Source organism: Cajanus cajan, chromosome 1 (genome assembly GCF_000230855.2).
Source record: "Cajanus cajan strain Asha chromosome 1, NIPB_CcT2T_4, whole genome shotgun sequence".
NCBI classification, from domain to species: domain Eukaryota; kingdom Viridiplantae; phylum Streptophyta; class Magnoliopsida; order Fabales; family Fabaceae; genus Cajanus; species Cajanus cajan.
In genome coordinates, this window is record NC_138517.1 from 29,971,990 (window position 1) to 30,044,078 (window position 72,089).

Sequence of the window (72,089 nt, forward strand, 5' to 3'; positions counted from 1 at the left end):
TACGCAAAAGACTTCACGTAACAGATTCGGGAAGCAAACATTTAATGCAAGATCAAATGCATTAAATGAAATATCTACATAGCCATGAACGAACTTATATCCGTGCCAACGGGAAGCTCCGTGCCAACGGGCACTTTCAAATTCAAACAACGGTCAGATTTATTATGAGGCTATAAATATCAAGACCCGAGAATAGAACGAAGAGGAAGCAACGAGAAAAGTGAACGTTAAAACAATCTTATATCTCTTCCTGTACAGTCTTGTATATCTGTGTAAAACTAAGATAGCTTATCTTAGTGAGTGTCGAAATTATCCTATCCTCTCTGTGAGAGTTACATACACACTCTAAACACATATCCTTGTAAAACTAAGGTTAAATACCTTAGCGAGTATAGAAACTATACTATCCTCTCTGTGAGAGTCGCATAAACACTCAAAACATCTATCATTTGTAAAGCCTGAAGAGGCTAGTGAAAGAATACTTGGAAAACCAGAAGTGGTTTAAGAATATTAGCGTCGACGAGTGAAGTTGACGAACCAGGAGTGGTTAAGAATACTCGGGGAACCAGAAGTGGTTTAAGAATACTAACGTCGACGAGTGAAGTTGACGAACCAGAAGTGGTTTAGAATACTTGTAATCTATTGTGATTAGTGGAACCCTTCAGTTGAAGGAGACTGGATGTGGCTCAGGTCGAGCGAACCAATATAAAACTCTTTGCACTTCTTATCTTTTCTTCAGACGTAATTTTTGGTTAGTTTATATATCATATTAAAAATTTCGTCCATTATTAAATTTAAACATTTTTCTCTTTAGTTTTTACATAAAAGAATACTTTGACCCTATAAAAAAAAGCTTACAAATTGACTTCTACAATAGATATTTTCAATACAGAAAAATAAAATAAAAACAAAGTTTTAAGTGTGGGGCTGGAATGTAGAAACTTTTTTAAGGTAAAGACTACATAAAATGCCTTTTTTCTTGTAAAGACTAAAATAAAAAAATAATTTCAAGCGTATGAATTAAATTTAATATTGTTATAGTTTTATTAAATTTCAAGCACCGTTTTAGAAAAGTTTCTCCTGTAAGGAATAAAATAATTTTCTTTTACAAATATGAAATAAAGTATAAAATAATTTCAAGTGTAGAAACTAATTTTTTTTTAAATAAAACACATCCAATTAAAATTAATGAATCATATTTTCTTTTCAACGAAACAAATGAAATTTATTTAATAACAAAAATGCGTTGAAAAAAATGTATCACATAATTTAACGTGTTACATTTTTAAGCTTTTTTTTATAGGGTCAAAGTATTCTTTTATGTAAAAACTAAAGAGAAAAATGTTTAAGGATAAGGAATTGATTCTGGGTTCATAATTCATTTTGAGTAGAAGCAACTTTTGCTCTGAATAAAAAATTATATAGTGCCTTTTACTATCAACATGCTTATAGAACGAAAACATCCAACATGAATCACATCACTTCAAAATCAATTTTACATAGCCTCACCCAAACACGCACTAAGACAATAAGATTTGTGAAATTAGGAGAATTTTTCATTATTATATTTGACCAATTCAGTAGTATATTTGTAATTTGTAATTTGTAATGTGTATAAATAGGATGACACACGAAAACTTATAAAACTCAATTGAAGATAGAATTAATTTTGTTTAATTTGAATATGAAGAAAAATGATTTATTTAATTAAATAAATGATAATAAATGGGTAATCTGTTGAGAAGGATTAGTAATAGAAGCTTGATAGTTTTGGTTATAAAAAAATTATTAAATTAAAGTTATATTATTTATATTTCTCTACACTTTTTTATTAAAAAAACAGATCTATTTTTTTAAAATAAATAAATTTCCTAATTAAACGCTTTTCAATTTTTTTTTCGGTTCATCTCTCCAATAATAAAATTACTCACACCTCAGTTTTATTCTTCTTTATACCTTATTTTCGTATTCTCATTTTTTTTAATTTTTTAAATCCTTTATTTTTCCTTCCTTTTTATCATCCTTCAAATCCTTTACATCTGTTCTTTTTTTTTTCAATATAAAAAATAATAAAATGTTATAAATGTTATTCCTTACAATTTACAATACAATATATGATTTAATGTATTATATTATTTTTTTCATCAATGATACTTTATGATTTATTTAAGTAATAAGACTTGATATATTTAGTGATTAGTCATTATTGATTGGATGAAAAATTGTATCAAGAAATTGAAAAGGAATTTTGAATTCTTGAAAAGATAACTTCTCACAATCTAACAAATATATTTTAATATGTGAGACTAGTAATTTTAATGTTAAAGTGATTTTTTTTTTGGTGAACTAGCAACAAAGATTACAACTTAGCAATATGTGTTTATAGATCAAAATATTTTTGGATAAGATATATGTGAGACCCATAACCTTATCCTTTCTCCATTTTACCCTTATCCGCTATTTTTCTCACTTGGCTGAAACACTTTACTCTAACTCTCTCTCTCAATTCTTCCTTCACTCTCCTTACATTTGGTTTTCCTTGGACCCATAGGTGGTGCTGACTAGGTGGTTCGAATTTCTTCTCCTCCGTGGCCATTCAAGCTTGCTCCTTGCCGTTTGTTCAAGTTTCTCCTCCTCGTTCAAGTTCTTAGTCTCCCGGAGCTCGAATTTCTTGATTTGAGGTAAGGGAAGCTAGTCCTTTGCTTTGTTTGGCTGAAAACGAGTTCTAAGCACTCTTTGGTGGTAGGATGTTTGTTTCATTTGAGCTGAGAACTGTTGAAATTGCTGATTTGGGGGTCTTTCAGGTTTTTGGGGTTTTTGGAGAAATTTTGGGAAATTCCTTGGATTGTGTTTGCATGTTGAAAATGAGGCATTTTTATTGATATTTGATGAGAATGGGAACTTTTGGCTAGATTGCATGTGGATTTGCTGTTAAGTTTTGCAGGATTTGGACAATTTTCGAACTTGGGGATAGTTGTTGTTGAATTCGCGCTGGGCGCTGTTCTTCGCGCCGGGCGCGTGACCACTAGGAGACTCTATTTAAGCAAGTCGTCGAGCGCAAAGCTGTGTGCGCCGGGCGAGCTTGCAAATGGGAGTCTCTGGTTGGCCCGCGCCGGGCGTGACTTGGGTCGCGCCGGGCGCGATACCAATGGTGACACGTTTTGGGTACTATGGTGCCGCGCTAGGAGCGCGTTTGGACTCGCTGGGCGCAGAGGCTCCTTGGGAGTCTCTGCCAAGAGGGCGCTGGGCGCAATGCGAATTGCGTCGGGCGCGAGACCTTGGTAGGTCTCTGCCTTCCCCATGCTGGGCGCGGGGTAGGCCACGCTGAGCGCACGAGACTCCTTAGAGTCTCTGCCTGGCAGGCGCTGGGCGCAATTGGAATTGCGCCAGGCGCGTGAGAGCCTTGGACTCTCGGGTAGAGTCTCGCTGGGCGCGAGTACTCTTGCGCTGGGCGCGATGGCCTCTGGTGCTCTCGGGTTGAGTTGCGCTGGGCGCGACCTCGAGTGTGCCGGGCGCGAAAGGAGATATTGAAATATATGATGTTTGCTGTTCAATTGTGCTGAGATTGTTAATCAATGTTGTTATATGCTGAACTAAGTTGTATTTGATGAATATGTTGTGATGACTAGGTGATAGTGCTGAGAAAATAATGTGAGGCTGTATTAGAGGTATATTGTTGAGCTGGAATCGATGAATTAAAATGTAAAATTTTATAGTATAGTGGAACTATAGAGGGTTGGGCTGAATTGTGAAAAATAAGTGTGTTGAATTGTTGTGTCGTGTTGTGCTAAGCTGTGTTGTGCTGTGCTATGTTGTGCTGTGCTGAGTTGTGTGATATTATAGCCGCTAAGTCGGTGCTGTTATTAGCCACATGTGTGGTACTGTTATAGCCGCTAAGTCGGTGTTGTTGTTGCCGCTTTGCGTGCTGTTATAGCCACTTGAGTGGTGCTATTATTGCTGCTAAGCAGTGCTGATATTGCCGCATTACGGTGCTGATATTGTTGCGTGTTGTGAGTGGTATAAGTTGTACGGGTGTGCTGATAGCTGCAGCGGTTGTTTATCATATTGATATATATTTGTATGTTGATTTTTAATTACACTAGCTTACCCTTTGTTGTTTCCATGATGTTTGGACTGCAATGATCATACTATGTATGGGAGCAGAGCAGGGATAGGTGGGAGTCTTGTGGTGAGTCTTCAGCAGACCGGTGGAGCTGATCTCTTTTGTGATTCTTTTTGTTGTTGAGCTACTTGGGATAGTAGCATATGATTGTATTTTATTTTTTTTGGTACACTTTAACTCTATTTCAGATTGGATCATGTATATGTATATTCTAGACTCTATATGTATACAGTTGTTCTTTTCTGTGCTGTGTTTCTAGTGTGTTGTGTCGTGTGTAGTGACCAGCCGGGTCGTTACACTTTAGTGGTATCAGAGCAGTTCGAGTCAGTGGACACTCTTTGGGGGTGGTCCCTTTAGGCATTTGTTGTGATAGCTCTGTGTTGTGCTGTCTTGCTGTGATGTTTGTTGTGCTGAAATTGTTGTGATGATTTATTGTGTTGTTGATTGTGGTTTGGTTTAGTTATTGTTTACTAAAGATGCTGTTACTTTTGTAGACGATGACTAGGACCAACGAGCAGATAGCCCGTGCCATAGAGATGATGGCTATGGCTATGCAACAGCAAAATGCCTATTTTGCTAGGATGGAGGCTGAGAGAGCTGCAGCTGGTGTAGCAAGACCTACAGGGTCACAGGAGAGTCGGGACCTTGCTGAGTTCCGAAAATGCCATCCCCCACAATTCACGGGAGATGCGGATCCAGAGGCTGCTGACCGCTGGATATGTGAGTTAGAGAAGATCTTTGCTGTTTTGGGATGTTCTCCAGAGAAGAGGCTGGCATATGCTGTGTATATGCTGGTGGGAGAGGCTGAACATTGGTGGAGAGGCACCTATTAGATGCTTGCTGCTAAAAGAGTTACAGTTGACTGAGAGTGCTTCCGGACGGTGTTCATGGAGAAGTACTTTCCAGAAAGCGTGAGGCATGCCAAGGAGGCAAAGTTTATGCGATTGCATCAGGGAGGGATGACAGTTTCTGAGTATGCGATGAAATTCGAGCACCTGGCTCGTTTTTATTCGCAAGGTATAGCTGAGGCCTGGAAATGCAAAAAATTTGCTGATGGGTTGAGATATGAGCTGAAGAGGGTGGTGGTGCCTATGGCCATCACTGAGTTCTCGGCCTTAGTGGAGAAGGCGAAGGTGTTGGAGCGGTTGGAAGGTGGTAACCGTGCCGTGAGGACTGCTGGGGGGCCATCTGGGTCCAAGAAGGGTGAGAGTCAGAGGAAGCCGTATGATAGGCCCAAACCACAGCAAGGGGGTTCTGTTATTCGACAATCTTCCAGTGCTGCTAGTGGAGGTAGACAGAGTGGAGGTGCCACTCTGAGATGTTACAGGTGTGCTGGGCCCCATTTTGTCAGGGACTGTCCACACACGGAGAGCCGTTGTTTCAGATGTCATCAGATGGGCCACGAGTCGGCCAACTGTCCTACTAGGAGCAGACCAGAGAGGAGCACTCAGAGGAGTGATGTGCAGAGGGATGATACTCAGAGGAGTAGTGCACAGAGAGCTGATACTCAAAGGGGTGATAGACCCACTACTACTGGTAGGGTATTTGCCTTGACGGGTGCTGAGGCTTCGACTTCTTCTGATCTTGTGAAGGGGAAGGGCAAAGCCGCTGGTAAGGATGTGATGATTCTCTTTGACTCTGGTGCTACGCATTCCTTCATATCTTATGCATGTGCTACTTTGTTGGGTGTGCTTGTGTGTGATTTGGGGTTGAGACTGCTTGTGTCGACGCCCGCTTCTGCTTTGGTAGTTGCTTCCGAGTTGTGTGTTGGTTGTCCGATTGTGGTGAATGAGAAGAGGTATAGGGTGAACTTGATTTGTTTACCCTTGGTGGATATTGACATAATCTTAGGGATGGATTGGTTGTCTGCCAATCGCATCCTTATAGATTGTGCCAATAAGAGGCTGATTTTTCCTCATATTGAGGATGAGCTGTTGATTTTAGCTGGCCAAGCTGAATCATTAGTGAGAGACAGAGCAGAGTGTTATCTTCTGCTTGCTGCGTTGAGTGTTGAGACCGAGAGGGTCATTGCTGACATTGAGGTGGTGCGGGATTTTGCTGATGTTTTCCCGGATGAGGTGCCAGGGTTGCCTCCTATTAGGGAGATGGAGTTCAGCATTGACTTGGTTCCAGGTGCGGGACCAATGTCGGTCGCTCCCTATAGGATGGCTCTTGCTGAGCTAGTTGAGCTGAAGGGTCAGTTGGAGGAACTGTTGGAAAAGCAGTTGGTGCGGCCGAGTGTTTCACCGTGGGGTGCTCCAGTGTTATTGGTAAGGAAGAAGGATGGAGGTAGTCGACTGTGTGTTGATTATCGGAAGCTGAACAAGTTGACCATTAAGAACAAATATCCACTTCCCCGGATAGATGACTTAATGGATCAACTGAGGGGAGCATCGGTGTTTTCCAAAATTGACTTGAGGTTAGGCTATCACCAGATTAGGGTGAAGGAGGGTGACATACCGAAGATTGCTTTCAGGACTAGGTATGGTCACTATGAATATGTTGTGATGTCGTTCGGTGTGACCAACGCCCCCGCAGTGTTCATGGACTACATGAACAGGATCTTCCGGCCGTTCTTGGATAAGTTTGTTGTGGTGTTCATTGATGACATCTTGATTTATTCAAGGACCCGGGAAGAGCACGGTGAGCACTTGAGGGCAGTGCTGGAGATTTTGAAGGCGAAGCAACTGTATGCTAAGCTTTCAAAATGTGAGTTCTGGTTGGATGAGGTGAAGTTCTTGGGACATGTGATCTCAGCTGAGGGGATTGCTGTTGATCCGGCTAAGGTGGAGTCGGTGTTGCAGTGGGAACGTCCAATGACTGTCACGGATATTCGGAGCTTTCTGGGTTTAGCGGGTTACTATCGAAGGTTCATTGAAGGATTCTCTAAGATAGTAGCGCCTCTGACCCAGTTGACGAGGTAGGAGCAGCCGTTCATATGGACTGATGCTTGTGAGCGGAGTTTTGAGGAGCTGAAGCGGAGATTGACCACTTCTCCTGTGCTGGTATTGCTGGATTCTAGTGAGCCTTTTGATGTGTACTGTGATGCTTCTCACCAAGGTCTGGGGTGTGTGTTGATGCAAAACAGGAGGGTGGTGGCGTATGCTTCAAGGCAACTGAAGAATCATGAAAGGAATTATCCTACTCATGACCTAGAGTTAGCAGCTGTGGTGTTCGCCTTGAAGATATGGAGGCATTACTTGTATGGTGCTCGGTTCAATGTCTTCAGTGATCACAAGAGTCTGAAGTACTTGTTTGATCAGAAAAAGCTGAACATGAGGCAGAGGCGGTGGATGGAGTTTCTAAAGGATTACGATTTTCAGTTGATGTATCATCCGGGCAAGGCCAATGTGGTGGCAGATGCGCTGAGTAGGAAATCCATCCACATATCGAGTATGATGATGAAGGAGCTGGAGCTGGTTGAGGAGTTCAGAGATTTGAATCTCTGTGTGGAGTTAGCTCAAGATCACATTAGTTGTGGGATGATCACCATAACTAATGAGTTCTTGAGGCATGTTGGACTCAAACAGTTGCAAGACGTCGAGCTGACGAAGCTTCTTGGTTTGCTGGGTACCGAGAAGGCTGTTGGTTTTGAGCTGGGAGAAGATGGAATCTTGAGGTTTAAGGGCAGAATTTGCCTACCTCAGGATGCTGAGCTGAAGAGAGCTGTGTTGGAGGAAGGTCACAAGAGCAGACTTAGCATACATCCGGGTATGACTAAGATGTGCCAAGACCTTAAGAAGACTTTCTGGTGGTCTGGTATGAAGAGGGAGATAACTGAGTATGTGGCGGCCTGTCTGACCAGTCAGAAGGCGAAGATTGAGCATCAGAAGCCGAGTGGGTTGATGCAACAGATTGAGATTCCTGAATGGAAATGGGATAGCATTACTATGGATTTTATCGTGGGGTTGCCTAGGTCAGCTAGGAATAGTGATGCTATCTGGGTGATTGTTGACCGGTTGACCAAGTGTGCGCATTTCTTGCCTGTCAACATCAAGTGGCCCTTGGAGAAGCTGACACAGTTGTATGTGAAGGAGATAGTACGGTTGCACGGGGTGCCTTCTAGTATTATTTATGACCGAGATCCGAGGTTCACTTCTAGATTTTGGCAGAGTCTACATCAGGCCCTAGGCACAAAGCTGAAGCTGAGTTCTGCTTATCATCCACAGACAGATGGTCAGTCAGAGAGGACAATCCATTCCTTGGAGGATCTGTTGAGGGCTTGTGTGTTAGACAACTTGGGTAGCTGGGAGGAGGTCCTACCGTTGGTAGAGTTTACTTATAACAACAGCTTTCATGCTAGCATTGGGATGGCACCGTATGAAGCCTTATATGGCAGGAGATGTAGGACTCCTCTATGCTGGTATTAGGATGGTGTGTCAGTAGTGGTGGGACCGAAGCTGATCCTACAAACTACTGAGAAGGTGAAGATGATTCAGGAGAAGATGAAGACTGCTTAGAGTAAGCAGAAATCATATGCTGACAAAAGGCGTAAGCCTTTGGAGTTTGCCGAGGGGGAGCATGTGTTTCTGAAGGTGACTCCGACTTCTGGTGTGGGCAGAGCGCTGAAGGCAAGGAAGTTGACACCGAGGTTTGTGGGTCCCTATCAGATTATACAGCGTGTGGGTCCAGTTGCTTACCGGTTGGCTTTGCCACCGTCTCTTTTGAACCTACGATGTATTTCATGTGTCTCAGCTGAGGAAGTATATTCATGACCCTAGTCATGTAGTGGAGCTAGACGATGTTCAAATGAAGGAAAACCTGACGTATGAGAAGTTGCCAGTAGCCGTAGTGGATCATAAGCTGAAGGAGCTGAGGGGCAAGTCCATTACTCTGGTGAAAGTCCTGTGGGATGCGGCTACTGGTGAGGCTACTTGGGAAGTGGAGCAGCAGTGCAGGGAACGGTATCCGTTCCTATTCTCAAGTAAGTCTATTTTCGGGGATGAAAACTCCTGTTGTTGGGGAGATTGTGAGACCCATAATCTTATCCTTTCTCCATTTTACCCTTATCCGCTATTTTTCTCACTTGGCTGAAACACTTTACTCTAACTCTCTCACTCTCAATTCTTCCTTCACTCTCCTTACATTTGGTTTTCCTTAGACCCATAGGTGGTGCTGACTAGGTGGTTCAAATTTCTTCTCCTCCGTGGCCATTCAAGCTTGCTCCTTGCCGTTTGTTCAAGTTTCCCCTCCTCGTTCAAGTTCTTAGTCTTCCCGGAGCTCGAATTTCTTGATTTGAGGTAAGGGAAGCTAGTCCTTTGCTTTGTTTGGCTGAAAACGAGTTCTAAGAACTCTTTGGTGGTAGGATGTTTGTTGCATTTGAGTTGAGAACTGTTGAAATTGCTGATTTGGGGGTCTTTCGGGTTTTTGGGGTTTTTGGAGAAATTTTGGGAAATTCCTTGGATTGTGTCTGCATGTTGAAAATGAGGCATTTTTATTGATATTTGATGAGAATGGGAACTTTTGGCTGGATTGCATGTGGATTTGCTATTAAGTTTTGCAGGATTTGGACAAATTTTGAACTTGGGGATAGTTGTTGTTGAATTCGCGCTGGGCGCTGTTCTTCGCGCCGGGCGCGTGACCACCAGGAGACTCTATTTAGGCAAGCCGGCTGGCGCAAAGTTGTGTGTGCCGGGCGAGCTTGCAAATGAGAGTCTCTGGTTCGCCTGCGCCGGGCGTGACTTGGGCCGCGCCGGGCGCGATACCAATGGTGACACGTTTTGGGTACTATGGTGCCGCGCTAGGCGCGCGTTTGGACTCGCTGGGCGCAGAGGCTCCTTGGGAGTCTCTGCCAAGAGGGCGTTGGGCACAATTGGAATTGCGCCAGGCGCGTGAGAGCCTTGGACTCTCGGGTTGAGTCTCGCTGAGCGCGAGTACTCTTGCGCTGAGCGCAATGGCCTCTGGTGCTCTCGGGTTGAGCTGCGCTGGGCGCGACCTCGAGTGCGCCGGACGCGAAAGGAGATATTGAAATATATGATGTTGGCTGTTCAATTGTGCTGAGATTGTTAATCATTGTTGTTATATGCTGAACTAAGTTGTATTTGATGAATATGCTGTGATGACTAGGTGATAGTGCTGAGAAAATAATGTGAGGCTGTATTAGAGGTATATTGTTGAGCTGGAATCGATGAATTAAAATGTAAAATTTTATAGTATAGTGGAACTATAGAGGGTTGGGCTGAATTTGAAAAATAAGTGTGTTGAATTGTTGTGTCGTGCTGTGCTGTGTTGTGCTGTGTTGTGCTGTGCTGAGTTGTGTGATATTATAGCCGCTAAGTTGGTGCTGTTATTAGCCATATGTGTGGTGCTGTTATAGCCGCTAAGTCGGTGCTGTTGTTGCCGCTTTGCAGTGCTGTTATAGTCACTTAAGTGGTGTTGTTATTGCTGCTAAGCAGTGCTAATATTGCCGCATTGCGGTACTGATATTGTTGCGTGTTGTGAGTGGTATAAGCTGTACGGGTGTGCTGATAGCTGTAGCGGTTGTTTATCATATTGATATATATTTGTATGTTGATTTTTAATTACACTAGCTTACCCTTTGTTGTTTCAATGATGTTTAGACTGCAATGATCATACTATGTATGGGAGCAGAGCAGGGATAGGTGGGAGTCTTGTGGTGAGTCTTCAGCAGACCGGTGGAGCTGATCTCTTTTGTGATTCTTTTTGTTGTTGAGCTACTTGGGATAGTAGCATATGATTGTATTTTATTTTTTTTTGTACACTTTAACTCTGTTTCATATTGGATCATGTATATGTATATTCTAGACTCTATATATATATAGTTGTTCTTTTCTGTGCGGTGTTTCTAGTGTGTTGTGCCGTGTGTAGTGACCAGTCGGGTCGTTACAATATATAACATGTAAAATTCAACAAGAGTAATAGAAAAAACATATTACTTATAGAACTAGACACAAATAATATTAAACTCATACAAGTATTAAGACCTTAACAATTACAACTTACTATAACATTTATTTTTATTTTATTTGTGATAAAACAACACTTCACATATATGAACACATATTTTTACACCCATAAACATATTATGATAGCACATCATATACATTGTATAGAACATATATTTTTTGGGGTTTTTTTATCAAGACACAAACATATGCAACCTATAATATTTTTCAGAAAATTCTAGCCTTGGCAGAAAATGTATACTAACCTTCGCTGGAAAATCGAGAAAATGCCCTTCACCGCAATTCAATCAGTCAGAAAGATGGAGAATCACCCACCGATGACGAGAAGCTCTTCGCCGGAACTCGCCGTCACTCAAAATGCCACCACGAACTCGAAGAAGCCTTCACCGGAAATCGGCCAAGAACGAATATTAACCAAGCTAGGTCGCGCACGAAGAAGACGAAGGCGCGCCTAGGAATATAAAAACCTTTTTACGTCGGACTACATATAGGTCCGACGTAAAGTTTGATATCTACGTCGGCTGTAGCTTCTGTTTGACGTAGATTTCAAATTTTACGTCGGCTACATAGATGTTCGACGTAATAAAGTTGGACTTATTTTCAAAAATGCCACCGCGTTTTTTTTACGTCGCATATTTGTATGTCCGATAAAAACACCCTAACATAAATTCTATATTTTACACTAGTGTTGATAACCTTAATTAACTTTTTTTGTTTCTTTATCAGTATTCTAAAATTTTACCTTAAATTAATCTAATTTGATTGAGAGGTTTGTAAATCTGACTAAGAATAATTTTCGTCAAGGATTAAACTCAAACATTATCCAAATAATTTGACCTTGAATTTAACACATTAATCACTTATGTCTAACTTTTTAGTTATATACGTAGTGAACTTATATTCTTATATTTATTTATGGTTGTTAAGGGATACTCAATTAGTCATTCTATTCACTGCACCCTCTTTCATTCAACCAGGAAAGAAAAAAAGAAATTCTGAAAACCACCCAAAAGTAGAGAGCACTTTAAAGTGATGAAGACTAAATTTCAAGTCCTCAAACATAACTTTGGGTGGTACATAATATATGTAAAGGAAATAAAATAAATCTCACATTAAATTGAAAGCTTTTGCTGGTAATCGTAAGCAAAGAGGGGAAAAAAAAAGGGTAGAAAGCTGGCTATTATCAATATTGTTACCACTCTAGACCTATAATGCTATCCTAGACCCCATTAAGTCCAACCCAATTAATGTCAAGATGTTAGAACTATGTGACTAGTGTGGTGCTGCAACTTACCAAACTCCAATGAATATAGACTCCTCTATATTGCTCTCTCCATCATATAATAATAATTTTTGTGTTAAAACAATGCTAAAAATAAGTGTTATTTTATTTTTAAAATTTATTATTAATTAATTTTTATTCATTTTTTAATAATATTATTTTATTAAAACATTATTTGTTATGTTACATTGTTTCCAATAAAAAAAAATTAGTTCCCTTAAAAATGATATATTGGAGTCAGAGGTAGAAATTAAGCCAAATTATTTTATTGAAATTAAATAAAGTAGTAATAAAATTAACTCGTAAAATTGTTATACTCTTTTATCTATCTATTAACTCTTTGTGGTATTTATGAAAGAAAAATTATTAAAACACTTATTATATGGAATGAAAAAGTATATATATATATATATATATATATATATATATATATATATATATATATATATATATATATATTGATCTAACGATGATGTTTCTTCATATATATGTTTTTCTTTCATTTTGATTATTTTGTGCTGTTTATAGTGATCAAAAGGCAAGTTTTCTACTGTTAGCAAGGGTTGGTAAAGAATGGCATGAACATGCTGGACATTTACTAGATGACAAATTTAAGTGTTTGTTAGAGGGTTAGGTAAAGTAATACATCGAGTAAACATCCAACTTAATCAATAAATTGACAATTTTTATTTTAGTTCTTGAAAATTTAAGAAAAAAATATAGTTTTTTTTTTAATTTTTAATCTATTATTTTCATTTATATTACTCTCTTCATTAAATTTTATCTATTAACTTTAATGGGCTTCATATATGTGATATGTTAAATACTTGACATATTTGTACGATTTACATATATATAGTCAAGGTGTAACATCTCAATTTTTAGAAATTAAATAAATAAGTTATTTTAATAAAAATTATATTATAGGTTTAATTAATTTTATTAATTAAGTTTATAATATAAATAAATATTGTTATTAAATTAAATAAAATTAAAGAGGGTCTATAAGTAGAGGGTAAAACTTATTAAAAACAAATAAAAAATAATGGTTAGATTTTCTTTATACGACTTTTTAAATATTAAGAACACCTATAAAAGAGAATCTAAAGAAGGGTATTAGAGAAAGTATGAAGTAACAACTGAGGTTGTGGAGAATGCGTTTGTGCTGTAGAATTGTACTCGAGGTAAGGGGAAATTGAGAATGCCGAATTTGTGAGCATGTATGAGGTGTAGAGGTAGTGAAGCAACCCCTAAACCTCTTAGGTCTCTGTTTGAATTTCTATGGGTGCCTATGTGTGAATATGTTGTTGTGAGTATTATGATGTTTTAGCAAAATTCATACATATATTTTGACCAAGTTAATTTGATGATAAATTGATGTGTTTTAAGGGTTAGTGTTAGGCGAGTGAGAATGCTAGAGAGGTCTCTAACTTCTTTGCACTAGGCGAGTGATTTCTTGCCTAGCGCTACATTGACATCATTTTATTAAAAGGATTGACGTCAAGCGTGACCTGGGTCATGTCGGGTAGTTTGGTTCTAGAGGGGTCTTTGACTTCTTAGTGTTGGACATGGGAGTACCTATGCCAGGCACAAATTAGGCAAATGGGTCCTTAGCTCTTCACGTCGAACGTGGGCACCACCATAATTTTTAGAATAATTATGTTTTTAAGAATAATCTAGTAAAGGAGAAGTTTGTGAGAAGTGATTAACGTTAGAATTAAAAGGAAGAGAATAAAAGGTTGATATTTTAAATAAGATGAATGGTTATTATTGAATGAATGAATGTGGAGTGATATATGTATTGAATTGAGTATGGTCATGAATGATGGAAAGGAAAAAAATTGTATATATAATAGCATGATTATGATGTTTGTCTTTAGTACTATTCCTATACCTTATAAGTGTTATACATGAATGAGATATATTTTCACTCCATGTGTTTATTATTGTTTGTTTTTGGGTTGATTGTCACTTGTAGGATTAGACCAAGTACAAGAAAAGAAGTTTAATGGAGGCGAAGCTTAACGCTTCAATGGTTATTTGAGATCTTGCAATGATAATGTAACATTGGGACTAGAGAGATTTATGCATTCTTTAGTTATAAAATGAAACTAATTTTACTTTATGTCATTTTGTGATGGAATTTTGTAAAACAGACGATTTGTGCCTCGTTATGAACTTATGTTTTAGTTTTAATTATGTTTTGGTTAAGAGTTTTTTAAAATTAAGTTTTGTGAACCATTTTACTATAGAGGTAAAGTTAAGTATTTTATAATGTTTTTAATTTAATTGCTTTTATTGTGAATACCGAGTATAAGGGTGTCACAAGGGACAATTTGGAAGATTTTAAAACTAAATATAAAAACTTGTAAACCATTTAATTTAGTCTTTGAGTTTGGCACCTACTAGTCACTAAAGTGTTAGTTCTTAAATTCTTACTAAAATCCTTCTTATCAATTTAAATGTTAATTCATATTTGTTATCTTTAAGAGTGTCCTAGTTGACACCTTAATTAAGGGGGTGTTTAATACACGGAAAGCTTTTACTTTTTTAGAAATCTGACATCAAAAATATTAGTTTCCCATGTTTGATCTGTTATTTAAAAAATATTCTTAGAAAATATTATTTTTCAAGAATGATTTTTAGATAGGTTTTTCACGAAATTATTCTCATGGAGAAGGTGGCAAACTAACTTTCCTGAGATAAAACAAAAAATTAATACGGTAAAAATGTTACGTTACTTTTATTTATATATTTAATGAAGTAAAAATCTTTGATTCTCAAGTAACATTTAAAAACATTTCTATAAATATTTATGACTAACCAAATATATTTTTATGATTTTTAGGAATAATAATTTTCAAGATTTATGATTCTCAAAAATCATGATTTACAGATATAAAAAAAAAATTTGTTGTGTTCCAAATGACCACTAAGTCCACTAAATGTCTTTGTCATACACTTGGAATAACTTTCATGTCCTTGTTAGCAAAAGTTATGGTTTTGCACCTTCATAATTATCTTTTGTATCTTTACTTTACACTACTTACAATTACTATGTGCACCGTTGAGACTTCAAAAAACTCTTAAACATGAGATTTTCCTAACTAGAACAATGAACCAATTTTAAGACCCACATTGCAAGGATTCAATATCACATTTTGTTTCATATTCACTATTTTCTTCATCTCTTGTAGGGATGACAAGTAAATTTGTATCTGAGTAATATCCAATTTTGGTTTGACTTTAATAGAGAATACTCGATTTAACCAGATATAGATACGTATACGAGTAATACCCAATTTATTGAATAAGGTATGAGGATAAAGATGAGTATATACATACTCGCACCGTACCAGTACCCACTTTGAATTTCTAGAAACTTAATTTAACTTTTTTTAGAATTTACTTGATATTTATGTAATTCTTACTCCATTTTAAATTTATTTCAAATAAAACTTAATTAATGTAATTTTGTAATTACTACTCTATGTTAAAAAAAATTACAAAAAAATATTTAATTAATTTCTGAATGGTGTGTATATATCCAATACCTAATAAAGACGAAAATAGTACACAAATTTCATACTCTTCGAGTATGGAGATAAGTATGGACATAAGATACAAGAATAGAGACACGAATGATATTGAAACTTGTATCTGCTCTGCTTCGATGTCATCCATAGTCCCTCGCCACAATCAAATATAAGTCTTCTTCAAGTTTTGCGAGGACGAGAAACATAAATCCATGACATATGGTACAACAATAACTATTATCTTATGCACAATGTTGTCATTGCATTTCGGTGTTAAATAATTCATAATGTTGTCACCACATGTGTCATAACCGGTTAATTCAATAAATTTACAATGTTTGACTTAACATTTTTATATTTTATCATATAAAAAACTACTTTAAAATTAAAGTTAATAATAATACCTTGAGAGAAAAAGTTAAAACTATTTAATAATTTGAGTTAATCACATACACTGCCAGTGTAAAAAAAATTTACACTGAGAACCAATTATATCTTTTAATTATGTCATATCACTGTAAACACATTTACTTTTAACAGTGACATGACACAATTAAAAGATATAATTGGTTACCGGTGTAAAAAAACTTTACACTGACAATATATTAGTTATTAACTCTAATAATTTTATGATTTGTTTATAACATTTATTTTTAGCTTTTTCCTTCAAGTCATTAGAAGTATGTTTGAGCTCACTTATAAGTTGACCGAAAACTTACAAGTTATAAATTAGAAATTAAAAAAACTAAAAGTTTATAAACTAATTGATTAAATTGAAAATGTTAAGTAAAATTAGTTAATAAGCTAGTTGATAAATGTAAAATGACAAAAAATGATTTTTATAATGAAAGTGAGAGAATGACAATGTAGGCAAAATAGTTTCTAAAATAAAAGAGATAAAAATAATAATTTCAAGTAAATTGAAGAATATAAAACTAAAAAAGAAAAAAATTAACTCAAAATTTATAAACTACTTTAATTAACTTACAAAAATAAGCAATAAACTATTTTAATTAACTTATGAAAACAAATTATACACTCTTAAAATAAGTTTAAGTATTAAACAAGCTTATTTTAATCAAATTAACTTATTAGGAAAAAAAAATTATATGCTCTTCAAATAATTTGTTAAACACACTACTCTTTGAAGGACATTCATGGAGGAACAAGGAAAAACAATGATGCATGAGTTGCCAAAGAAGAGCCACTCCAAGATAATGGATATAATAACACCAACTTGATTGAAGTGGCCACATATTATAGAATTCAAAATAAAGAAAGAGAAATATATTAGAAATAGAATTGCATTGAATTGACTGAATGATTAGGATCAAAATCCTATGCAGTTCAAAATGTAACTGCATGACCTGCAGTTCAATAATATGGCTATATTTTGAGTATTTAAAAGTTATATTTTCCTATATGTGTGTGTGTTTAATGGTTGAGATCATCTTCAGTTGAAATTCCAATCTACATAGGATCCTGATCCGAATGACCAAGTTGATTGAACTAATACACAGCACCTTGTATGTATAGGGAGCTCACAAAACTATCAGTTAGTTATTGAACTAGTGCACAAGTTATCAACTACCTAATATAGTTCCTCAAAAAATAAAAAATACTAACTCATAGAGTCAGTTAGAAAAGCAATCCACTAACTCAACTCCCTTAGGATTCGGTTGTTACACGTGTTGATGTTATAGTCTCTATTTAATGAAGATAGTAATAGCTCGGTGGGCTTAGAGAGAGCTCACAAAATCTGATACTTTCAACCATTCAACTTCACTGAGGAACGAAATGTCTAATAATATATATATCGAAGAGGGATCCGTTTATTCTATAAATAGGTCTACTTAGACTTATTCCGTTCAATAACTCATGTTTTATATCAAATTTTAACAATCTAAATGTTAAATTTAAAGTTTTTAATGCATAAAGTAAACGAATCCCTCATTTTATATATATATATATATATATATATATATATTAAAAAAAAAAAAAAAAAAAAAAGCAAAAAGCTCAGTTATTTCAGCGTTTTTCTGGTAAGCTACAAATAGTAACTTGTGGATAGAGAAAAAGTTCTTGTGAAAATGCTTCATCATAAAATCAATCACTTTCATTTTTTATGTTCAAACAAACAAGCCTTAGTCTCCTTGATGCATAAGCAGGCAAAAAGATACCATTATCATAACCCTAAAAGGACATCCAAATGATTAAAAATGCAGTTGCCTTTCCTCTTTCGGCATAATTGTTTACTATACACTGAATAGTTTATTTCAAATTTCCATTTCCTCAAGGTTTTAGGACTAAGATTAATGATACATGTAAGAGCCAAAACTCCCTCACTAGGAGGCTCAAAATATATAAACTGTGACTAAAAAGCTTGACCCACATAAATGATAAATGTGAATAAAAAATATAATCACCTTACAAGTTCGAGATTAGGTTACGAGTTTCTACACGCTTCATCCTGACTCTGGAACTTTCACTTCCCTTAGAACCTTTGCAGCATCCTCGGGGAACACAGGATTTATATAGCACCCAGTTCCAAGCTCAAAACCCGCAATTCCAATTAGTTGAGGTAATATCTGTATAAACCAGTGAGTGTATGCTAACTCTGACCCATTAGCATGAAGTGGACTAGTGTGAATCATATAGTTGAACGGTGGATTGTTCAACTGCAAAGACATCTTCCTGAGCATTAGTTTCAACAAACCTCCCAGTTCAACTGCCTGCAAAATAAAAGTAGAGAAATAATAATCAACTTATGGAACAAGAAACTCAAACAAAGGAGAATTAGCACGTGTGGATATAGTTTGATAACGGCAAGAAACGACATAGTGCACAGTATAGCAATACAAGGAGGACCATTGCTATGCTAAACCCTCAACATTCTAAAATCCACGATGTGTAACAATTACAAGGATGTTCAATCTGTACTATATTAAAATAAATCCCCAGAATTCAAATGTCCGTCAGACCCTAAAGCATTATTTATTGGTCACTATCCACTATTCATCTCTTAGTATCTGGATTAGATTGACATATATATATATATACAACCTGTTTGAATACAAGATAAAAGTGTTTTTTTAGAGTTTCTCTACCAGAAAAAGCTCCTTATTTTTAGAAGAGACTCAAAAGCTCTTATAAGTCTATATCCAAACAGGCTGATAGTACAAAGTGTGGTTAGACTGTTATGTGCTATAGCAAACCTGGTCCCCATTGCTTTAAGTGTAATTCCCGATTAACAATTATGGTATAAGGAAAAAATTGCTATAAGGTTTTAGTTCAATCAATTTACCAAGCATGAAGATGGCATGAAAAAGTACTTGCTACTCAGATATTTTTATGAGATCTAACAGTAACAGTTCCCTAGTAGAACTTGGCATCCCCAAGTATTATATAATTTCTAAGCACAGTCTCCAATGTCATTATTCAAGCACCAAAGAAAAGCAGTTATATTTCAAAATATAATAAGAGCAATAGGAACAACTACCAGTCTAATACCATTTCAGATCTAATTGTTCAATATGTTTCCGTCACATGCAATCACCATATATTGGAAATCAGCGTCAGGTCTTGTAAAGCAACTAAAATTAAGCCTTAAATTCACACCTCGTATCATATGCATTATATTGAAACCAGACAAAATATTTTACACATAGGAATCAACGGGACTAAACAAATAATGAATTGATACCTTTTCATCATCCAATTCATGGAAGTGAGCAGAGTGGTACCGAGGAACAATCCATATCTCAAAAGGAAATGTAGCAGCAAAAGGAACCAGTGAAAAGAAGTTAGTAGATGAATCAATTAAAAGATCTTCCCGTTGAATTTCACAAATAAGACATTTCCCAGTCTGATCAAAATAATCTTTCATACTGGCAAGACGGGCAGAAACACTAGGAGGAATAATTGGAAGGGCCATCATCTGACTGTGAGAATGACTCATTGATGCACCAGCTGAAGCACCATGATTTTTAAACACCTTCAAAGATTAATAAAAGCAAGTTTACATGATAAAACAAGTGCAAGAAGAAGAAAAAAAGTAGTTTATATAAGCAGAATGAGTAAGACCAGATCAATTTCAATTATTAATGTCATCGTAGAAAATGATAGAAATGTAGCACCCAACTACCATTTGATTATAGAATTATAACTTTAACCATAAAAGTAAATAGATCTATCATCAGTGATGCCAAGCAGGCAAATTGCATGTAAGCAACCATAGCTTACTGCTCAACTGCTCTCATTACCAAGAGAGTCTAACTTAGATGGTTGAACAGTGTGTGAGCTGTTTTAAACCCCTCAGTACCAAATTCAATTCATATGGATCAAGAAAAAAAAAACAATTGCTCTCATTACCTGATACGAACCCAAATCTCGCAGCAACAATTAAAGAGGAAAACAACACAATAATGAAAAATAGGGCATATATTATTTCTGAAGAAAAACAGGAATTACAGTGGAATGAATATCCTACTGCCACAGAGCTAACCTCCTTCAGAGAAACCATGCTCTTGGCCCATAACAAACCATTTGATTCTACCAGATGCCCTTTCTCTCTCCTCTAATTCCCCATATAACAGAATCCCGTCACACGCCCTCACTTATTGCCACATCAGCATTCTCACATCGGACCCTTCTATTCTTTCTAGAACATAATAGGCTACATAATGGCTTGGGCAATTTAAGTGCAAACTGCACATTTGGACCCAAATTAAAATCAACAATTATACTGTCTAGAAGTCATACTTCGCAATCACAACTGCACTCAGTAAGTGAACTAAAGCACATTTCTCTAATTGCAAATAAATCTAAGTTCTACATGCTATTTCTGAATTTCACTCAAGAGTTTATACCTTACATTGAAAACTATCAAGTATTAACACAACATATCAGTTCATATAGCATATGCTGCATAGAAAGCATATATTACATATTCCATCTAAAATTCCCACCAAAGCTTTTGAGAAACAAGCACGTAATAAAATACAATAAACAAAACAAGACATAGGAAGAAAGCAACTTCATACATTGCATAAATAAAGCAACAAATCCGATACAAAAACAACCAACAAAGCCATCAAAGGGCTGCAACTCCTCACACCCTTTGAAGCAAAAAAAAAAAAAAAAAAAATCTTGGAGCACAAGCAGTGGCCAAAACATCACAAAGTAATCCCAATATCTAAAGCAGACAGTCAAATTACTCCTCAAATAATATGCCAGTCAACTTACGTAAGGACTAATTTGGAAGACAATACACATTCAGAGATCACAGATGTTAGAGACTAATTCAACACAAGTGAGCAACTAATTTCATATTTTATTCATGAGGTTTTGCAATATTCAATGTCTGTAAGGCGAGAACAAATTCTACTGATAAAATACATACTTAGAGACTTCATACATCATTTCCATCATTCTGAAACTAATATGACCTCTGACTCGTGGAGTGAACAGTCAAATTAGTTCTTGAAAGATACAGTGCGAGTCATATTCATATTAGAACTTTGAGGAAAGATACACATAACACCAACATAGTGTGGCCGTACACCATAAAGGCCAAAGTAAAGAAGAGAAGTACCACCAAAAAGACTTGTGCAATTGATTAAATAAAAGATGATATACAAATAAGATCTGCAAGTATTAATAGAGTAAATGAACTACACTACAATGAGAGAGTTAAACATAGTAACAGGCACTCATGCAGTTAAGCAGTTGGAACAGTCAATTAACTAGCCTAACACTATCTATGAATGCTAACTAAATACCTATAATACTAACTTGGGTTGGCGTGAATGATGAGGAACTCATGTTGCTTGACTAAGTGACTGGTGTTTGAATCTTGCCTCTTGAGAATGCAAAAAACTCAAGTTGGGAAGAGATACACACCTATTTGATGTTTATCAAACCTTTAAGAGAGATTAACTTGTGTTCAACTAGGGATACTCCTGGGTGATGAACAAAACAAAACTAGCTACCTTTAATAGCTGTAAACCAAGTTATACCTAAGGTTCTTAAATGTACATTTCAAAGAATAATTTGCCAATGAAATATTCATTTGTATACTAAAGATCTATTTGGATAGACTTCCATAAAAGTACTTTTAGGAGAAAAAAATAAAAAGGAAAAATGAAATAAGCTTCTCTATAAGCTAAAACTAGCTTATGCATAAATTAAAATAAAGTTTTTAGAAAAACTAACATTAGAAACCTTCTACAAATTAGCTCAAGATAAAACTTATTTCATTTTTACTTTTCATGTTTTTATCCTAGTAGTATTTATGAAAATGTTTATCCAAACAGGCCCTAAGAGTGTAATAGGGACTTGAGCTGAACAATTTAAACTTCTTAGAAGCACTTCTAGGAGAAAAAAAAAATGAAATAAGTTTCTCCATGAGTTAAAATTAGCTCATGCATAAACTTCTCTTTTATTAATTTCTCCAAAATCTTATTTTTAACTCATGCGCACACTAATTTTAGCTTATGGAAAAACTTATTTTAATTCTTCTTTTTTTTTCCTAAAAATACTTCTGAAAAAGTTTATCCAAACAAACCTTAAGTGTTTATCAGTTAAACACAAACGCATAAGTTGTTTCTATAATCGAAAAAGAAACAATTAAATTGTTTTCATATAAGCTATAACTTATGGACACAAGTGTATTTTAATAAATTCTCCCAAACACCTACACCAGAAGTGCTTATATTATAAGATAATTCATTGAAACTTTAGAGACGTGTTTGTTTCAAGTAACGTTTGGTGGGAATATCTAAACTGTATTAAAAATGTTTACGAAGAGGCTCATTCAAACAAACCCTAAACTCAAATAAAGCGTAAATAAAAACAACTCCTCCAAACGCATCCTAATTTGGCAATGAAATAATAATCAAGAGGCACGAGAGAAGTAAGGAACGAAGGAACGAACCTGCACGTATCGGATGGATTCATGGCTCGCGACTTGGCGGATTCTCTCTGTATAAGCGAAGAAAACTCGCGCAATTTCCGAAGGCGACAAATCGCAGAGCTGAACCGGGTGAACCGGGGTTTCAATAACCACGTCATGGAACCCGAACCCGGCGAGGACCGAACCGGAAGGGGCCGGTTCGGGTTGGGTGAGGTCGCGGGAGAGAGCGGGGTAGAGGTTCTGGATGACCCGGATTTTCCAATCCGGGTCGCGGGGCGGGACCCGGAAGATTTCGGGCGCGCATTGGTGCTCGTGGCCGATGCAGAAGGGGCAGTGCTGGTTCGGGTTCGGGTCGGTTGGGGACTTGGATTTGAAATCGGAGGGTCGTTTGGCTCTGGCGGGTGAGAATATCACCCAGCGGTTCCACACCGCGTCTTTTCTCACTTCGGGGTTTCGGTTGCCTGAGGATGAGGCCATGCTCTTACGCTGTGCTCTTCTCTCTGATCAGTGGTCACTGTGTTCTGCTTCGTTGATTACTCCGTCTCTTCAATCTGCCCTTGCATCTGATTCTGCTTCGTTTCTGTTCGGATGTTTTAACTCTCCATTAAAAGTAATCATATGCTATAACCGATAACCATTGGAGAAGGCACACGTCTATTTTGTTTGATGCAACTATATAGTGAGAACTAAAATCGATATTGTTGATTAATTTAGCAAGGAAAAAAGCACTCCTTACCTATGTAAAAAAATAATTAAAAAAAATGCTCCTCTATACTAATATATAAAGGGAATATTTTTTTTAGGTAATTATTTTAATCTTTACTTTTTTTATCATTATACTTTTTTATTTTAAAAAATTAAAAAAAATTAATCAAATTAAAAAAAATATTTTTTAATCAAATTTAAGAACTTGAAACTAATGAATTTATACTTCTATACTAATATATAAAAGATATATCACTTTCAATAACTATTTTGGTTTCAACTTTTATATAGATCATTTTATCATTTGTTTATTTTTAATAACTACCTTTTTTATGAGTAATTTCTCATTGTTATTAATTTATTTTTTTCTTTTAATACAATGCAGGCACGAAATGTCTTTTTCCTGCTAGTTATTTTTAAAGAGAGTAGTTATTTTTTTATATATTTATTGTTCTTATTTTATCTTTAAATATAAATTAATGAGAAAATTAATAATATATAATATAAGAGTATAATTGTTTTTGAAAATGTAAAAAAAAATATTTTATTTATATATTATTATAGATTTTAAATAATTTTTTAATTAAAAATTTATAAATTGTGACATACAATTTTTTTCTTAATCATGGTATTGATACATGGTATTTAGGAGTAGCAAAATTGATCAATCCACCTAAAACGAGAAAAAATGAATTGACTTATAAAAGATATACAAGGGTGAGGTTCAAGTTGACCCACTTTAGTGAGTTGGTGGGTTGATAAGTTGATACACATGAAATTCACCAAAAAAAAAAAACTCAATTAAAATATTTTAATATAGATTATCATTTCAACATATAATTTAATTATTATTGGTAAAGTTAATTAGAGAAGTTATATTTTTCCATGCAAAAAGATAAATATATATATTTCTATTAAAAAAAGACATTATGCATGAAAATATACTAGTAAAAAATATGTGATTAAAATAATATTCTTCTATTTCATATAACATGAAAATAATTACCTAGAAAGAGAAGTTAAATTATAAAATTAAAACATTGATTCAACATAAGTTCACTACAAATTTATCTTTTAAGAGTATAAAACAAAACAAAGTGAGTTGACGGGTTAACCCGCTAAGCTAGTAGGTTGGGCAAACCAGTTGAGCAAGTTGGTAGATTTATTTATCCAACCTAACCCCAAAAATAGATGGGTTGACATAGATGGGTTGACAGGTTGACCTACTGGATTCAACTCACATTATTGTCCTTAATAGTATTGATACGAAGTATCTATAGTTGAAAGCTCCCAATTTCGTTTATTTCATACTTATGACCAAAATTCAAGCACTGGATAACTTAGTTAAGATTAGGGATGACAATGAAATAGGTCAGAGTTGAATTTTACTTTTTCCATCCTCGCCCTTGCAAAAGGTGGGTGGGGTGGGTTCAGGTTTGAATTTTAAAAAAGTATGTTTATATTTTTAGAATTCATCCTCATCTCCATCATACTTAGTTGGATTTGGATAAATTCATGGACACCGATCACATTGTTTTAAAAAAATAATTTACTTATACATTTTAAAATAATTAATTTATAAGTTAATATCTATATTATAATATAAATAATAATAATAAATTAGAAAGAACTTATAAATAGAAAATTTAAGAATTACATTATATTTTTAATTAAACGTATAATTTTAAATATGTTACTTAATTATTGTTGTTCTTACCGGAATTTGACCGTAGGGGTGATCCGTCCAGTGAGATCGGTGAGCCTCCTTTGCTTGATGTATTGGTGCTCCAAGATGGGGGAGGTACCTGCAAAAGAGACTCCGATGCCAAAGTTAGGGTTTGTATGAGTGATAGTCTCGTATAAGTAATGCACATACCTTAGAGTGAATTAGGGTTGCTTTGGGCTCTGGGCCTGAGATAAGATATGATAGCGAATCTCGTCTGGAGCGAGATCTTCGGTAATCAGTGATTAGATAATGGGTCTCATATGGGCGAGATTCTCGGGAATCAGTTGTGATCCACCTGAATGTCGAGCTGACGTCGTATGACGCGTGCCCGAGATCATCTGGCACTGTGATGCCGAGCTTGGAGTTCGGCTTCGCGGTACGGTCAGTACACTAGCCCCCTGAGTTCCGAAGACCGTAGGTCGAGGAGTTAAGACCGAGCTCGCCAGGGGGAAGTGACCCCTCGCGTTTGTCTACCTGTCAAGATGCCACGTGTGCAAAAGTCGTTTCGTATTTCGAAACGCGAGGTCGGCGCGTTAGTGGTCATGACGGTTATGCGATGATGGTTTCCTCTGTCATAATGGGTCTCATTTAATGCATGGTCAGGTGTGTCCCTTGGGTGACGTGTCGTGACCGTTTTGAAATTCTGGGGGAGAGTTTTTTCTTTTCTCTCACTCGCGCCTCTTTGCCTTCTTCACTTTACTCTTTCTTCAACTTCTTGCGTACACCGCTTCTCTCGTTTTCGTCCGTTCTCCATCTTCGTTTCAGTCACCGTTTCCGGTAACCCCTTCGTTGTTAGGGTCATTTTCTGAAGAGGAGTACCAGGTACTTCCTTTTTACTGTCTTCTTTTCTCTTCTTCCCGATTTTTCTTCGAATCTTTCTTTTCTTTTTCATGGCTGGGGGGAGTAGTGCCGGTTCTTCTGCGCCTTCTCGGGGTAAGGCGCGTGGTAAGGCAGTGGTTGCCGGGAAGGCCACCGCCGAAAAGAAGGATCCGCCCCAGGGCCCGGAGCCAGGAATTCTTGGCTATGATTGGTCAAGAGCGAGATGGCGGGGGTCCAAAGCGTGTTTCGGACCTTTCTTGAGGTCAACAGGATCTCCAGGTCATGTAGGGTTTGCGACCCTTCTATCTCCCATATGATTCGGCTTGAGCCTTGTCAGGCCGATGAGGGCGTGTATATGGGGAAGTCTACTGACCCTCCCTATTTCTATATGTACCAAAGCTTTTTTAGGGATTTAGGTATCTGCCTTCCCTTCACTCAATTTGAGTGCGATTTTTTGAACTTCATCAATTCGGCTCCTTGCCAGTTGCACCCCAATAGTTGGGGTTTTTTGAGGGCTTTTCAAGTCCTGTGTATAGTACTGGGGATAGAGGTGTCTCTTCGCGTCTTTCTTCATTTTTATCAACTGAAGCTAGGCGCTCCTCCTTATGGTATTTTGTCTTTGAATGGGAGTAGGGATGGGGGTTTGTTTACTCTCTACTCCCAATCATATAAAAACGAGGTGTCCCTTGGAGGACGAGGTGTTCCACTTCGGCGGCTTGCCGAAGTTTCCTTTTTACTGGTGTCCCAAACCGTCTAGGTTTCATGGTTTGGGTAACCTGGAGGCGACGGCTTCAGAGGCAGCCGCCATCGAAAACCTTGCTGCGCTCCCTCGCCCGCTGGATTGCAAGCTCATTCTGTCGCTTGCGAATTCGCCCTACAGGGAGAGGGGCTTAGAGAGTGAGTATTTCGTGTTTTGGTGGTTTGTTAGGGCTCGTGTAATTTCCTTTTGTTGATGTGTTTCCATTTTTGTTTGTAGGCATTATGGGGAAAAACTTGTGGCGCGAGCTTAAGCACCGCTACAACATTATTGAGCTCGAGGTTCCTGAGCCTCCGGAGGAGGATGCTGCCCCCCTGAAGGCTAGCCGGAAGAGAAAGAGGGGGGGGAAAAGAGATCGGGGGAACCTCGGTCCCTCCAGGTGTCGAGGAGGTGACCTCCAAGGCCGCTGATGCTGACGCGGTGGATCTTACTAAGAGTCCACCGCCCCAGGTGGTCTCTGAGGAGGTGGCTCAGATTGCTGAGCCTACTGTGCAGGCTGCCGAGGTGAGTGTCCTTTCTCTTTATGCACGTCTTTTGCGCTGACTTTGTTTGGTTTATCATGGTGATATGGGTTTTCTTGTAGGCCGGGGTGGCTGTCACTGAGGTAGGAGTACGGGCGGCTGAGCAAGTTGCCGAGGTGGTGAGTATTGTTTCTTCGGCTTTTTGTTGCCTTTTATTATGCTTTCTTGTCTTTTGACCTGGGGTCGTTTTTCGCAGGTAGGAAATGTTGCCGGGATGGCGACCTCCAACACTGGGCCAGTTGCTCCCGCCGTCGAAGAAGTGGTCCCAACCACCGAGCGGGCCTCCCATGCTGCTGGGGTAAACAATGTTAACTTGTTTTTGTGATTCCCCGTATGCCACCTTGTTTATTTTCTGACATGGGTTTGGTTTTCGCAGGCGAGGTCGGAGGTTCCCATTGTGGACTCCCTGGATGCCGAGCAGGGGACGTCGGTTTATGCCTCCGTTGCGGCTCGCGGAGGGGGGCCCGAGTTGTGAGGCTCCCACGTCCATTGCTGCAGCCTCGGCGCCGCCTTCGGGCTCGCCACAGGGGGCTTCCCGGAGCGGATATTTGACCCATCGCTTCGGGAAGGGCCTTTCGAAAGTGCAGCTGGACCACGTGAGTGCCTCAGCCGACATGGACTCACTGTGGAGCTCGGGGGTGACCGCTGAGAAGTTCTTCCCTCAGGGTTCGTTGAGCTCCGAGGACCAGGGGCTGATAGAGGAGGTCGGTCCTGAGGATAGTTTCGATGCTGCTCAGGTCCCGCTACAGAGGACTATGGGCATCCTAGGCCACTGGAAACCGAGGTGGGCCAAGCAGCAGGGGGACTTGGCCAAGCAGCGAGAGGACCTGGCCAAGCAGCAAGAGGAGCTGGCCAAGCTGAGGGGTCAGCTTCAACCTTGGAAGGATGCGAATAAAATCCTGAGGGAGGAGAACAAGGCTCTCAGCACTGCCCTTGATGAGGCGAAGCGGCACAAGGCTGAGCTTCGCTCTGCGCGTGGCGACCTTGCACGGGTGCAGAAGTCTCTTGAGATTGCGTTGCGATCCAATGAGGCTTATGCCTCTCAGGTGGGGGAGCTGCAGGAGCTCCTCGCCTTCTCTCGAGGCCGCGCTCGCTCCTTAGAGGATGAGGTGACCTCTTCTCGTGGCCAAGTGCGAGCTCTGGAGGACGTTGTGACCTCTCTTAAGGGAGAGTTGGCGGCGGCGGCTGAGGAGCGCCTCCGTAACGAGGTCATTCTTGGTGGCCGTGAGGACGAGATTGCCACCTTAAAAGCGGAGCTCGCGGAGCTGGCGGCGGGGAAGGCGGCCACGGACAAGAGGCTCGCGGAGGTCGAAGCTCCGTTGTGGTTGAGCACAAGAGGGGCTTCCAAAAGGCTGCTCGTCAGGCTCGGCTTCTTGCTCCCGGATTCGAATTTTCTTCCATGCATGTGGAGAAAGTCGTCCGTTTTGGGAGGCTAGTCAAGGAGGATGATGCCGACGACAGTTCTAGCGGGGGTGCTTCAGCGTAGGCTGCCTTTGTAATAGCTTGGTCTATTTTTCTTTGGATTGAATTGATGTTTTGAATTTTGAGAACTTTGTTTGTATATATATATATTTTGCTCTATCTTGTCCGTATTTGCATTCAATTTTGGTTGTTCGCGCAGTTTGAGGCACATGTTTGGTGTCTGTTATATGCTTTTGTATATGGTGATACTTCTACCTTGAGTTGGTGAAGTCGAGGTTCGAGGTTCGAGGTCGGCCTTAGTTTTTTGTGTAGTTGGATTTTTCGTGGGAGTTCGAACTCGGCTGTAAATGAATGTGTTAAGATTCGTATTCGACCTCGAATTTTGACTAAGTAATTGTTGTGAAAGTTCATAAATGACCCTAGACTGGAGTCAAGGTCAGAATTCGACCTTAAGTCGGTCGTACCGGGGTTTGAATTCGACCCCGGTATTGAGAGTGGGGTGTGCTTTGCCAGGGTTCAAAGTCGTCCTCAGGTTAGTGGTTTGGACTCGACCTTAAGTAAATGTGTTGAGGCTCGTATTCGACCTCGGATTTGAATTAGACGATTTGGTTAGGTTCTGACTCGACCTTTATCGGGAGTGTCGAGGCTCGTATTCGCCCTTACACTTCGATTTTTGAGCAACTGATTTTATTGTGGTTTGGATTTGACCGATTTTATTAAGGCTCGGGTTTGACCTTGAAAGTGTCGAGGTTCGTATCCGACCTTAGGCTTTGGTGGGTTCGGGCTTGATCTTAGGTTTGAGCAAAATGATTTAGCTAAGGTTCGAACTCGACTTTTAAGCGGGGACATCGAGGTTCATACTCGACCTCGGTTTTGAGTAAAACGAATTTTTTGGCGAGGTTTGTGTTCGACCTCGGATCCGGATGCTGTGTTTCGTACTCGACTTCATATGTTAAGGGAGGTTCGGGCTCGACCTCAGACTTTTGTTTGGGTGAGCGTTTCTGTGAAGGTTCGATGACCTTGATTTATTAGCGCCGAGGTTCTGAGCCGACCTCAAACCGGAGTGTAGTGAATTGGATAGGTGGTCCGTATCCGCCCTTAAGTTTAAGGTCATGTATGTTTTGTCACGGTTTGAACTCGACCTTAGGTATACGGCTCGTACTCGGCTTTTAACGACAGTTTCGAGGTTCGGACTCGACCTTAGATTTAGGGTGTGCGTGTTTCATCGAGGTTCGAACTCGATCTCGGATATGTGGTTCGGACTCGACCTCAGAATAAGTTATTGAGGTTTGAACTCGACCCTTGACAAGAGCGTCGAGGTTCGTATTCAACCTCAGAATTTGTGAGTTGGTTCGATTAAGGTTCGGACTCGACCTTTAACGGAAGCATCGAGTTTCGTATTCGACCTCGAATTTGAGTGAAGTGATTTGATTAAGGTTCTGAATCGACCTTTAAAGAAGGCGTCGGGGTTCGTACTCGACCTCGGATTTGCTATTTAATTGAGGTTCGAACTCGACCTTAGCGGAAATGTCGAGGTTCGGTCTCGACCTCAAATTTGAGATATGCTATTTAATTAAGGTTCGAACTCGACCTTTAACGAGAGCGTCAAGGTTCGTACTCGACCTCATGTTTGAGATAGATTATTTAATTAAGGTTCGAACTCGACCTTTAACGGAAGCATCGAGGTTCGTACTCGACCTTGGATTTGCTATTTAATTGAGGTTCGAACTCGACCTTTAGCGGAAATGTCGAGGTTCGGGCTCGACCTCAAATTTGAGATATGCTATTTAATTAAGGTTCAAACTCGACCTTTAACGAGAGCGTCAAGGTTCGTACTCGACCTCATGTTTGAGATAGATTATTTAATTAAGGTTCGAACTCGACCTTTAACGGAAGCATCGAGGTTCGTACTCGACCTTGGATTTGCGCGTTTGCACAGTTAGAGCTCGTTTTCGTCCTTTAGATAATCAGGAAAATAAGAATATGAGATGAGCGAAGGGAGTAGTTTTATTTATGGTGCTTGTGTGCCTCGTTAAAAACCCTTTCATTCAAAGGCTGAGGCGGGAAAAGAGTGCACAGCTTTGTTCACACTGAAAGAAGAAGAGAGACTTAAAAACTTAAGGGGCTATGGTGGGGGGATTCCCCTTGCTTTGCTTGCTTGACGAGGAAGTCTTCAAGCTCTCGGCGTAGCATTGCCGAGCTATTTTTTGATTAGCTTTGACGGAGATGACTTTACCGTCCTTGCCCGGGAACTTCATGGTGAGGTGTGGGGTTGACACTACCGCTCCGAGTTGGTTCAAGGTTGGCCTCCCGATGATGATGTTGTAGGAAGTGTTGGCTTCCACGAGGAGGTACCGGACCATGACCCGCCTTGTATCCGGTGGCGTTCCGAAAGTTGTCAGCAAGTCTACGTATCCCCGGGTGTGAACTCGCTCTCCTGCGAAGCCGACTAGGGGCTCCGTGTGAGGCTGGATGAGAGAGTGAGGGACGTCTAGTTTGAGGAATGTTGGCCAGTACAGGATGTCAGCCGAGCTTCCCTGGTCGATGAGTGTTTTCTGCACTTTCCAGTTGGCTATCTCCACAACGATGACCATGGGGTTGTCTTGGTTAGGGTTGACGCCGGTGTAGTCTTTGTCGGAGAAGGAGATCGGCGGTGAGCTTTGGTGCGGGGCCGAGGTGGTAGAGTGGACGCAGTTGATGTTCTGTAGGTGTCTTCTTCGGGCCGAGCTGCTGGCGCCTCCTCCCGCAAAACCACCTGCAATCGTGTTGATTATTCCCCGCAAGGGGGCTGAGTCTGTCTCCTGACTTATTTCGGCCTGTACCGCGCCATTAGCATTTTGCTGGGACCCTGTGGGTAAGTCTGTGCGAGCTCCTGACCCGCGGCCTCTCCCGCGTCCCCGGCCTCTAGACCCACCTCGGGAACCTGATTGTCGCTGGATGTAGTGGCCGAGGTGGCCTGCCTGGATGAGTTCTTCGATGCGGTCCCGGAGCGTGCGGCACTCGTCAGTGGTGTGGCCATAGTTCCTATGGTACCGGCAATGTTTGGACTTATCGGCGCTGTTGGGGGTGTGGCCGGGTGGTGGAAGGGCTAGTAGGTTATTGTTACTGGCTTCTTCCAGGATGTGGACCCTCGGGGCGTTTAGGGGAGTGTAGAAGTCATACCTCCCGCTTCTGTTGGCTCTGGCCGGCTTCTTGAATTGGCTGTCATTATTGACTTTTACCTTATCTTTGTGGCCCTGCTCCGGTTTTGCGGGGCCCTTCCCGCGAACTTGGTCGCAGAAGGCCGAGTGCTCTTCCATCTAAATGTAGCCAGCGGCGCGGGCACGCAGTTCATCCATGTCGCGGGGGGCGTCGCGGCATAGGTTGTCAACGAACGATCCGGGTTTCAGTGCCATGAGCATGGTGTGCAGGGCGACCTCCAGGTTTAGATTCCGGATGCGAACCGAGATGTTGGAGAAGCGCTCCATGAAAGCTCGCAGAGGTTCATCGTCGTTCTGCCTAAGGTTGGCCAAGGCGGCCGAGGTTGTGTCGTGAGGCCGGCTAGTGGCGTATTGTGCCACGAATCGCCGTACCAAGGTGGCAAAGCTGTCGATGGATCCGGCTGGTAGTTGGGTGTACCAATAAAGCGCGGGTCCCTTGAGTGAGGTCGGAAAAACCCTACACAATATAGCGTCGCTGTTAGTGTAAAGGTTTACCTGAGTTGTGTACGAGTCTATGTACTCGTCGGGGTCCGTGGTGCCGTCGTAGCGGTCAAGGTGGAGGGGCTTCCACCCGCGGGGTAGCGGGGTCTCCATGATGCCATCCACAAAGGGATGACGGCGGAAGGGTTCTTGGCCCTCGGAGACGTGGGTGGGGGCCCTGCTGGTACCCTGCCCTGTTCTGTGCGTTGATGCATGAGACTGGTGCGTGGCAGGTCGTGAAGTTGGTGCCTTAGTCATCGCTCGGGATTGGGAGGCTGAATGTGTCTCCTCCTCATGATCGTCACTGTCGTGCGGAGGTTGATTGGAGTGATGTCGAGGGAGCTGGGCGCAGATGCGCTCATTCTCGGCGCGTAACGCTGCGAGGTCTGCTTCATTAGCGGTTCGCATTGCCGCGAGGTCATTCTCATGCTGGGCACACATGTTCTGGAGGTCGGCGTCGTGTTGTCGTCGCATCTGCTCGACTTAGTCGATCAGCCGCATCAAGGTTGCAGCGTCGCTGTCCATGGTAGTTGAGTGGCTTGCGTCGTCTGCTGCTCGTCTGATGTGGCTTCTAGTAGAAACCATGCAGGTGGCCGATAAGAGTTGTCTTGATCGGCCCCACGGTGGGCGCCAAATGTTCTTACCGGAATTTAACCGTAGGGGTGATCCGTCCAGTAAGATCGGTGAGCCTCCTTTGCTTGATGTATTGGTGCTCCAAGATGGGGGAGGTACCTGCAAAAGAGACTCCGATGCCAAAGTTAGAGTTTGTATGAGTAATAGTCTCGTATAAGTAATGCACATACCTTAGAGTGAATTAGGGTTGCTTTGGGCTCTGGGCCTGAGATAAGATATGATAGCGGATCTCGTCTGGAGCGAGATCTTCGCTAATCAGTGATTAGATAATGGGTCTCGTATGGGCGAGATTCTCGGGAATCAGTTGTGATCCACCTGAATGCCGAGCTGACGTCGTATGACGCGTGCTCGAGATCATCTGGCACTGTGATGCCGAGCTTGGAGCTCGGCTTCGCGGTACGGTCAGTACACTAGCCCCCCGAGCTCCGAAGACCGTAGGTCGAGGAGTTAAGACCGAGCTCGCCAGGGGGAAGTGACCCCTCGCGTTTGTCCACCTGTCAAGATGCCACGTGTGCAAAAGTCGTTTCGTATTTCGAAACACGAGGTCGGCGCGTTAGTTACTTGATTTTTTTTAAATGATTGATAACATTATGTTGATATATTATATTCAAATTTATTTATATGACACATATTATGTCAAATATATTAACGTGTATTTGTATATACATACTTTTTTCTTTGATAGAGATTGATAAATTTTTTACTTATTTAAATTAATTTTTTTTAATGGACCTACTAAATTTAGACTTATAATATGAAGAAAATAATAAGGATGTTTACTCTTTTTTTTATTCCAATAATAATAAAGAGTAATAATATAATTTTTCAAAATTGATTTTTCCATGAAGTTTAAAATGTTTTCCATCCAACATTTTTGTAGTTATTTATCGTTGTTTTTATAGAAAAGAATATCATTTGATAATTGTTATTACTACATTATATATAAAGTAAAATACACTATAATATATATGATTACTTTAATTATATTATAATTATACGTAAGTAGTATTAAGATAAGAAATATTTGAATTTAACATAAGAAATATTTGAATTTAACATGTATAATGACATGATTAGCAACAAAAAAAAAATTAGAGACTATCTTAGATTTAGTAGTATTAAGATAAGATTTAGACTTTTCATTATGTTAAAAAATAAATAATTTTGATAGAAATTAAGATTTAATGAAAAGGAAAAAAATATAGAAAAGTGAAGAATTTACGTCCGTGAAGTCTGCATTTTTTGATTTCTTTGAAGTATATGCGTTTCGTGATTCCACAATTTTTAATGTCAATGAAATTGTCATTTGTCAAAAAGTAAAAAATAAATTGTTGGAAATTTTACAATTAATAAGAAAAATATTATAATTTAGATGCACATTTTTTATAATAATAACAAATTAAATTTAAATTTAAATGTCCATAATCTGAAGACCATTATATTGAATTTTCATAAATTAACTTATGCATAAGTTAATTTTAACTTATGTTATATATAAATTCATTTTAACTTTTGAAGAAATTTATTTTCTTTTTCCGTCCTATTTTAATTTCCTATAATGTTTTTAGATAAGTTTATCATATATGAGTCAAGCTTGTTTGTTTTTCCAATGTTATTCACCTTCTCATTTGCAATGATCATATATCGTCAAAAAAATACATCCAAGTCACAAATCAAACATATTCATAAGAATTACAATTTGAAATTATGATCCTAAAATACAAATAAACAATACAATTTTGAAGAAAAAAACAATAAGACATATGAATTGAAAATGAATTTCTTTCTTTATTTGATAAAATCCATGTAAGCTTCCCTAACAATGTTTCTCTTTGTCCAAAGTATGATCAATATTATGAGGTCAAGCTTCCCATCCCCTAAGGACAGTGGCTCTTGCAACACGGTTAACTGCAAGGGTGAATGCTCCCATACGAAGATCACAATTATGGGTCTTGCACATGTTCTTCACATCCTTAAAACCTTTGGTCATGTATGTCCTTAGCTCATTGTTCACCTTCTCCTCATCCCACATGAACCCTTGTATGTTCTGTGTATGACAATACTCATCAGTTAATTAACCTTATAGTGGCTACATGAAATGGATCCACTCATGTTGTAAAGTAAAATGAAAATGTTATCTCATGAAAGAAAGAAAAAAATGTATAGATAATTAATAGATACTATAACACATTTTCTAATATTTTCTTAGACACTCCTCTATTGGTAATCTTGTAAGAAATATTAAACTTTAATTTATAATAGCATAAGTGTAACTCTTGTAGTAGTCATTGCTACTAGACTCTATTATAAATAATTTACCGAATATCTAATTATTTAGAGAAATAAACAGAATTCTAATTTTAATCTTAATTTTATCAGACAATGGAACAAATAAATCTACTTATCATGGACCACTGTTCCTTAATATCATAATCGCGGTCCATTAATCTCACCACTAAGAACCGATAAATCTGCTTTCATGAACAACTCCTCATTATCAAACAATTAATTAAAATAATAGAGTAATTAAATCAAACATGAAATTTTATATACCACATAATATTTTTCTGAGATTTCTTAGTAAAGAATATCATTTCCCATTTAGTAGTTCTCATTTCCAAATTAATGGGATATTTATGAATTTCATTCAATAAAAAATATAGTGTATTAAACAAGAGCGTTAAAGACTGTGTTGTTAACACTTCTCAAAATATTACATCTTACTATTGTTTTTTTGTTTTTTGGTTTTTCTCTCGTGATATGAAAAAAAATTAATGAGTGTATCCAAATCATAATAGTTAATTATCAAAATAGTTACCTGCACCCACTCAAAGTAGCTAACTGTGACTCCTCCTGAATTTGCAAGTATATCTGGCAGGATCACAACCCCTTTCTTTTTCAGAATCTGCAAAGTAAGGTGATAATTAAAAACAGTGCATGTTTCTCTTCTTATCTTTCTTCTATTTGCTTTTTATGAAAGTAATAGAATAAAGAATACAAACTAACCTCATCAGCCTCTGGATCAGTTGGGTGATTGGCTGCTTCAACAATAAATTTGGCTTTAATCTCATTTGCGTTTTCCCTTAAACCATATAAAAAGAGGTAAAACAAAAGGTTTAGACTTATGTTCATGATGCTTAAGAAGTGCAGGCAATAAATTTATGCTACAACCAATATTGTCTAGCTCCTCTGTCAGAAAGTATTGAAGTAACAACGATTTAAACTTCTCTTTAGCCATTGTCTTCATAAATTCCACTGACATTTGGAAATTCAGTGTATGATATTTTACTACATTGTGCAAAGCCAAAGACCAAAGTAGAATTTTGTGAAGTTTGAGATTAAATCATCTCATGGACTAAAGTGGAAGTTAATTTACTCATGAAAAAAAAAACATGGTGCATTTTGCTTCCTAGGTATGATTTGATGATAATACAGTGATCTGAGACTGAGTAGTTATATAAACAAGAATTTTGTAGTTAAGTAAAGAACAAAGTTTAAGTAATACAGTACCATGAGTATTGTTGGTGTTGTTCTCCAATCAGAATAGAAGTTTCACCTTAGTATTATGCATTTACATTTGATGCAAACCTCGGTAATATGCATTTATGCTTAATATTAAGATAAAACTTCAATTCTGATTGGAGAATAGTATTAACAATACCGTAGGTATTGCATCTAAGTTTTATCCTTAAGTAAAAGCACCTGTTGATGACTCCTCCAAGAGCTGCTGGAATAAGAACATCACAGTCTTCAACCAAAATTGACTTAGGATCAATTGGATCACCACCATGGAATCCTTTTATTCCTCTGTGTTCTCTAGAATGCTTGAGTAGGCTTGGAATGTCAAGTCCATTGCTATTCTTTATGGCCCCAGTTATGTCACTCACAGCAACAACTTTCCCACCTTTCTCACTGATCAATTGTGCAGCCCAAGACCCCACATTTCCAAAACCCTGAAGAGAGACAACAAAATATTAACTATAGTGCATGAACTGATCAAAATTTTTGCATGGTTGTCTCAAATTCATCAAAATATTAACTCATGAAGGCATGAACTGATCAACTTATTGTAGAATTTTACACTTAACCATTATATCTCCATTAGTGCACATCATTTTCAAACTATAGTGCATGATGTTAGAGGCTCCATACATTAACATATAATGAATTCTGTTTTCACTAGCTAATTAAAAATCAAGTTGACTAATATAAAACAAGAAGTACCTGTATCACAAACCGTTGTCCAGATACACTCCTCCCATGCTCCTTAAGCAAAGCCTCAGTTCCAAACAGGACTCCTCGTCCTGTGGCTGCATCTCTGCCTAGAGATCCACCGAGATCCTTGTTTGAACATGAATAATTAGATATGGGAATTGATTTAGATGTTATCAACACATTTTTCTAAACACTCTTCATTATTGGTTGAAATTATTGTTCGATCCACCAAATAGGGAGTTAAACCTCCTTGTTTAGTAGAATTCACATGAATTTCAAATAATAGCCCAATTTTATAGAAAGTGTTAGAATGTTCAAAGTATTGCTCATTGGTTTGTTTATGCATATAGGTAGGCCCATTAAGATGATAAATACAAACATTTTAATCTACTTACAATAGGTTTTCCAGTCACTACTGCAGGCGAGTGGCCATGAAATTTGGAATACTCATCTAGTATCCATGCCATAGTCTGCATTCACAACCATGTAGTAAGATAGTGAGTGTTTTATATTGAAGTCCAATTTGAAGAAAGGAAATCATAAGAAAGTCATTTCTTAAGCATATAGATAAGCATAATCATCAGAAATTCACAAAGCTTAACTGTTGCACATACCTGTGGTCCTGTTCCCATATCAGGTGCTGGCACATCTGTCTGCACTCCAATCAGATCATGAATTTTCTGAGTGAAAACTCTAGTGAGTCTTTCCAACTCTGACGAACTTAATTCTGCAGGGTCACACCCTATCCCTCCCTTGGCACCACCATATGGTATGTTTGCTACAGCTGTCTTCCATGTCATAAGTTGTGCCAAAGCATTCACTTCATCTGGTTCAACCTACCCAAGCCAATACATATCTTTGAGTGAGAGAACATTGAACCTAGAAACAGAAAAGCTACTAAAATCATACCAACAGTTCTGGCCCAATTCAATTTGCTGCTTTTGTTACATATGTGGTTGGGGATTTGGTGGAATCATCCCTATATTAACTATAGTAAAATGTTTAGGTTCCTCAATTTTTGTCAAAATTGGTCTTTGCCTTATATTTCAAAACAATTATTTTGTTCATCGTATTTCTCATAATTGGTGAATTTCATTCCTTTTTATGAAACTTGGCCTAATAGGGTGAAGGACTGAATTCATCAATCATAAAATACACGATGACCAAAATCATTGTTTTTAAACTATAGGAACTAAGACTAGTTTTGACCAACAAATATAATTTTGGGCAAAGGTATAAAAATATGAGTTTAAAAGTCATATACCGATAGTGTAAGGTAATTTTACATTATCAACAAATTAAACATTCTGTTGGTATAACTTTTTTACTTATTTATTATGAAAGTCAATTGTAAACATAACACCACCTATTTTCTCTTAAAAATATAAGGGAAAGAAAACTGAACATTATCGATAAAAATCTATAACACCACCTATTTATTATGAAACTGAACATTTTCACTTTTCGATTTATAGTTTAATTTCAGTAACTGAGGATTTTGAAAGTCAGAATTAAGTAACCTCAGGATGGTATCTGATCCCTCCTTTCATGGGGCCTCTGGCATTATCATGTTGAACCCTGAATCCAACAAAAGTGGCCAAGGTGCCATCGTCTTTGGGGATGGTACACTCAACCTGCATTTTCAATAATCAAGATTTAGAACAGGAGTAGTTGAATTATGTTATGCATATCTGGTAGAGACATAGCAAGCACAACAAAAATCATCAAGGTGTCATAATCTTTAGGTAAATGTGATTTGACAAACATAATGCTATTTTGCACAGATGACTTTTTCAAATAAGTTTTATGAATGATTTTCTAACCAATAAAGAAAGGGATATGTAGTTACATAAATGCAGCAAGTTTTTCACACATTCACACGGTCAGCAAATTGGAACTATCAGATGAAGATTAGAGGACTCATTTTAATGTAGTAAGTCAGACTTGAAACCCTCATTCAAAAATTGACAGCAATAAGAATGGTATGTGATAGGGACAATGTCTTTTCTTCAAGAAAATTGTTTCATACCATTTAATTAAGGACAAAATCCTTAGGTTTGGTATGTGATATTCTCTATTAATTAGAGTTTTACTTCATTAATATATATTTACATTTTATGCAGATATCATTCATATATACTTACATGTATTATCGAAATAAAAATCTAATTCTAATTAGAGATAAATATTAGTCTACTTGAATAACTGAACCCGAGTTTTGTCCTTTTCATTTGACACTTTCCTTTACAAAAAAGAAGAAAAGAAATGTTAAAGAACAAATTATTTTGCAGGTTTACTTGCCTTGATTTCTCTGAATGGAATCAGCAAACTTTTCTCAAGCTTGGGATCCAACCCCAGGAGCCTGGAGGCCAACCTGAAGTTCCTGTTGGTGGCTGCTAGTGCATTCATTGTTTTGTTCCCTTATGCAACTCAAAATATTGAAAAGACCAACACAAAAGTTCAAACTTTTTGACAGTGATATTTCAAGATGCGGAAAATAGATGTTGCAGAATTGATTTTCTTAAAGGGTATATATAGCTACCATGGGAAAGAAAAAAGTTCAAAAAGGTAATGTATTTGTGCCAGAGAAGCAGGAAATATACATAAGCAACATCTCTGGTCAATGTCAACATAAATATTCTAGTAAAAGTTTGGTAATAATGGGACAAACGACACGGATTACTACAAAAACGTGACACACCATGTGGATCAAAGTCAGCAGATAGTGTAGATATGGTGATCTTAGAAAAAATATATATATAATTTTCTCAAGAAAAAAAAAAGAAAAAATAATTACATCATATATTATATATACTTGCATAAAAAAAATACTAGAAATTATTGCATTTGTTTGGCATGGATTTTATTTTGTCTCTTTTATCAAAAGTGTATCTTAGCTTAAAAGTATAGGGATAGATTGATTGTAGAAAAATATTAAGGAGTGATCTTAGAGCATATTTGACAAAAATCAATTTTCACCATTTCAGTTGTTTTTAATAAGAAAAAAAAAATATTTGTAAAGAAAATTGTATATTTTAAGATAATAGTTAAAATTTGTAAGCAACTTTTATTTCTATAAAAAATAAGTTGTTTTCGTGAATTTAAAATTTTAAAATGTAAGATTACTTTTTAAATTTTTTTAATTTGATTTATTTCATAAAAATTGATTTTTTGTTGTATTCAAACGAAACAAAATATCTCAATCATTCTTAATTAAGTTTACCTGAACAAAAAAAATATTCTAATTATAACATAATCGATTAAAATTTTTAATTAATTGTTGAAAGAATATATTTTTCACATCTTTTTGAAACATACTCTTATTGATATGATTAGCTATGATAATATTGTAAATCAACTGTGAAATAAAATATTTTAAAAGTTTTTTTACATAAGTTTACCTAAACAAAAAATTATTCTCATTATAATACAATCGATTATACATGTAATTAATTGTTGAAAGAATCTAATTTTCATATCTTTCTGAATCTTGCTCTTATTGATATGATCGACTATGGTAACATTGTAAATCATGTGATTACCTTTAAAATTTAATATGAATATTTATATATATGAGGAGGGTTCAAACGACACCTGTGTAACTTTTACTAAGTGTTACACCACTCAATAATTATATATTAATTTTGAATTTTGAAAATTCAACCGTTAGATTGAAAGTTCATATCACTTAGATCATATATGTCAAATTTTGTTAAATTTGAACCACAACTTAAAGGTAAACAATGTGTTCATATTTTAGTATATTTTGAAATGAATATATTACGTCAATTTTGTTTTATGAGAACAAAGTATCAAATAATCTTGGGTTAATATAAAATTTTGTATATATGATCTAAGATATATGAACTTTCAATCTAACGGTTGGATTTTCAAAATTCAAAATTAATATATAATTATTGAGTGGTGTAACACTTAGTAAAAGTTACACCGGTGTCGTTTGAACCCTCCTCTATATATATATATATATATATATATATATATTACTCTCGTTTCCTGTTTTTCTTAAAAATTCAAAATTAATATATAATTATTGAAAAATAGTACTAACCACACTTAAAAATTATATTTAAATTTTTTCATTTTATTAAATAAGTCAAATTAAATAAGACTTTAAATAAAACAAATCATATACTCCTATTTGAGGTTTCATATATTTTATTTTTAATCAATATATATATATATAGAGAGAGAAAAGATAAATCTTTGAAAAGTTTGATAATTTTTCATTATTTTTATAAAATTATTGATTATTATTCTGTTTCTTTGATTATTATTTTTTTTAAAATTACTTCTAACCAAAAGTGAAAGGCTAAAATTAGTACACAACAAATATTTTTCCACTATAGAGATCACAAACGAAACCCTGATATTTGTATGTGAGTTAATCACCTATACACTGTCAGTGTAAAGTTTTTTTACACTTGCAACTAATTATATCTTTTAATTGTGTCATGTCACTGTAAATATATTTACTTTTAACAGTGACATGACACAATTAAAAGATATAATTGGTTATCAGTGTACAAAAACTTTACATTAGTAATGTATAAGTGATCAACTCTGTTTATATTTTAAAAGAAGAAAGAGTACCAAGATGAGGCAGAAAATATATAACTTGGGATATATTAAAAAAGTTAAGTACATCCTTCTATTTCCTAAGAGTTATGTTATCATAAGAAAATTTTCATGTCACAGTGAATAATTAAAAATAAATAAATTTTATAATAATTCATATATATTATTTTATAAGATACAAACATAAGCAATAGTTTTACAAATAAAACAATATATTTTATCGATAATAAATGATAACATAAAAGTAAACTAAAGAAACCATACTATTTTTTTTAAGATTTGTTAAAACTGTATCAAATATTTTATTTATGTCATTATATGACCTATTGTATAGTATAATTCTTCAAATATACGCTATTATATAAGTTTTCGAAATCAAATTCCAAATTCATCCAATGCTAAGAGATAAATGTCTTTATTTGACGAACTTAAATTATTCATTCTGCTGTTCACTGTTTGCTTACCACAAAATGAGACTTGAAAAAGAATCATCAAAATAAAGGGTGGAAAAGAATTCTAAAGATCAAGATTAGCAAAAACTACACGTGCATTCATCATGTCAATGCCAATCGTTGATAACTTTGAATAATGCAATTAAATACGTGACAGACCGAAACCGTGAGGACTTTTAAATGAAATTAAATAATGATTAAAGTAAAATGCTATCATTTTCAAACATAAAACTTTTTCTTTGTTAAAGAAAAAAAAATGTTTTATTTTTTATTTTTATAAAAAAAAACTAATTTAAAGAATCAGTTTTCATGTAAAAATAAAACTTATTTTAGTCATATTATTTATGCGCATTTGTTTTTCTTAGTGATATATTTCTTTAATTTTTCTCCATGAAAAACATATGTTTTAGTTTATATAGAGCAAAGATTTGTTTATTTTAGGAATAAGTCTATGTAGACTTATTTCATTCAACGATTCATGTTCTACATCAAATTTCAACGATCTAATAATTGAATTTAAATTTCTTAATGCATAGATCAAATCTACAAATTTTAAAAATATTTTATGTAGAACATGAATTATTGAATGAAGTAAGTCTATCTAAACTTACTACTGAATTAAACGGATCCCTCCTCAGTTATATATATATATATATATATAACTCTTATTAATTTGGTCAATTTTATAAGAATAAAATAATATTTTTAATCATAACTTTATAACTTTATGTTTAAAATGGAGATTCTTTAGTTAAAAATATATAAATATAAAATTAATTTAGTTAAAAACTTTTAAGTCAAAGACATGGTTTTTAATTAGAGTTAATCACCTATACACTGCTAGTGTAAAGTTTTTTTATACTGGCAACCAATTAGATCTCTTAACTATGTCATGTTATTATTAAAAGTAAATGTGTTTATAGTGACATCACACAATTAAAAGATATAATTGGTTACCAGTGTAAAAAAACTTTATACTCATTATATATAGGTGATTAATTATTTTAATTAATGTCACTTGTAAAGACTGGTTTGGTGATTGCTTCTACATTCACGGAGCATACGAATATTCTAAATTGGGGGGCTCAATATAAAGATGTACGGCCCAACTACCAAGTGTTGGGTCCACTTAATGCTAATCCTTACCCATACTATTTCCTATCTAGTTCAAATACACGTTGGTTTCATGTTTATTTTATCACTTCAATATCAGAACCCATTTTCACCAAACAAAAACAACCTTCATTAATCTATCCATCACCAAGTCTACATCGAATTATCAAAAGTTTTAGACATTATAGTTTCGTGTTATAAATAATTTTTAACTAAAACTTGTTTACTTAAATGATTTGAAATTTGTTTCTTAATTAAAAATCAAAATTTGATATCTGATTTAGATTTAGAATTATAATTTGAAATATCATTTTGTCTTTATAAAAATCTACTTGATGAGAAGAAAATATACCTTTTTAATAGACAAAAAAGATTATAATACTTCAAAACATTTATAAATTAAGGAACAATACTTCTTAAAACAGTAAATTTAAACATGATTCAACCCTATAAAATTAATTTATAAGATAAAGATTGTTATTTACTTATATATTATTTAATTATTTATTTTCTAATCAATGTGAGATTTGAGTTTTTTTTTCTTCATATTTCTCTTATTTTTCCCGTGAATATATATTTTCAAAGGCAAACCAAACTACTGCATCATCATCCTACTTCAAACAAATTTGGACTAATTTGGGAAATTTCTTCATGGAGTAATATCGAAAACGTTTTGGATTCAAACTGTGAACAGTTTATAAGTATTTTAAGCGTGCTAAAGTTAAAATTGAGTTGAACTTCTAATTATTTAATTGCAAAAACTTCAATACCATGTCAAAGATAATCTCTTTGAAAATAAAGCAATTAATTATGTGAGATCATTCATGTTAATCAATAAGTAAATGGACTAATTATTAAATTGATAATGATAATTATTGATGGTTCCACTATTTGCCATGAAGATATATACTCAACGGAAAGACAAATAAAGGAATCAAGAAACTAAAACACATGAAAGTTTTGGTTTTTGTTTCAACTTTGGTCGGTGGTACAAATGATCATCGTGTTTCTCAAATAAACATGCTCAACACACATACATAGAATTCATCGACACTATCATGCTAATTGAATTTGTCACAAGAGTCAATCTAACTAGCATTCAGTGCATGGTATTTGTCACAAAAGACCATAACATTCTACCAAACATGGTCACAAAGCAAGACAAGTTAAAACCATTGAGAAAGTGATAAAAGCAAATGAATTTGGTTTTTAACACTAGCTAATGGCAATAATACGTGATAGTGAGCAAGGAAAAGTGGAAAACATACCTGAGAAGTAGAGGGGGAGACAAAAAAAAATGAGGAGTGAAACCAATCCAAAGTTGAACTGAACAGCTTCTAAATTTGGAATTTAATATATAGTTTTATTTACTATGGTTGTGGGAGAGAGAAGAAACCCAAAAATGTGAGAGAATCAGAATTGAATTCCTAAGGAATGAGAACCAAATTCAATAGGATGTGTAGTCCTTGATGAAAACAACCCAAATCCACCAAAACCAACACAAACCGATCCAATCAACTTCTCCTGCAACATGCGTGCCTGATTTGATCAGAATTGTAATTCTAGAGAATATGATGCTGTGTTAGTAAATAAAAGTTGGGGCACTTTAATTAGCTCAGGATATCTTTGACCAAAAGTCAAGAGACATAAGATTAATTTCTTGATGTACTAAAAAAATTTATTTATAGACCAAATTTCTTTTAACAATATTCTTCTTCATACAAGTCTTGAAGATTGTTTGAGATTTAATAAAGTTACAATAAAGTATAGGTTTAATTGTCTTGATTTAATAAAGTTACGTTTTTGATTTTTAAGATTTTAATCGAATAATTTTTAATCTCTCAAATATAAAAATTGTATAATTTTGGTTCCTAAATGTTAATTAAATAAATTTCATCTATTAAATATCGCAATTATATAATTTTGGTTCTTAAATATTAATTAAGCAAATTTAATCTATCAATCAGCGCAATTATACAATTTTAATAATTATATAATTTTTGACTTATTTAAGTTACATATATATTACTAATCTTCGTAATACTAAATATATATCATTTATACATGAATGAAATAGAATTAATCCACTTTAAGAACTAAAATTGTTCTATCAAAAGTTTAGAAATTAAAATTATACAACTGCAATACTTAAGATACTAAAATTGCTTTATTAAAATTTAAGGAAATAAGATTGTATAACCATTATACTTGAATAATAAAAAATACATTTAAACTTAAAATATATAAATGGTAGACAATTATTATCATACACATTAATATTATAACATCGATTTTATAAGATTCAGTCACAGAAAGCTTGGATTTTGAGAAAGATCGAGTTTCTTACCATATACCTTGTATCGCACCATGTTGATAACTAGGCATCATATCTGAAATCAGTATCAGCACACTGCCACTAAAGTTTAAAATCTAGAATCGCAAGTCTGTTGCAGCATCAAAGTTGTTGGGGGACCTTTGCAATTGCAATTATATCGGTCATATTTTTCACGAGATTCTATAAGGCTTTTTTATGACTCTGAAATGGCATCCTGGAGATGTAAAATGGACGATTCTAAAGGATTTTGAGTTGGATCATAATTAATGAATAAAGAACAATTCAATAACTTAATTACAATCCATTAAAAATTTATTATATCCTTATAATTTTGGAATCCTTACTTTTAGAAATCAACATTTTTAAGGATTATTTTCATTTCATTAAGTTATATAGCGTTTAAAATAAGAGTGACAAAATAAGGCAATTCAGCTAAAATAGAGTGGAGCAAGTTAACCCATTAAACAAATAGAGTAGACCGGATTCACTCACAAAAAAATAAGTTTTTCTTAAGGGCACAAAAAAATAAGTTAAAAAATATAACTCACGTAATTAATGATGGATTGGTAGATTGACTTACTTTAGTACGCTTATGGGTTAAAAATGGTATATTAACAAAATTAATCCACCTTCAACCCAATGAACCCACCCAATTTGTTTTGTAAATAAATCTCAATTAAAATATTTTAATATATATTATCACTTCAATATATAATTTTATTAATATTTGTAAAAGTAATTAGAGATGCTATATTTTTTGAAACAAAGGGTCAAAGTAATATATATTTCTGTTAAAAAAAGACTATACATGAAAATGTATGTACTAGTAAAATAATGTGATTAAAATAATATACTTTTATTTCATATAGAATGAGAATAATTACCTAGAAAGAGAAATTAAGCTATAAAATAAAAATATTGATCTAACATAAATTTACTACAAATTTATATTCTAAAAGGATTAAACAAAAAAAAAGTTAGTTGATGGGTCGTATCCAATGGGTTGGTGAGTTAGGTGGACAAGTTGGACGAATTGGTTGATTTATTCCAACCCAACCCATAAAAAATAGACAGGTTGATGGATTGACCCATCGAATTTAAACCCACATTATCATCTCTAGTTTAAAATATTATGATCAATTTAGTAGTAAAAGTGAGAGTAATATATACAATATTTTATATTTAAATTTTATTACTATGTGAAAAGATCTTTCAAAATAAGAGAAAATATTATAAATGTTTAATTAAAAGAACGAGATTTTCACTCTTCAATTTATGTATGTAAAATTACAATACAAGAATGTACTTTATTTAATTTCAATTTGATTTAATTTTTAAACCCAATGGGTTGGTGGATTAGCTAGTGAGAGGTGGGTGAGTTGGTTGGTGTATTTGTCCAACCTAACCCATCAAAAATAGATAGATTAATAGGTTGATCCACCAAATTCGACTCACATTATCATCTCTAGTTTAAAATACAAAGATTAATTTAATACTAAAATTTAGAGTAATATATACAAAATTTTATATTTAAATTTTATTACTATGTGAAAAGATCTTTCAAAAAGGATAAGAGAAAATATTATAAATGTTTAATTAAAAGAATGAGAGATTCACTCTTCAATTTATGTATTTAAAATTATAATACAAGAATATACTTTATTTAATTTCAATTTGATTTAATTTTTAAATACTATATGAATTAACTGTATCAAAAAACTAAATTTTATAATCACAAAAAAATTCTATTTCTAATTTTTTGATATACTATATCAATAAAGATCATATATTTTCACTTAAATAATTTGTTTTTATACTTTTTTGTTCAATATTTTTATCTTTTAACTATTTCTATTTAATAAAATAAAATATTTATTATTAATAATAAAATATTTATTATTCTCTTTAGTTTATTTTTATTCGTAAATTTTACTTAATTTAAATTTATCGTTAATAAAATCAAATTTAAAATATTTAGCCTTTCACTTTTGGTTAGAAGTAATTTTAAAAAAATAATAATAATCAAGGTGTTAACATATAATTAGACAATCTCATTATGATTTTGTCTTGAGGTGTATCGGATGATGTTGTGTAATTGTTATGTTTAAACTACAAATATGTGTAATAATTGTACTAATTAATATTGATAACTAGTTATAATATATAAGTATACTAGTTATATGATTGCAAGCTATGTAGGAGTTATAGTGATATGAGGCTAATATTTAATTGATATAGTTGAATTGCTAATTACTATATTGAGATCAATTGACAGTGAAATGATGTGATAATATGATATGATAAGACATATGATATGTGAATTAGTCATATCATATGAGTTGTTATGCATGGAGTTTTTTGACATACATCATATGCATAAAAGTTTTTTTAAGAGTACAGTATGAAATACACCACTAGTGAAGGTCCCTTGTGTAAAAACTTGGGTACCAACCTTAGGGATAGCTCAACTTGGAAGTCTTAATCCTACCCTCGTGAGCATGAGATGTATCTTGTACTACTTAGCTATCTCAATTAGATCCTAGTAGTATATCTTCTTAGTGAGAGTGCATTGAGGGTGTGACCCGACATGTACTCCTAGACTACTCTACGTGTATTGTTAACAATAGTGCACAAGTGTGATATGTGATGTTTTTACTGACGCCATATGCATGCTAACATGTAGTCTGTGTCCATTGCATAATGCATCTTAATGCTATGTGGTATTTAGTTGTTACATTGTGAATGAAATATGTTATATGTTATATTCTTAGATTATGTTGATATATGTCTTGTTTATATTTGGTTGCTCGGCTACATCTTATGTCGTGAGCCAGAGTGAGATGTTTCTCACTCTCCATGTTTTGTGTTACTCTTCTTGTATGTTTTTGCATGTGATCTTCAACATGATGTTGAGGATATTGGTGATGAGGCTTACTCCTCATAGAAGGATTATGCTTTGATAGAATGTGACATCAAGACTTAGTTAGGAATTATCTTCTTTTGTCATGTTTTGAGACAATTTTTAGTTTTCTTATAATAGATTTCATTGTGATTTCAATTGGTTTTTGTTTAAGTTAAAATGTGATATCTTCTATGTTGAACACTAGAGATTTATTTATAATAAAAATATTTATTCAGTTTTATTTATTTATGTATCATGATATATGGGGTAGAGGGTGTCACATTACTCATATTATATGTATGTGTGTGTGTCTGTATATATATATATTATGGATGTATATAAAACCATATTATGCTTTAAATACTACCAAATTCTCTTTGTAAATTTTCTCTCTCTAAATTTGGGATTTATTTTTATATAACAATTTCTTTAATAAAAGTTGGTAAATACAAAAAGTTACCTCATCAAGCATGGTATAAACCCGACCGAATGAAAAGTTAAGGTTTTTTTTATGATTGGTAGGTTAAAGTTAAGATAAAGTAGATAAGGCAGGATTGTGTCTAAAAAATTTGAGGTTTAATATAATCAGGTAATTCTAACATTTGACTCTCAATTGATAAAATGGTTAATTCATTTAATCTATCTTGTAACATTGTTGAAAAACTCTTTTTGACAATAGAAACCATTATGAGTATTGTTAATAATATTCTATAAGCAATATATGCATTTGGAAAAGAATAAAAAAAAATTATATAGTATAACACTTCCATTGGAGTGTTAATTTCATCTTCTAAAACTTTTTGCAATACTTTTAATTCTGAAAATAAATCAAGACCATCAATATCATAATGCTCACTAAATCTTTAAAAAAATCAAGATTAATATAATATTTCATTAAGTAATCTTTAGTTAAAATTTTAAGTTTGTTGGATTCAAATAAAAACCCAAAAATGGTTTCATATTATAAAAATTGTTCAAATTGGGTCTCAACAGAAGAAATAGATTGATCTACTATATATATAAAAAAAACAATACGAAAAAAATCTTCAATTGAATATGTGACTTTATCACTAACCATTTCATCAAAATGACGTTTTCTATGGATTTTACATTTTTCATGAAACTTAGGTTTTATATCTATTTCAATAGCTAATTTTTTTTGTGGGTTCCAAATCTATTGAAAAACATTTTCTCTATATTTTTTAAAATAAGAAATAAGACCTCTTAAATGATCTATAGTAATATCTATATGCACATCTTTAGACTATAGAACTTTAGTAATAGAATTAATAGCAAATAAAATGACATACCAAATATTCATTCCTAATAATAATTCAAAATTCTCAATTTTATAAGTTGTTAAACGAATGGATTCATTTTTTATTGTTGAATCCTCACAATATTTTGATAATTGAATTAAAACATCTCTTATCTTTGGTGCTTCAAACTTTATTGTTTTAACACTTTCAATCCCACTTTCCCATCGAGTTTGAGACAAAGATTTCATAGAAAATTTGCATACATTATCTTGCAAAATTTTCCATCACTTGGTAGGCGAAGCAAATAAAGAATAAATATGTTGTAAAGCTAAAAAAAATAAAAAATAACTCTATTAGATGAATTTTCCATATCACATAAAACTAAATTTGAATTATGGTATCCACATGATGTATAAGATGCCCTTGGATTTATATCTAATACTCTCTTTTGCACTCCTTAAATTTTACCCTTCATGTTACATTGTCATAACCTTGTCCCTTATATCGTCAATATCAAGCTCATATTTTTTCAAAATATTAATAAGTTCATTAAAAGACCTTTTCCTAATATATCGTTATGGAGAAAAGAGAGACACTAGAAGGAGGAGTTAAATAGTATCAATCAAAATCTCACTTTTGAAACAATGAAGTAGTATTATTACAGTAAGGAGTATAAACGAAGATACAAGAATATAAATACAAGGTATTTATATAATGGTTCCTCTCAACTATCGAGACTACGTTTAGTTCTTGATTTACCAAGCTATTTTTGGTTCAAACCTAAGTCTCTTTTGACTTGCCTCTTTAAGTAACTACCCAAGTATTCGTTAACAGAAAATCTCTCCAAGCTTCAACAACCAAGTATTCTTTCATAGACAATACTCTCCAGGCTCAAAGCAATAATACAAAGTTAAAGTTAGATAAGCTAACTATTTTGTTTTGTCTTACTATCAAGAAATTATATAACCAATTAAGTATAAAACTTTTTACAGAAAGAATGAATATGATTTTAATAATGTTTTTCTCTACCCTCTCTGGATTTCAATCTTATTTTTATAGGTGCTTCAATAAAAATGAATTTTGCAAGTCCTTGAGTGTCTCTCTCATAGGCTTGCTTTATTTGTCTTCATCTTTATTCCTTGTGGAGAAAAGTGTCCATTGATACATTAAATAATTGCATTAAATGCTTTCACCAAATAGTCACTTCTTATTTGATCAAGGAAGTTATTTATCACCTTTTAGGTATCAAAAGGGTGTAGCCATGCGCTTGTCAGGTAAGAGCAATCTTGACCCGCTTTATCTGATGTTTTCTATCATTCAAGAGATCTACTTGTCTTTTTCTAACACAAAACATGTCTTTTTTTCTTTTTAGTGAATGTGAGTACCGAGGAAGCTTTTTGTTTATTAGATCTGTTAAGGAATCATATAGTCACAAATGATTTAGTTATCAGACATTATAAGTGGTATAAAATCACAGTGTGTGTCTTTCAAACTAAGTGCTTCATCTGACTAGATAACTTATTCGTCTTAGTGTCTGTCTTAATGCTTTGTTTACAAAACTTTTCTCTAGAAAAACGTTTATGTTTTTTGACATTAAAATCTTGAAATCCTAAGGGGTCTAAGATTGTCTTTTGACCCAACAATCGTCTACTTTTAAAAATTATAAAAATTATTCCCTTATTTTTATTGGAGAATTCATAATATCTACATATCTAATAATAAGAGTTATTTGTTCTAAATGACTTGCATCAGGAGTACAACCAAGAATAATACAAAAATATTTTGTCTTTAATTTTTTATTATTAAATTTCTTATTTGAAAGGCTAACAATTCTATAAGTTCATTTTGTATAGTATTACTTAAGTAATGAGTCTGAATTTCACCATTCTTTATGCGCCTAACATGTTCTTGTATAATCGGATCAAATTTTGCAAACATTTTAATCAAACTAATAAAGTTACCATTATTTTTTTCATAAATCTTCCCATTTGTTTCGAAAAAAGCAACATTATTTTTAAAAAGATGTTTGACTATAACAATAATTCTAAGTAAAATATTTTTTCCATATTCCTTCTCTTTATTAATTTGTTCTTGTAATTTTTTATCTATTGTATTTGTTTTCCTCAATCTTTTTTTTTCTAATTCCATCCATTTGGTTATATTAGTGATATGTTCATGACTTATTTCATGACTTTTGAGCTTGGAGTTAAGATTTTTCCAATCCGTAGTTCCTTCATTTACTAGTTGACTACACCACTTGAACAAAATGACATACAACAAAAACAATACACTTTATCTAAACTCTAGGATAAATCAGCCATTTCCTATCATACTTTTCTCTATTTGGAAATATTCTTTAATAAAAAGATGAATACATATGTCTATTATTTTTATCTTTTGTAAATTGAAAATTATCATGTCTAATTTCCTTTTTCTATCATTAAATCTCTAAATTTTTCATCAAAATTTTTCCATTGTCCTAGATCAAAAATATTTTCAAGGAATTGACTTAATGTTTTATGCTCAACATTTACTTCTAATAAATTACCTTCATTTATATTTTTATTTACTTGCATTTGATTGGAATCAAGATTATTAGTATTTTCAATATCATTTACTAGTGATTTTCCTCTCATTTTTTCTGAATTTGAACTTGTTGTTATGTCTCTTTTACTAGTAGTAACAAATGTATCAAGATCACTCCATTGAGATTGAATTAACTCTTCTAGCTTTCTCTTTTTCTTTATTTTTTCAAAACTAGATTCATACTTTTTACTTGACATTTTATACTATTACAACTCAATGAAATATAATAAAATGAACAAGTAAAACAAAAAAATGAAATATAATAAAATATAATAAACAAGTAAAACAAAAAATGAAAAACAAAAGTATTGCAAAATAAATAAGAGAAAATGATCAAATGATAGAACTTGAAAATGATAAAAAAAAATTATGTGTTGATACTATTTGCAACAACAATTGCAAATCAATTATTCACTTTAAGTCTTCAAAGAATATAAAAATGATGAAAAAGGAGAAAAGAATGAGAACATCAACAAAATTTGAGATAAAAAAATATTAGATTTGTAAGATATATAAAGAAAATAAATTAATACTCTTTTTTTTTTACCATTTAAGACAGTTTTTAAAATACTAACATTATATAGAAGCAAAGCAAAATATATTAATTAAAAATGGTATTAAAATGAATAATTATATATATGTGTGATTAATTATTAGTTTTGAGGCTATTGGATGTTGAGCCCTTACATTTTTCCAACTTTGATTTACATTTGCATGTTGATTTGTCAGTGTCTACTCTGACTTCAGTTTCTGTGGTAATGTCGGAGATGTGTGTGAGATGCCCGATAGAGGTGTTTGGTAGGAGGTTCCGAGTGAACCTGATTGTGTTGCCCATGGTGGATATCGACATAATCTTAGGGATGGATTGGTTATCTGCCCACCACATCGTTATAGATTGTGCTCTAAGAGAGTTGGTATTTCCTCAGGTGGAGGATGAGGTGTTGTGTCCGCAGGTCAGGCTGAGCAGTTGATGAGGGATGGAGCTGAGTGCTTCATGTTGTTTTCCACTTTGAGTATTGAGAAGGAGAGGGTCATCACTGGGATTGAGATTATTAGTGAGTTTCCTGAGGTGTTCCCAAATGATGTGTCAGGATTGCCACCTATGCGTGATGTTGAGTTTAGCATTGATCTGGTACCAGGTGCAGGACCGGTATCAGTGGCTCCTTATAGGATGGCTCTAGTTGAGTTGGTAGAGCTGAAGAAATAGATTGAGGATTTGTTGGAGAAACAAATGGTGAGGTCCAGTGTTTTTCCTTGGGGTGCCCCGATACTGTTAGTAAAGAAGAAGGATGGTGGGGCCCGTTTGTGTGTTGATTATTGGCAACTGAACAAGTTGACGATAAAGAATAAGTATCCACTTCCGAGGATTGATGATTTGATGGATCAGCTGAGGGGAGCTTCGGTGTTTTCAAAGATTGATTTGAGATCCGGATACCATCAGATCAGGGTAAAGGAGAGTGACATACCAAAGACTGCTTTCAGGACTAGGTATGGTCACTATGAGTATGTAATGATGCCTTTTGGTGTCACTAATGCTCTGGCAGTGTTCATGGATTACATGAACAAGGTAACATAGTAAGAAATAAAACTAGATTTGTAGCTCAATGCTACAATCAGCAAGAAGGTATAGACTTTACTAAAACCTTTATACCCATTGCTAGACTTAGACAACCTCCTGATTTTGAAAATCCTAATTTTAAAGATCATGTTTTCAAATTGAAGAAGTCTCTTTATGGTATAAAATAAGCTCACAGAGCTTGGTATGAAAGGCTAAGCAATTTTCTAATGAATAATGATTTTGTGAGAGGCAAAGTCGACACAACTTTCTTTAGAAAAAAGTCTAGTATAAACTTTATTGTAGTACATATTTATGTTGACAATATCATATTTGATGCTACTTATGAATCTCCATGTGAGGATTTTTCTAAGCTTATGAAGAAGAAGTTCAAAATGAGTATGATGGGTGAACTCAAGTTCTTTTTAGGACTATAAATCAAAAAAACAGATGAAGACATATTCATTCATTAATAGAATTACACAAAGAAGCCTCTCATGAAGTTTAAAATGAATGATTACAAGCCTATGTCGACACCTATGCATCTATATGTAAATCTGTCAAAAAATGAATCAGGTAAATTAGTAGATCAGATGATGTACAGAGGTATGATTGGTTCACTCATATACCTTACTACTAGTAGATTGGATATCATGTACAAGTTAGAAAAGATGGTTGATCAAAGAGGATGGGAGTGAATTGGATTTTAAAAATTCTTCTTAATTTTCTTGGATAAAAACTTTTCTAATGACTTTTCAATTAAACCAATTGATTTTAACCAAAGTGAGAAACATATTAACAAGCATGTAATCATATTAACAAGAAATTAAATTCAAGTTAAAAGGTAAGAGAAACTTGCATAACAATCTATACTAGTTCAGCCACTTCCGCTTGTTACCTACATCTAGTCCCCAATCAACTTGATTGAATTTTTTACTATTCTTTAATTTTAGAAATTTTACAATCATATAACCACATGCAAAACACTTCAAAAAATTAAAGAAACCACTTCTTGAACCCTAAGAAACACCCTTGTAGCATCCCACTACAAGATACCTATTTTCTTGAGAAACCTACTCAAGAATCTACTCAAGTAATAAAAAAGATTAAGGAAATATATCACTTTAAGTACAAAACAAAATGAATAGATGTATCAAGACTAAACTACTTAGTAACAATCCTTCAAGCAGATATGATGACAATTCACTCTCTTGATTCATGCTAGAGATTCCCAAAAAGGGTTTCAAACCTCCTTTCAAGAAAACATTTTTCTTAAAGTTCACTCAATGATCAATTTTTGTAAAGTTGTAGTTCTTCTTTCAATTCTAAGAATGAAAAATGTTATAGAGTTTTCTAACTAAAATAATTGATTATTGTTATGAATAATTGATTGTTTTGTTAGTCGCACATCTAAAAATTCACCAAGAACAATTTAATCGATTATTTATCAAGATATTCGATTATTCAAGATGATCATTTATCAAATAATCAATTATTTGACTAGATAATCGATTATTATAACAAAGTTATTGAAAAACAAACAAATAATCAATTATTATTATAGATAATCAATTATTTTGAATAAAAACTCAATACTTTAATGTTTCATACTAGATCCTCTTTAAACCAATTTTAAATCTCACATATATCATTAATCATCACTCTAAATGAAGAATCATAAACTAAGAATGATTTAGCATCTAACTAATGCACAAAGTAAAACATACAACAAATTACAACTTGCACTCTTATTTCTCAAGAAGTTATATAGAATACATTTGTAATAATCAAAATATTTACAATCTTCTTCTTCTACTTGAGCTTGATCAATAATATAGTGTTTGCTTATATGCATGTTTTCAATTTGATCCTAGAGAGTCTCATCTTAAAGTTGTAAAGTGTATATTTAGATATCTTGCAAGTTATACTAACCTAAGCTTGTTCTATGATGATAAAAACAATGATTTCAGGTTAGTAGGATTTTGTGATGCACACTATATTGGTGATAGGATTGAAAGAAAAAATACAAGTGGAAGATGTCATTTCGTTGGTTCTTGTCTTATTTCTTGGGCAAGAAGAAAACATAACTTCATTACTCTCTCCAGTGTAGAAGCATAATAGATCTTTGCTGTAGCTATTGCCCATAATTACTATGAATGAAATATCAATTGGAAGACTACTCTAGTCTTAAACATAATATATCTAATTTTTGTGACAATACTAATGCCATTAATCTCTCTAAAAATCTCATACAATGTTCCAAAGCTAAGCACATAGAGATAAGATATAATGTCATTCTTAATTATGCACAAAAAGGGGCCTTTAACATAAATTTTATTAATATTGATCACCAATGGGTTGATATCTTTATTAAAGCTCTAGTTGAAGAACACATCAAATTCATTAGAAACCATTTGCATTTAAAATACATATCAAACTAAGTATATAAAAACATCGTCGTACTTTTTATTTTGTTTCATCTATCATGTATCATCTTATGTTGATGTGTACATGCATAATTCGTTAGACTCATTAATTTGTTGCATAATATTTATTTTATTTTTATATGTACTCTAACATATCATTTCTCTTCATAAAAGGAATATTTTGCATTCAATGCTCATTAAGGCTTTTCAAATGATTAGGAAACGAGGATAAATTAAGCTTATCTAGAATAATGGGATGGTCATAGGCATATGATCGGTGCCATACCCGATCAAATGAAAAGTGAGTTTTATAATACTAGGAAGTGAATCCTAGGTCGTCTTTTAAGGAGCAAAAAACCAAGCAAAAGTTCTCGTAATGCAAACGAACACACAAAAAGGGGGGGGTTTCAGATTCAGATTCGAAATAAAGCAATGAAACAGTGATTCAATAAAATAGTGAAACTCTCCAACTCAGTCACAACACTCATATCATTGGTTCGAAATATTATCTTTTACTGATCTAAACCTTGGTTCAGTTTCTAGTAATCACTAAGCATTATTACCATTGTTGAACGCATACAAATGAAGCATTAGCATACATTCCTATCTCTGTTCACGGGATTAAAGAACCCATGAGCAGAGCATTCAGTTCAGTTGAACAACATACCATTAAGCATGGAGAAAATTGTAACAGGTTAACAAGGATTAGAACACAAGATACATTAAAATGAATGGACCTCAATGGTGCATTTAAATTGAGTTCAAGAGTATTATAGATTAATCTTCCATGGAGGAAGAAATAGAAGAAGAAAATGAAAGAAGAAAAAAAAGAATAACAAGCTAAACAAGTTATAGCAAGGCCAAGCAAAAATACAATACAAAAATGGTGTCTCTGTATATCTCGTCTAGGAACCAAAAGGGGGTGGCGGTTGTCCCTTTGAATGTCACATCTAGACCTAAAAACCTAGTTTCCATTTTGTCCCCCTCCAAAAATTTGAATTCATTTCGGGTCAAACTATCGGGCTGACCCAGTTGGCCCAACTGTCCATTACAACAACAAAATATGAAATTACAAATAAAAATAAAATTAAAACTGTGCTGAAATAGGTCCATGTGGCAGTGCTCCTAGTCCATTAAATGATTCCAAATTCTCTGCAAATGATTATGAAATTAATTAGGCTAATAAATCAAATTAAATGAAATTATGAATTAATAGCCCAATAAACCTCAAAATAATAAATTGTGTCAAGAGACAACAATTAGGCACTAACAATATTTAATAGGAGATTACAAAGGTAAGAAAATGCACAAAAATTATGATTCATCAGCGTGTCATGTCAACCCAACTTTTTGCTCTCTCTTTGTCTTTTCATCCTACTAAACACGTTTCAGAAAAACAAAATAACTTCAACCCATTACTTTTAAACACTTAACATTTTCTCATCACCACTCTTGTGCTCTCATTTTCCTCTCGATTGCTTAACCATTTTCTCTAATACTCTTACATACTCTAAACTTTTACAAACCCTAAATAGTGTATTTTCTCCTTAAAAATAGACTCATCTATTTGTGTTGGTTGAAGAATTTGGTCTACAACTCAAACAAGAGCATCTAATGTAGAAGAGAGTCTTTGTTCAACTTAGATAGCAACATCTGATGTTAAGACTCTGGTTGATGAAGCATCTACTGAAGCTACCCTCTACCCCAACATAAATATGTAATAAATGATTAAACAATATCTGTGTGAATAAAAACTTTCATAGTTAAACAATGTCTCAAATAACATAGGAGTAAAGGATTCACATTCATAAGCATAATTCATAGTTCACATGCGAAATTTACAAAAGAAATAAAACTAAGATTTTCCAAAATGAAATAATAAAATGAAGCCTTAAACTAATCTTATCTATGCCTCGGTGTCACATGGCCTATCAGAGCACACCCAATAGCGAAGCCTAAGCTTCATCACCAATATCCTCATGTTGATGATCACCTATAACACAATTGCAAACATACACAAACAATAGGGGAGTGAGAAACATCTCACTCGAGTTCAAGTGCAAAACAACTTTCAAATAACACACATACAAAGCAATCACAATCAAGGCACACACATAGGCCATACATAAAACAGTAACACATGCACAATCACTTATCATACAATTATGCTATAGACTCGACTCATAAATGCATGCATGTGACGCCAGTCATATATCTCATTACATATCACGTGGTATATTGCTGAAGCAACACAGTAGAGTAGTATAAGAGTACATGCAGGCTCAACCGTGCACTCTCAACTAAAAGGATGTATTACTAGGGTCCTGCCGGGATAGAGAAGTCGCACAAGATACGTCCCATGCACACAAACAGGTAGAACTAGGCCTTCCAAACTGAATTATCCCCTAGGACTCCTCCAAGATGTTTCACACTTGGAGGGCCTTCCCTAACGGTGTACTCCATATCGTACCCCACCATATAATGCATATGATGCGTGTCACACATTCACAATGTCAAGGACTCTTCACTTTACTTGTCATATCATATCATTTCTCATGTCACTTGTTCAGTTGTTCACATTATCATATTCATAAGGTCACGTGCATAGGGATTCTCTTCATCATAACATTCATAAGAATACAAAATTCACATCAAATCATAACAAGATAATTCACATCCAATTTGTACCTCCGAATACACAAGAAAAAATAAAGACACCAGTAGGGGTTACACTTGATGTGCCCCAACTTGCACCTTGCGAATTAAATGTTGCCCCAAAAGTGGAGCAACACACTCGACGCACCTTGAACGCGCCTGACAAATTTAATGTCGCACGTAAAGTGGAGAAACCCATCTGGTGCAACTTCACATGCGCTTGGCGTGACTTTCCTACACCCGAAGCAGCTTTCCTATGCACGGTGCAATTTTCTTGAGCTTGGCTCGATTTTCCTAAGCCTGGCTCAATTTTCTTGGGAACCTATTAATTTGCACCCAGCGCGAAGAACCGCGCATGGCGCCCTCAATGCGAACCTACACTTCGCAATCATGCTATTTTCACATTAAAACACATAATCATGCAATCCAATCGGTACAATTACTTCAAATAACTTCTAGAACACGAATTCATACTCGATTTCACATTAAACACTTCAATTCTTGTCAAATGATCATATCCCTAATTGTTTCTCATAGGATTTCTCATAGGAACCCATAGAGCACTCTAATTCACATCAAAACATACCAATCTTCGAAATTAATTACATATTCATGCACAACATCCAACAAGGAACACATTAGAAACATCAAATTAAACACCAAAATAGAAAACAATCAGAATTTGCCTATTCTTATGAGCATGCATCAGGCAAGGGATTGAGGGTCAATCCTACTACCCAACAAATATTCTCACACCCCTGAGCGAGGTTTCTCACTCCCCTTTACCTTGATGAGCAGAAGATAAAGTGACAACAATCTTTGGTTGGTTTGCTTCTCCCGGTTCTCTTTGGTCTTCAAAGAGTGTAGAAAAGGAATGAATAGAGTCAAGAATGAAAAACTAGAAACTGACTCCTGACCCACCCTTTTTACTTAAAATAATAATAATAATAATAATAAAATTAACAAATGATCGTAACATCCTTTCTTCCCTTCTCATAAAACAATTAGAATAATTAAACATACTTCCTCCTCTTTAATAAAGAACATAAACATAATTCTTGATAAAAACATATTTTCATAAAAATAGTCTTATAGCAAATAATCCAAATATTAATTAAAAATCATGCTTTATATTAAAATAGAGCTCACCTAAAATAGATAAATAATATAAAATATATTTCCTCCTTTTAGTAAAAATAACATGTTTTATATAAAAATAAAGATCATATCAAATAACTAAATAATATTAAAAATTCTTTTAATAAATACAATAAAAAATTAAAATAAATACTACGTATTATTAATATAAGGTATGGAAATCAGGGTGTTACAAGCTACCTCATTAGCCCAACTTGCACTGACTAGAGTATATTTAATTTTACAGTAACAGAATATTATTTTTGTACATTTTCCTATACATGTTATTTTTTTTATTCACATATTATATCTATTTCTACCCTGATATCACCTTTAAGCCTACCTAGGAAGCACTTGCAGTTGTCCTCTAATGCCTTTCGACATTGTCGACATTGGTCAATCATCTTCCTACCGCACTTCAAGTGGTTGTTCAAAGGCAACGTCAAGCTAAATGCAAGTACCTAAAGCTTCTTTCCAAGTTGAATATCAAGATTAACTACGACAAGGATTTTGACTGATTTGCACTAGCTTTTGTTAGTGTCAAAAGAGGAAGTAATATTGTGGTTTTTGAAAGTTTTCTTTTTAAAGTTTTTTTTTAAGTTTCTTAAGTCTCTCATTTTATGCACTTTTTGAATAGATTTCTCCATCTAAGGGGGAGCGTATTTAATTCAGTAATCTTGAAGCCTTATGCATGCTTTATTTATATATATGTATGCTCTGATACATATGCTAAGATTCATATTAACTTATACTTTGAAACATATGTTACTACATGCCCTAATATAAATGTTACATAGACTTATGTTTTGATACATATGTCATTATATTATGCTCTAAAATATTGTTGATAAATCTGACATATCTGTCGATATTTTTGCATGATCTAGTTCAGTATTCATATGATATATACAAATGTTATGATACTTGTATGTCATTTACATATATCTTTGGATATTCTTGTTTCAATAATGTTTGATTTGATATAGTTTCTAAATTCAATATGAATGCACCCCTCGCTTTCAGAAACAACTTTTCATTTTAAGCTCTGATACAAAATTTTTAAGAAATGTTTTTTATTTTGTTTATAAAAATTTTCTTTAAAGAAATTAAAGCTATGATACACACATCTTTTTCCATTAAAATGGTTTTTAAGGAAAAATTATTTGTTTGTTGAAAACAACTAGATCTTATATACACCTAAAATTTTCTCTTTCTAAAAATGTGTTTGTCACCATCAAAAAAGGAGAGATTGTTAAGTCAAAAGATGATCTTAGATTCCTTAGGACTTTAGGTTTTAATAATAACAAATATATATGATTTTCAAGAGAAAAGTTTTTTTAAAGATGAATGTTTATAAGACAATTTGATTAAGATGTTTAGTTATTTTGACATTAAGTCTCATAGATGAAGCACTTCATTTATAAGAAATATATGAACTTAACTTATATCATTTATGATGTGTGATAACATAATCATTTTTGTTCACATGATTCTTTAATAGATCAAATTGGTAAAGCTTCTTCGGTACTCATAATTCACTAAAGGAACTAAAGACATATTTTTCATCAAAAAAAGAATTAGCATATCCCGCAAAGAATGAAAAATTGTAGGAAAAGTTGTTTCAGACTGACACACGCAAGGTTTCTCTCCTTTGGTACCTAAAAGATGATAAGTAGTTTCCTTCATTAGATAAGAAGTGACAATTTGGTGAAATGCATTTAATGTGAACATTTAATGCATCAATGGGTACTTCCTTTTACAAGGAACAAAGATGAAGATAGATGAAGTAAGATTGTGAGAGATACTCAAGGATTTGTAACGGTCACTTTTCATGAAACATCTATACAAAAAAGCTTGAAGATTTAAAAAGAAAGAGATAATTTTACATGAACATTATTGTAAATTACTTTCTATAAAAATCCTTGTATTTAACTGGTTGTATCACGTCTTGATACTAAGACAAAACAATATTGTTAGCTTACCCAATTTTAACTTTGTGTTATTACTTTAAGCTTGAAGAGACTTGACTGTAAAAGAATACTTGATTATTAGAATCTAGAGAGGTTTGACTATAAACTAATATTTAGTTATTAGAGTCCGTAGAGGCTTGATTGTAAAATAATACTTGATTGTTAAAGTTTGGAGAGACATTGTGTTAAAAGAATACTTAGGTAGTTATTTGAAGAGGTAATTCAAAGAACACTTAGATTGAGTTCGAAGTGACTTGGGAAAAAGTACTTATATCCTTGTAAAAGATAGTAGAACTTGATTAGGTTGATTAATTAAAAACTAGATGTAGTCTCGATAATTGAGATGAACCAGTATAAAAACATACACTGTGTGTTGTTCTTATTTATCTTTTTGTCTACACACTTACAATCATGTTACTATTTTGCTATTTCAAAAAGTGTTGAATTTTTTATTATACCATTCAACTCTCCTTTTAACATCTCTATTTTCTTCATAACACTACTTTTTCTAAACTTATATAAAAATAAAAATAAAAAGTTAAATATATTTAATTAACTTTCTTAATCCATATGAAATTGGTCTTTTATGCTTATATGAATTGTGTACCCTTTAAGGACCAAAGGTGACTGGATACCTTTCTCAGGTCAAATGGATATTTCTGTCTTAAACATTCATCATTTTGTCATCCTTTTGGTATAGCAACATGCTAAATTTATTCTATGCCAAATTCTGAGGATCTTACACTTAATTGGTATTGTCCTCTGTCGACATTGGACAATTTGGGCTAAGACGTTTTAGAAGCCCATTATATAGATTGGACCTTGGGCTGAATCTAGAAACAATATCGATTTGTTAAATTAAAATATATTTATTTAATAAATTTTTAATTTCTTGTATTTTTGACAAAAGTACGCATAATTCCCACTTTTTCCCTCTACCATATGCCATTATAATTTTCAACTAAAAATTAAACTTAATTTCGACCACTTATACTTTTTATTCTTTATTTCTTAAAAAAAAATTGACTAATCATAAACGAATATGCATAATTTCGTGTGTTAATATAATTTTCCCAAAACAGGGACAATGTCAATGAGAAGAAGAAAAAAAAAATTGGCACTAAACCAAATTAGTATATGTATTTCTACTTTCTTGTATCGATAGCATAGAAGAAGTGAAGAACCCTAAATTATTTAAAGTAAAGTTATTTGTATGATGAATCGTTATCATGGTGTGAGCTGGCCCACTTCTTGGGGGTTATCTTCTAGATTCACGCCATTCTCCAAAGTTGACTTAACATGGAAAATTTAATGCATACACGCCTAAATTTTATCCGCATAAGATGGATAATTAAATAAATTATTAATTATTTAACTTTCATGCATCAATTAGTAATCCATGCGTAAATTTTAAACTTGTGTGAGAACCGATCAAAAAAATTGCTAGAATGATTTTAAAATTAACTATTATACAAATTATCAAACTTCTGTGTTAATTTTATGTGAGTAGAATGACAAGACAAAAAGAGATAAATATAAATACAATATGTGAGATAATTGATAAATAATTTCATTTCTTAAATAAGCTCAATCTTTAGTAGTTATATATAAAAAATATTTATGAAAAAATATAAAATTTTAATTGATGTATATAACAAAACTATATCGATCACCTTTAATTGAATTTTTAATTTTAAATATGTATTTTTCATCCAAATGTTATTTAAAATGAGGAATTTATTTCCACTTGAACTTATTGCTTTTTTTTTTTAGAATAAAAAAGTTTTAATTATAACAAGATACGACCTCATATACTCATATATTAATCACTAGTCTATTTTTAAAGATTTTGAAGGAGATTACAAATTACTTAATCAAACTCATTGATACTTAACTTCTAATTGAGAATTAGCATGGTTAAAAATAATAAAGAATGCAATATACATATACTATTTTGGATACTTGTGGCGATCTTCGTCAGCGAGGACTTGGCCAAAAAAGATGACCCAATATGAAATGGTAGCAGTTGGAGAAGCCACCTTTTGACATTGTAAACAAATCTCATTCTCAAATCTCAAGCAAACTACCCCCAAAAGTCACAAAGTGGTGGTTGAGAATTTTCTTTTTCTAAACAAAAACAACTCAACGCGTTCTGGTTTTACTAATACAAAACAAACCCTCTCACTTTTTTTTCCCACCCCTCTATCTCCTTCTCATAAAAAAGAGAAAGAAAAAAGAGAAAAAAAATCAACCCCAACATTCTTGTACCCTTGATCCTTGGTGGGTTATCAACAATTTTCCATCTTTTCACTTGAATTGAAATTTTTTTCCTTGTGAGAAATGTGCCCTTTAAGGTTCATCTTGGTGTTCTTCTCCGCTGTGCTAGCGGGTTATTTTGCGTGGAAAACGGTGCGTTCTTCGCCGGAGATGGAGCTAAATTCCGAGGATTATTCTGCCCAAGAAGACAAATCCCCCAAGAAGGAAAATTTTGATTTCAAAAAGGTACCCCAAAATCATGTTTCTGCGATGATCCTCGTTAAAAAAAATAATATGCAAATTTATCCTAGGAAATTTTAGTGGGGGACAATTAATTTCCTAGAATAAACATTTGTGGTTGGTAAGGTTGCTGCACAATTTTTCAAGACAAATTAATGGTTTTTTCTTTGTTAAAAAAACACAAAATAATGAACTCCCAAGTTCTTGTTTTTGAGAATTTTGGCGGCGGATAAGTTTTTTTATTTATTTAAAAAACACGAATTTGTAAGCTGATATTTGTGATTCTTAAGGATTTTGTGAATTTTTGAGAGTAATGTGTTTATATGAGAAGAAATTGAGAGATTATTGTATTTTATTGATGAGAATGTTGTTGGGTTTTTCAGATGGTTGAGAATGGATTTTGGGTATTCGTTGACATGGCTAGTGGGAGGTATCTGTGGAGGAATTTGAAGCCAAGCAACAAAGATGTTGAATTGAAGAATTCTTAATTAGGGAGGGACCCTCTTCTTTGTTTAGTGATTTGTCTTGTAAATTCTGGGTTCAAGAATGTTTGGTGGGTGTTGTGGAAATTGGAATTCTCATTATTCTGCATATTTTGATTATTTTCTTTGTTTTGCAAAGCCTTACGATTATTATTGTTACTATTATCTCTCATCACTTATCACTGCTTTTAGATTTTTCTTCTTGCATCTCAATATCAAAAAGTGTCTTTAAAATCTAATTGGGTCTCTTGTGTAAGATGATCAGACGGAGTTTTGTAAAAGCATAATTTTTTTTTTCTTAGCCCGACTAGTACTATAAACTAAATTCTTACATTCAAACTTCGTTATCAATGTCTCTTGATAGGAAAAATGGTTCCTGAATAAATGCTTGTTAAGGTTTTTCGTATTATAAAAAAGATTGTTTAGGACTTAATAATTACTGGTCAAATTAATTTTTATTTGCATTAAAAAAAAAGTGATTTAATCTTTGCCCAAAACAAATTTTAGTCTAATAAACTCTAGATTTGTTAAGCAAAATATATGGTACTTTATTTCATTCATTTAAATTAATGAATAATTATAAAAAATATATATATATATATATATATATATATTGATTTGAATTTATATGATTTTTATTTTTAAAAAAGTTATAAACTTAATTTATACATTAAAAACTTTTAATTTAATAGTTGAATCATTAAAATTGGATGTAACATATTAGTTATTTAATAGAGTAAGTTCACTAAAACCCTAAATCCTTAGAGTAAACGGATTTCTCCTCTAAAATTTAAAAAAAATTATAAAAACATGTTTAGATTTAACTTCGCTAATAAAAGGTTCACAAAACTTTAAATAATTTTTTTTTAAAATCATGTCATGAATAACTTTAACCAAATTCAAAAAAAAAAAGAAGCACAAACCATCTAATTACATAAATCCAACAGAAAACATAAAATGTCATAAAATATAATTAACTCTAACTGCAATTGAAAACTCATAACTCTCCACCTTGATGTCACATTATTAGAGCAAAGACTCAATAAAACCAAAGATGCTCTAGGTTTCCCCTCCATTAAACTTTTCTTCTTATACCTATTCTGTCACTACTGATGGTGATCAATCCAAACATGCACAACAACAAACATCCACAATAACAAAGAAAGGGAGTGAGAATATATCTCATCTGTGTACAATACATATAAGGTATATGGATAGTTAAACATACATACATCATAATTAAACTTTCATATATACATTTATTTTCATCTCCACATCCGACACAACACTTATCTCAGTAACACCACTCAATATACATTCATTCATCATCAACAATTATCAGTCATATAATTCAATCATTCACAATTATTAATAATAAAAAAGGACCTGTGTAGATGCACATACTTAATTGTACATGAATGTAGTACTAATCTCATCATCATCACCAACTCAAGGCAACCTAAGAGCAATGGATAGATCACTACACACTGAGTGACCCTCTCAATCCACTCTCAACTAAAGAATATATATCAAGATCTAGTCGAAACATTATAATTGATTATGGTTACCTCACACCTACGTTAAAGGCTCCCTACCATAACACTTCCTATGCCTAGGTAGATGATCATAGAGATCCTCCTACATAGACTCATACTAACTTGCAAATAAAGCATAAATGCATGGACTCTACAAACAACAACAACACAGAACAATGTATGGAATGACAATTTGGTTATACTTGCCATACTGCAACCTTGAACTTCTCCACAACACACCAAACTCTACTTGGATCTCATCATTGTTAGACACAACCTAGACTTACATGCTCAACAATATCAACACACATCATTTATTCCATCTACTTTCACTTTAACACGCTTTACTATTAGCATTACTACATCAATACTTGAAAAGTGCAAGTTTTTTTATTAACATTATTCAACCTCCCTTTCTAGTGTCTATCTTTTCTCCACATAAAGGATAACCTTTAATCAAAAGATGCTAAAAAAAAAAAACTCTTATGTAATCTTAAGTCTTCCCCCTTGCATAGTCCTTCAATATGTATGTGCACTTATCTAGCTAAATTCCCTAATTTATTCATTTTCTTGAATAATGCAATTGCTTTGTCTAGGTGACCATTTTTTATTATCTAACAAGTAACTGTACGTGATAACATTGGCAAGCTAACACATGTCAGGCATCTCATCAACAAGATCTCAAACATAAGTTATTCTTCCCGATTTGCACAGACCATCCATAAGTGAACTGTAAGTTACTATATTAGAAATCATATTTTTGCCTTACATATCTTTAAAAAGGTTCATGGATTCATCTATCATTTTCTTCTTACATAATCCAATAATCATGATATTATAGTTATGCCCATTAGGAGTGATTTCACTTTAAGCCATAAAGTTGAATACATACCTTGCATGCTTCACCTCATCAATCATGCAATATCCATCGATGAATGTACTAAAAGTAACAGCATTAGGTTTAACGCCCGCTTTCACCATCAAAGCTATCAAAATCTTAGCTTTTGCATTTTTTTTTATTTTTTTTTAATTTTATATTTCCTTCCTTACATAAAGCATCAACCAATTCGTTAAAGTTATATATACATTCGAGTACTTCCCTTGGTTTAAAATGTATTTAGAGGGTGCCAATATCCCTTTTGACTATGACCATTACTTAGTGACATCTGTATTTTATAATTTTAATTGTTAATTTATAACTAGTTTTAGTCTTTACAGATTAATCCCTCCTAAAACAACTAAAATATAATAAAAAAATTTAGTTTTGGCTAGGTAATCCCTCCCGAGACATGATACCTAATAGTCAAATATGAGGAATCATTTGTGTTTGTTAGTTTGACCATTCGTTTCTCCCAACCGTTGTGTTCTATTTGTCTTTCTTGTGAACCAAAATCTTGAAATTCTTCATTCAACAATAAGTTGTTATCTTTTTTAGATGGTTCTTTAAGGTTGTGGTTGGTGCACAAAATTTTGTCATATATTGACTTGCCAAAAAGGTTTTATGAATTGAATTTTATAAAAAGGTTAAAATACTTGTTTATCTTTATACATTTACTTTATATTTTAATTCATATAATTTAAAATGAAGTTTTTAAGCCTTATTTTTACCTTTTTATTCTTATAATTTCACTTATTTTACTTTTTAGTTCATATAGTTTAAAATAGTCTGTTAAATCAAAATACAATCTTGAATTCCTTAGAACATGTTTTAATGCTAACAAATTTAGAAGTTTTTTTTTGTTAAAAAGATGATTTTTAGATCACATAATAGTAAGACAAACTTAAATAAACAATTGATTATGATGACGTGTGTTAAGTCAGACAAAGCAATTCCCAGTAAGGTTTTGAATGAGACAAATATAACGCATATTGTTATTTCTAACAAGTGTGTTAGTGTTTCAGATAAAGACATAAGTACAGGCAAGCAGAAGAACAGGGAATATACATGTATTAAGTTGAAAAATAAAGAATATACATGTATTACCGTCTACACCAGAACCAAGAGATATGAGCTAAGTACCGGATAAAGGCTGATTAAAAGAAGGAAATACATCAGATGAAGACACCCACAAACACATACACAAAGGAAATAAATAACAGAGCACAAGCAACCAAAATGAAGGGAAAAAGCTAACAAGACGTCAGATAAGGAGATCAAACGATCAAATGAAATCAAGCCTAGCACAAGAAGGAAAATAATGAAGCCTCAAATGATACAAGACCATGGACGATGGATAAAACTAAGGCAAAGCATCCTAGACGGAGTCAAGAGCTTGCACAACTGATCAGACAGAGATTCAAATATACGGACAAAACCCAAAAATGTTGGATTGCGTCTGAAGTCACAACAAGAAGAACTACCCAACATCCACACTCTTAGAAGAACACATCATCAAAATAGAAGAAGAGAGAAGAGAAAAATGGACTAGCGCTTATCCACAAATCAAAGTTGCATGTGTTAAAGCAAGTACACCTACCAGTCAGCAAAAGACAGCACCTCTATAGCTACAATACTAGGAAAGTACAGAGATACCTAGGTCATGATTAATGCCAGACATAAAAGCAAACAAATGGTACAAAAGACTTCGTGAAACGTAGATTCATCAAGCAAACAATTAATGTAAGATCAAATGCATTAAATACAAGAATCCACGAAGTCTGTGCAAACTAAACAAGAAAATCAGATGATGAGTAGTCAAGCATCAAAATTAGGTCTGATCATTCAACAAACACTAGATAAGGCCTACTACAAGTAAAAGACACTAGAGTATCAGAAGAAAAGGCAAAACATGACCAAACCTAGAACAAGAAAAGTTGAGTCAAACATCAGATGAAACCAGATGGATGTGTGTCAACAACAACCTCCAATGCAACATGAAGAAATGGACCAAGCATGAGACAAAGATAAGAAGAAAGTCAACTATGCATCAGACGAAGGACAGCACAGATTGAAAGATACTCCAAATGGAAACAATGTCTGTCTACTTGCATTGTTGACCAGATCAAAAGAAAAGTCAAAGCATTAAACTCAAACGCTAAGACGAAGGTCAAGATTAAGATGCACATGACCAATAGAAGAAGACGAAGACTGGCACGCAAGCAATTAAAGAATCAAGTCTCAAGAGACAAACCAAGACATCGTCTACGACCACACAAAAGCTCTCAACGTAAAATGCGTGATCTAAATGAAGAAACGAAGAAGAAGAAAAACATGCAAAAGAAAAATCATGCATGTGTCAGAAAAAGGACATTACTTTTTCTGAAAAGAACAATACTCTACAGCTATGTGACTAGAAAAGGACAAAAAGGTTCCTAGGTCCTTGATAAATTTATACACTGCTGCTACCAAAGTAAAGAAGACTTCACGCAAGGTCTATCACAGGAAACAACATTTAATGCGAGAACCCAAGCATTAAATGAAAAGATTGAACTAGTCATGAATGACTATATTTGCTTCAACGGACACTTGCAACAGGCAGATCTTACAAGACGACATATATATCACTATCTCAAACCTTGGATGGTTGGCTTTTCTGGTTGGCCATTGGCCATGCATTTTCAACAAGTGATATCAAGCCCACGAAACAACGAAAATAGAGATAGAGCGTATAAAGTCAATTGTACCTCAATGTATTCGTCTCTGTAAACTAAGGAGTTCCAAATAAGTACATCTTAGGAACAAACCTTAGTGACTGTACCAACTTATGTATCCTCTCCATGAGAGTAAACCAAACACTCAATCATTGTAAAGATTAAGGTTGTATACCTTAGTGAGTGTAGAAACATATGTATCCTCTCTATGAGAGTAATCCATACACTCAAACCAAACCTGTCTAGCTGATATTATAAAGCCTGAAGAGGCTAGGGAAAGAATACTTGTAAAGCCTAGAGAGGCTTGTTAAAGAATACTCACTACGAGCCAAAAGTGGCTGAGTAAAGAATACTAGCATTAATGAGTGAAGTCAACAGGCTAGGAGTTGGTCGAGAATACTCACTGAGAGCCAGAAGTGGCTGAACAAAGAATACTAGTGCTAGTGAGTGAAGCTGGCGGGCCAAGAGTTGGTCGAGAATATTTAATGGGAGCCAGAAGTGGCTGATCAAAGAATACTAGCGTCAGCAAGTGACGTTGACGAACCAAGAGTGGTTGAGAATACTCGGGCAACCAAAAGTGGTTTAAGAATACTAGCGTCTGTGAGTGAAGCAGACAAGCCATAAGTGGTTGAGAATACTTGGTACCAGGAGTGGTCGTGACCTGAGTGGTTTATAATACTCACTGCGAGCCTGAAGAGGCTGAACAAATAATACTTGTACTTCATTGATTACCTAGTGGAACCCTTCATCTGAAGAAGACTGGACGTAGCTTAGTTTGAGCGAACCAGTATAAAAATACTTGCACTATCCTTATATTTCAGACGCACTTTTATTTGACTGATTTAATATACTGAAAACTTCGTCTAATGTTTATCGTTTATTAAAACTATCTTCAAAAAAAAATCATATTTGTTCAACTGGTTATCCTAAAAGAATAGTTTTCGTTTAAGAAGTAATTTCTCTAAGCAGACAATGAAACTCTCAGTCGCAAAATGATTTTGTTAAACCAATCCTGGGCAGTTTTTGTTTAGCATTCACTAATACCATTTTACTGGACGAAAGAAGGTCTTCTTGCAAAAAGGTTTTTAAAATGCTGTTATTCACACACACACATATTCAACCCCCCTTCTATGTGTTTCTCATCTAACTTCAACGTGTAGTCTCTTAGACGAATTAGTTCACTTATCTAAGACAAATGCATTAAATATGTATCATTTATGATATATAATAATCAAATCATTTTTGTTTATGTTATTCTTAACATATTGAAGGAACAAAAATTACTTTGGTACTTGTACTTCAAAAAGGGACATAGACATGTTTTTCGTCATAGAAAAGACAAGTAAATCCATCAAAGTTTGTGAAGTGTTAGATAAAATGATTTCCAAATGATATGTGCAATGTAACCCTTGTTCCAGATTGCATATGCTAATCATAACTAATTATTTAGGTTACTAAGATTATATTATTGTGGTTAACATGTAGAAAAAAATACTTAAGAAAATGAATGAATTTATTTAATTAAAGTTCTATTGTATAAAAGTCACTAGATATTATAAACAATTTTTATTTTGTGCAAATATCACAACATAATAAAAAAAAAACCACATCTTATGCTATAGATTTTTGCATCTGACCTTCTAACTGCACATCCAATTCTTTTGCATCATGAGATCTTCAGTATCTGGGTTTAAATTTTTTTATGGGATTAGACATTTAATTTCAATCACATCTCATACAA

General features: G+C 34.1%; 4 protein-coding genes across 4 annotated transcripts; 1 reads left to right on the forward strand and 3 right to left on the reverse strand.

Annotated features, from left to right (window-relative positions):
* Nucleotides 1-18,077: 18,077 nt before the first annotated feature.
* LOC109804166 (putative galactose-1-phosphate uridyltransferase) lies at nt 18,078-23,451 on the reverse strand. The gene is made up of 3 exons (XM_020365954.3): nt 22,802-23,451; nt 19,571-19,861; nt 18,078-18,599 (listed from the first exon to the last, which is right to left on the reverse strand). Exons 1-3 carry the CDS (start codon nt 23,255-23,257, stop codon nt 18,333-18,335), a joined length of 1,014 nt encoding a protein of 337 aa, XP_020221543.1. The 5' UTR covers nt 23,258-23,451; the 3' UTR covers nt 18,078-18,332.
* Nucleotides 23,452-30,774: 7,323 nt separating this feature from the next.
* LOC145954178 (uncharacterized) lies at nt 30,775-32,029 on the reverse strand. Its single transcript, XM_083067947.1, has 2 exons — nt 31,248-32,029; nt 30,775-30,820 (listed from the first exon to the last, which is right to left on the reverse strand). Exons 1-2 carry the CDS (start codon nt 32,027-32,029, stop codon nt 30,775-30,777), a joined length of 828 nt encoding a protein of 275 aa, XP_082924073.1.
* Nucleotides 32,030-34,709: 2,680 nt separating this feature from the next.
* LOC109804487 (glutamate dehydrogenase 1) lies at nt 34,710-44,904 on the reverse strand. Its single transcript, XM_029272467.2, has 10 exons — nt 44,688-44,904; nt 39,560-39,687; nt 38,779-38,892; nt 37,873-38,094; nt 37,654-37,728; nt 37,268-37,384; nt 36,746-36,996; nt 36,050-36,125; nt 35,862-35,948; nt 34,710-35,090 (listed from the first exon to the last, which is right to left on the reverse strand). Exons 2-10 carry the CDS (start codon nt 39,665-39,667, stop codon nt 34,905-34,907), a joined length of 1,236 nt encoding a protein of 411 aa, XP_029128300.1. The 5' UTR covers nt 39,668-39,687; nt 44,688-44,904; the 3' UTR covers nt 34,710-34,904.
* A 19,382-nt stretch (nt 44,905-64,286) lies between these two features.
* Nucleotides 64,287-65,381, forward strand: LOC109804241 (Methyltransferase-related protein). The gene is made up of 2 exons (XM_020366033.3): nt 64,287-64,746; nt 65,124-65,381. Exons 1-2 carry the CDS (start codon nt 64,585-64,587, stop codon nt 65,226-65,228), a joined length of 267 nt encoding a protein of 88 aa, XP_020221622.1. The 5' UTR covers nt 64,287-64,584; the 3' UTR covers nt 65,229-65,381.
* The last annotated feature ends 6,708 nt before the right edge of the window (nt 65,382-72,089 follow it).

Coding starts and splice junctions, on each gene's coding strand:
- LOC109804166 (XM_020365954.3), bottom strand. CDS start 23,257: ATGGCCTCATCCTCAGGCAACCGAAACCCCGAAGTGAGAAAAGACGCG. Junction 19,862..22,801: donor AATCCATCCGATACGTGCAG/GTTCGTTCCTTC, acceptor TAATCTTTGAAG/GTGTTTAAAAATCATGGTGC. Junction 18,600..19,570: donor ATGAATTGGATGATGAAAAG/GTATCAATTCAT, acceptor TTTATTTTGCAG/GCAGTTGAACTGGGAGGTTT.
- LOC145954178 (XM_083067947.1), bottom strand. CDS start 32,029: ATGGAAGAGCACTCGGCCTTCTGCGACCAAGTTCGCGGGAAGGGCCCC. Junction 30,821..31,247: donor GGAAGCTCGGCTGACATCCT/GTACTGGCCAAC, acceptor TTCTTCTTTCAG/TGTGAACAAAGCTGTGCACT.
- LOC109804487 (XM_029272467.2), bottom strand. CDS start 39,667: ATGAATGCACTAGCAGCCACCAACAGGAACTTCAGGTTGGCCTCCAGG. Junction 38,095..38,778: donor GGATCAGATACCATCCTGAG/GTTACTTAATTC, acceptor TGGCTTGGGTAG/GTTGAACCAGATGAAGTGAA. Junction 37,385..37,653: donor TAGTGACTGGAAAACCTATT/GTAAGTAGATTA, acceptor TGTTCAAACAAG/GATCTCGGTGGATCTCTAGG.
- LOC109804241 (XM_020366033.3), top strand. CDS start 64,585: ATGTGCCCTTTAAGGTTCATCTTGGTGTTCTTCTCCGCTGTGCTAGCG. Junction 64,747..65,123: donor AAAATTTTGATTTCAAAAAG/GTACCCCAAAAT, acceptor TGGGTTTTTCAG/ATGGTTGAGAATGGATTTTG.